General features: G+C 39.3%; 1 protein-coding gene across 1 annotated transcript; it reads left to right on the forward strand.

Moving 5' to 3' along the window:
* Positions 1-4,389: 4,389 nt before the first annotated feature.
* nlrc5 (NLR family, CARD domain containing 5) lies at positions 4,390-56,189 on the forward strand. The gene is made up of 56 exons (XM_083916957.1): positions 4,390-4,434; positions 5,636-5,967; positions 7,323-7,412; positions 8,650-8,835; positions 9,066-9,220; positions 11,846-11,977; positions 13,268-13,583; positions 16,358-16,826; positions 19,463-19,625; positions 20,258-20,388; positions 22,111-22,342; positions 22,445-22,686; positions 24,357-24,440; positions 24,665-24,748; positions 24,923-25,006; positions 25,237-25,326; positions 25,571-25,621; positions 26,491-26,520; positions 26,797-26,880; positions 27,436-27,519; positions 27,760-27,849; positions 28,194-28,274; positions 31,420-31,503; positions 31,867-31,950; positions 32,388-32,477; positions 32,726-32,773; positions 32,858-32,887; positions 32,991-33,074; positions 33,164-33,247; positions 34,822-34,911; positions 35,612-35,671; positions 36,267-36,350; positions 36,469-36,552; positions 37,289-37,375; positions 37,539-37,604; positions 37,736-37,853; positions 38,692-38,825; positions 39,493-39,576; positions 39,926-40,012; positions 40,171-40,227; positions 42,772-42,813; positions 43,727-43,810; positions 43,935-44,018; positions 44,105-44,188; positions 44,339-44,413; positions 45,058-45,141; positions 45,272-45,355; positions 46,039-46,137; positions 46,245-46,328; positions 49,929-50,012; positions 52,132-52,215; positions 52,300-52,383; positions 52,507-52,584; positions 54,513-54,596; positions 54,898-54,981; positions 55,151-56,189. Exons 2-56 carry the CDS (start codon positions 5,652-5,654, stop codon positions 55,230-55,232), a joined length of 5,949 nt encoding a protein of 1,982 aa, XP_083773083.1. The 5' UTR covers positions 4,390-4,434; positions 5,636-5,651; the 3' UTR covers positions 55,233-56,189.
* Positions 56,190-60,948: the final 4,759 nt, after the last annotated feature.

Below are 60,948 nucleotides of genomic sequence, written 5' to 3' on the forward strand. Positions count from 1 at the left end.
TTTGTCTGTACTGTATTTGTATTATGATGCTCTTTTCTGTACACACGACATCTATTGCGTGTCTGTCTGGTTAGGGAGAGAGATCGCTGCTCAGTTGCTCTTCTTGAGGTTTCTTCCATATTTCCCTGCTAAAAGAGTCTAAATGGGGACTGAGGATAGGGAGTGTCATATACTGTTTAAATTATCAAGGCCTTTGATTTGTGATTTTAGGTTTTATAAATAAACTGACTTGATTTGACTGATTACTGTTACAATTACCACTAGTAGTTTTGTCCAAATTGGATGCACAACAGGTCACTGATTAAACACAGAAATACTCATACATTTGTTTCAAAAGTAACCAATGGTAAAAGTTGTACATACCTTCCTCTTTCCCCTCTGTGAAAAGAATGTTATACTCCACAAACCTATTGAAAACAGTATGTCTTAGTACAAGAAACGACCAACAATTAATTGTAAACTTAATCTATACATATTTCATTGTAAAGTTACTTGAAAATAGATTTCTTTTTTTTGCCAAAGCAATGCACAGATTGCATTACATATTGATACATTTACTCTTACATGACACTATATTTTGAAGAGTCGCTTTAAAAATAAGGAATACATCTAAATGGTACAATGCATAATATGAGGCCACCTCACCACAAGCAGGAACGTCACTTGTCTTCCACCACACTCTCTGAGGCTGTGCTTGGACCCCTTATATTCGGTCTGGTGTGCTTACAAAGCAAAGGTTCAAGCAGACCAACGTGCCAAATATGGTAAGGATGACAGCTGAGTCTTGAAGCATTTTTTTTTCTGGCACTAAATTGGGAAAATTTCTACCTTAAGTAAGCAGTTTTAAAATTCTTCCTTTGAAACACATGCAAACATACAAATATATATATATATATATATAGCAGTAGAGAGAATAATGGTTTTGTATAAAAAAAAGAACAAAAAATGTTTACATCCAAGAGGAAGCTGCGGTGGTATCAATCACATCTTAAAGTATGGACACATTTAAGATGTTTTATGAATGATTATTGTTAATTTACAGAATATTCTTTAATTTTATGTTATGTTGTGAGATTTGTGCATTTTAATTTGGAATTTAAAAATTGATAGCTGACAGTAAGACAGGCCTATGATAGTTGACATTATGGTCTCAATTTTATTGTAATTTCCCTAATTTCTTGTCTCCAAATAAACCTGCTTGTGCTGAGGTGAGTAGAGATGGGAGGATGAGAGGATGGTTCAGTTTTTCATACAGTATAGGGGCACAGTGTTTAGGTTATATTACGCTTAATTTTTCAAGCTAATGGCATCCTTTACTGAAAATGAGTAAAAATCAAAAATGACTCTGCAATGCTCATACATAGCCCAAACACACAAGTTAAGTATATATATATGTATATATATAATCATTTAAATCACCAAGTAAGTTGAATTTCATTATCTTTTTATGTATTATTGTATAACTACGATACTTTACATGATTTCACAAGATTTTCACTGTCTCCTGAAACTTGGTGATGTCTTGAAGAGATTCAATTAGCATTAGTTTAATTTAATGTTGAGAGTGAGCCAGTTGTCAGCTAAATTGGGGTGCAATGAGGAACACATGCTATTGCTCTGTGAGCCACATTTGTTAGGGGCCCTCTGTCATACTCCATCATGTAATTTGAGTCATTTTAAATTGCTGTGTGAAGGTGAAAGAAGTGGGCATGTCATCAAAGAGTAGGAGGAGGCAATGCTTGCCCTGGATTGGTTGACTGTATATTGATTAAGCAAAAGGAATGTTTTGACCAAAGCGGAATACTGCTTTAAACATTACGAGACATACTGCAAGTGCTCCATGGTCACACAACTGTCCAACCAGCTGAATGTAAGACAAGACAGAAACTAAATATTGAAATAAGTCACATCAAATGTTGGGTACACTGAACTTAAAACACCTCTCTCTACTAAGCTCTCGTTATATAGGAAGTTCACTAAATGTGTTGTGTGAGAAAATCACATACACATTCCCACTACGCTTCTTAGTCCTGTTCCTCATCAAATGCTGTTTTTTCTGTTTGATGTTCAGGGGATGGTTTGTCCACCCAGAGGGTCCCAGGGAGCATGCATCTTATTGATAGCTCACAGCAAAGCTCTAGGGTTTACCTCACCTGGTCAGTTGCTAATCAGGCTATTTGGAAAATGCTACTATTTTTTGTCCTATTCATCTATGCTTTCCAAATATGTTTTTTCCTTTACTGAATTCTGAATTCCTTGACTAAAATAATTATTGCATTAAGAAGTTCACTTTTAAAAACTTAACTGGCACAATTAGTTAATTAAGCGATCCATCATAATAATTAATTAATTCAATTTCGGGTTGCTTCTAGTGGTGTCCAGGGAGGGTAAAAACAAAACAGACGGACATTATCTGTTCATCTTGTACAACAGTCTGACTGTGTTGAGAGCAAGCCCATGAATCATTCATTATTGTCATAAATATGTGTTGATTTTTATTTTACATGTTTTCTTGTAAGCTCACCTAACCTTTGGTTTGCTGTATTTTGCCGGCTAAATGTAATTAGATAGGTGCTGGAGTACTGAGAAGGAAGCGAGAGGCTGGGAGGTCAGAGGTCGGGTGGTGTGGAAGGGGTGGGACGTTTGAGGCACGAGGCAGTTGTTGAAGCTTCTGTAAAAAGCCAGTCTGCTGAGTTGCATAGAGCATAGTAACATTTTGACCACTCATGGTTTAGACTATTTGTGCCTTAAAAAAATTAAAGAAGAGGGACTGCAGCCTATAGGGAATGAGCAAATAGATGGTTGATGGCATTTTGTTTGTTTCATGTCCCTGACATCACTAATCATCTTTGAGCAATTAATTCAGTTGTGGTGGGCCATTCTTGTTGCAGAGCAAATAAAATCATAGCCACAGGTATGGGATTACTGATATGGGTGGAAAGTCAAACTGGATAGAATCACAATTTGAGCTATGGCTCAAAAGTCCACTGGGTTTCTCCAGCAAAACAGTACACGGTACATGGCAGGCCAGCCCATGCTTGAACATGTGGCTGATAGCATATATGCCTGTTCTATAGCAAGCATTGGTCGTAAACAGTCAGCACCTATAACTGTGATGAGTTAGTGTCATACTTAACTTTAAAATTTAGTTAGATTCAGGATGTAACTCGGAAACATCACTCAGTCCCTCAGTGGCCTCAAAGGAATCATAGCAATATGTGAACCCTTTTTACATATTTCACATATTTGCTTTCTGTAAAAAGATCCACAGTGTGGAATCAGAATCAGAGTTAATGGCTGACTAAGTGTGAACACTTACATACATACATACATACATACAAGAATTTAACTCCGGCTTTTTGTTGTTCTCAATGTACATACACAGAAATAGTGTCATGACCTGGCTCAGACGGTCACAACAAAGAGGGAAACAACACCATGTTTAAAGTTTAAACAAGACTTTATTAAATCAGATTCAAGCAAATTATACCAAATTAACTGTATACTGAATGGGATGTGGAAATCAGTGAATTCAGTGGTGTACGTATAGGGTTGTGTTTGTGTGTCGGTGTGTGTGTGCTGGTGTTGTCAAGTGTAAACAGAGCAAAAGAATAGACTTTTGGCAACATAGCATAGCCTAACCTAACCTAACCAAAGAAAACCGAGGTGTGCCTGTGGAGACAGCCAGAGCAGAGGAAGTGAATTCGAGGAAACTACAGCTCAAGTAACTTCGTTGTTAGTGACCTGCAAATGAGAGGCACACTCCAAGATGACACTATATGGGCATCACAATAGACATACAGTTAAAGACAAGCAAAACGGAACTGAACAAAGGTAAATGTCAAAATTTGACTACTATGCACAGATGTAAATATAAGTATATATAATAATCACAGCACAATGAAATTGTAAACACCAAGACAATAGTGCAATGCTCTACATTTTATTTATCTGCACAACACACAGATGGGTCAAAGAGATAAAGAGCTTGCAAACACACAAATGCCTGAGCAGAAATAGCACTCCAGGCTTCCTAAAGGATAGGGTTCTCATCAATAATAGTTAGAGTTACTCATCACATCGAGATGCTTTCAGTGACTGGAACATGAATGCATCAATCATACAATAATAATGGCACTTCGGCGCACGGCCCATGAAGATCAAGATACAGAAAAGGAATGCATAGTAAAGGTAGCGAAATGTTACTCCCCATCATTCTTGAAATAATGAACGAGTTCATTAGACAGGTAGGCTCTCTATCTCTCCATGGCATATTCTGTCCAACCCCTTGATGATTTTGTTGCCGAAATGATTTGAATTTTAGCTGCTGCAAAAACGAAAGCGAAACTGTATGCCCAGCGCATGGTTTCGTTTTAGAATAAAAGATAACCGGGTCTGGCTGCAGAAAGATGCAGTCTACGACAACAGTTGTTGGTGAGTGCTTATTTTATTTATCAGTATGAGCTCACTTTTTAGCAGCACGATTTAGTGCAGTCTACAACCTTACAACCTGTCTGTTGGGCTGCAGGTGAAAGACTCGTTACCTTAAATGACCTCCGGAGGTTATTTCAGGACATCCTAGAGGATATCAGGGGGGAACGCGCACTTACAGTATGTCACTATGGGTTTTAACTGGGGAACTTACTTTACATGGAAGACATTAAAAGCTAATGGCTGTCCAAAACAAAATTACAGTAAGTAGGTAGCCTATAGCTCGTGCGCCCCAGCTACCCACACTAAACAAGCCTACTGCGCAAACACGCGTCTAATGACTGGCATAAATACAGCCTGTTATTGATCGACATAAGGCCGTTTCTTATTAATATAACACAGACTTTACCTACATAATCAATTAATGTAGAAACAAATATTTAATCAACATAATCATTCAACAATATAGCACTTCATATTCAGCAAAAATATAGGCTATTAATGCGGTTGCATCAAGAAATGAGCAACTGTGAATTAGTAAAAGAGGACACGTCTGCATCCTACTGGTCTGTGATATTGATGATGATCATGTAAGGGTATCAAAAGTATCATTACCATAATACTCTCCAATACCACATATCTCAAAACGATAGATCCACACTTAATACCATCTAAAGAACTGAATCTATGAAAAAAAACTAGGTACAGTCAGATTTTCAACCCAAGGCTGCACAGATAAAACAACAGAGAATAAATTAGCCATATGTTGGTTTGTGGTCACTGACTTTGAGTTGTTAAAAAAGAAAAAAAATATCTTATTTTGTGTGCCAAGGACTTTCACTTTCTCTTTGGTCTTTCTAAAAATGTGTCAAGTATCGTTTTTTTAATACTATCATCATATTATCGTAGGGTACAATTCTGATATTTTGACAACTTTATGATAATGATGATGATGATTTTGGTGGTAGTGGTCATCCGGTCATAGCCCTCTGAGGTGTGTGTGTGTGAAGTGTGAAGTGTTTTTTTGTTTTTAGTTTCTGACAAACTGCAACATTAACAAATGTAGGTGGCTCCCTGTTTGTATAAATATGTGTTATTAAGTTTTGTTGCATTTTTCCATCACGTAAAGCTGTCTTGGAGGTATGATATTTTGTATGAATTGATATATGCTTGGCTGTGCTAATGTTTGCTTGTCTGTTAACAGCTGATGGAGTCTGACCATGGATGAGGAGGTTGACCCTGACAATGAAAATGTGAACTCTGTCCTGGTTCAGGAATCCTCAGAACTGCTCCGCATTCTTAGCAGTCAGTCACCCGCAGTCATAATGAAGTTGTGCCAAATGATGCCCAGTCATTCTAGGTGGAACACCACCAGTTCAGCGGCAGTAACGGAGTGCATCGAAGCCATGTTTGAGTACTTCAAGGTGGCTAACGCCCAAGATTGCTGCAACTTCCTTCAGAGCATGTGTATGTTGTGTGAGAACATCCCCATGCGCTTGGAGTCGCGGCTTATGTCAGTGGCCGGATATGCAAGCAGTGAGTATAAAATGATGCTATGAATGTTGACAAGTGATGCAAGTCCTTATATATACGCAGTGTTTAAAGTTTGCTATGTGACAGCATCCTCACTCACCTGCAGTTCCAAACTCACTTCTGTGGTCAAGTTGCAGTCATTAAAGTTCATGTTTAGTTTCATACACATAAAGCATGTATGTCATACACATACCTCAAGGTTTAGAATAAAATATAGCTCAGTGTGCTAGGGACTTACCTTTTTAAAGGTTTGCATCAAAGGACAGACTATACAAGACATGACTGAGTAAACAAAAATGACACAGGGAATGAACAGTAGAAACAGTAGGTGTGAAATGGAAAGCACCATCTATTGCAGCACTGATTATTCTGTGACCAGAAGTGCAACCCAACAATGTCCTAATAATTTCACAATATCTCACAATAAACAAAATAAGAGCCCCAATCAGAATACAATGTATGTGCAAACAATTTGAACAGAACAAACTGCCCTACTTTGTTTACTTTTGTTGATGGAATGTTTATAGATAAATAGATAGATAGATGGGGGGGGCACATGAATGACGTTAAAAGATAAGTGATACTTACTTATACTATTGAAAAGAAAGTTTCTTCATGCTTGCCTGGCTATCAGTATGATTTTCTTTAGATATTGGATGTTAGATAAACACTGTTGGCCCGCGAGCATTATGTTAAAGCGACGTCCATGGTCAAGAACTGCTTGTTATATGCCTTGTACATTGACAAATATATTTATCTTGTGTAGATAAATATATTTATTTAGTGCCTCTTTTACTGGGCATCTGATATGCTTGCAGTCTAGACACGAGGTGAGAGACATAGCTTTTAAGAGAAGATGATTATGTTTGGTTCTATGTGAATGTATGTGTGAAAAGACTATGGTAAATTTTGTTTTGCGTCTGGCTGCACTGGCTTGCATGTACATCTTCAGTCTGCAGGTGTTTTCCATAGACTTTTTTTTATATACTTGCATGCATATCTTGACATACATTCAATGATTTAAAAAGGCAACATTTTACAGTCATTTTGCAGCCAGTGATCCAATGGTAAGTTTTTAGTTGAAAGGTGTTTCTTTACTAAGTACTGTTGTTTCATGTTCTTTATTTTGTTGTTTATTAAGCAGATGTAGCTTATTGAGCTTTTCCCTTATCAAAGAGGAAATGGGAAAGTAAAAGGCAGCAGAGATCATTCGAGGAAATCTTGGGACTTTTGTTTCACTTTGGGAATACTAGGCATTTCCCTGTTTTTCTTGGGTTTTTTTAATCACTAAATCATTTAGAAAGTAAAAGTGCAAGTATTCCCCTGCATTTTATGTTTTGTGTTTTTCTGCTCTGTAGATATTTGTGAAAATTCCAGCCCCAGAGTAACGTATGCCAAGTCTACATCGCCGCCTTCAGAGCAGCAGCTCATCAAACGCCCACGGATTGGTAGAACATACACACAATGCTTCAACCTTTTAACATTGCAGCTACAAACGAACCTGGCAAATGGCCATTCACTGGTTTAAGTCCATGGATTTATAAAGAGATCCCTGTTAATACAGGAGCTGAAATAAAAAGCTACAGTTTCTGCAACACACATGACGTATGCAATCATTTATTACATCACATCAACAATATCCACATTCAGTACATTATGAAGCAACAAATGTTGATAACAGTCATTTTGTGACACATGCAGAGCAGCAATACGCAATGAGAGATAAATAACATACAACAATCATGATGCAGAAGTTTATTAAATGTTAATAGAGTTAGTTAGTTAGATTTAGAGTTGTAAGACAACTTTAGTAGAGCATACCAAATTGTTAAAGTAATGCATATTTCATACATACCCATACTTAAGTTATGGAAAGATAAGTTAAGAATGTTGCATAAACAAGTCAATGTTGAATTTTGGTTTTACGTTGGACACGAACAGAGGTCTCCTGGGTGAAAATCCTGAGTTGATACAGTACATAATTGAAAATACATTTTGTTGTATGTAATGGAATGTACATTTTTACAGACAGGGCTGTTTTCAGAGCAAAAGAAAAGCACGTTAATGTGTTTGACTTTTCATGTAAAGCAAATTGGGTGGGCTGACAGGGCCAGAGAAAGAGGCATTTCATACCCTGTAACATACAGTCCTTGATGCCTGGACATAAATCACTTCCTCTTCTTTGACTGAGTTATTGCTAAGTGTGGCCTGCGGCCATAAACATTAAACACGTAGTAAAATCCTAAAGTGAAAGGAATGAGATGTTTCCATTCCACAGTAATGTATTAATTGTCAGAGTTAGGGAATCCTAGCTATGTTTCTTTTACTGAGTATCATACTACCGGCCTTAACCAGTTCTCATGTTCAGAAGTGCTGAACCAAAACCAGCTTACTTTTACGACCAAGAGCCAACTCCCAATGCATGACCTCTAAATGCCAAACCAATCCAAATGATCCTGCTTCTTCTCATTAACTTTCTTAATGTTGTATCTTAAATGGTGTGTTCTAAAATAACTTTGTGCGTGTTACATATGAACAGGAATGGGTCTGTAGAAACCCTGTGGGGTGCAGCGTGTCAAGAATAGGGCTGCTGTTTATTTGTGCATTATAACTTTACACCTCCTCAAGAAGAATAACTTTTTCCCTACATAGAAACTGCCTAGAAATAATGTATTCGACCCACAGATCACTGGGAGCAGTACATTTCTGCAGGGATGCGTTTACTGCAGAGGAGGTGGGAGCGACTCAGTGAGCGCCTGATGAGGGAGGTCCAGCTGGACAATGTGTGGGTCAGCCTAAGATCGGCAAACAGAGGCAGGGACAGACCTGATCAAACCCCTGGATCAGCAGACAAAGGAGGCAGAACACCAGGTCAGCATGACTTCCTCTTCCTGTTATTGTACATCAAGAATCTGCTGAATTCATTTGAAAATCTAATCTTCATATAATTCAATATGGTATATACAGGTTAAAAACTGTCATTAAGAGGGACGAAAAAGGAGTGTGTCTTCTATGGTGATGCTTGGTTTTACAGACAGAACACTATCCTACTCACTATAAGTCTGCTCTACATTAACTAATTTTTTTTTCACCAAACTCAGAGCCTTATGGGGATTATAGGTTTATGGATCCCAGAGTGGCATTGGAGACCTTCCTCCAGGAATGTGCAGGGAAGGTGACAGTGCTCGTTGGCCAGGCTGGATCAGGAAAAACTGTGCTGATGTCTTGTTTAGGACAGCAGTGGGCATATGGACTAGTAAGTCTATATTTTTGTCATCCTTCAATTGTTTTTTGAATACATGGTTACAACATTATTGGGGATGTTCTGTGTCAGTCTGCTGGCTTGGTTTCATCAAATTATTACCATTATTATGAAGAAGAAGAAGAAGAAGAAAAGAAAGAATCAGTTCACAAATAATAGAGGGGTGTTCTACAAATGGCACCAAACCTTCTCAAATGCAGACTCTAAACTTTGGGAAATACAACAAAAGTAAATACATTTTAAACTCCTCTAATACATTTGGATCTGCAGAATTGTATTTGTGATCTTAAGTCAGGTGACACTGTAGGCAAAATGTCACCTGGTAAATATTTCTGACACACAGCGATGGTAACAACTGAAGCAGGAACCAGAACAAACAGATACTTAATTCAATTAAATTCAATTTTATTTATAGTGCCAAATCATAACAAAAGTATTCTCAGGACACTTTACAAACTAGGTAAAGACCACACTCTACAGAGAACACTTAGCAGCTACCAGTTCTACATCAGGGGGAACTCCACCAATTTTTCACATGGGTGTCGATTTTAGGTCTTGGAGAGTATGTGCAAAAAGGGCTGTATAATCCTTCTGTGGCTCCAGAGGGAGCTGCCCAAGTCTGATAAATTGCTTTGAATGATGCCATGGGCATCTAAAGGCTGTTTAAATCCTGTGCAAACATTTCTGTCACAGTAAGAACAATTTTAAAGCTTCTCTGTGGAGTTAAGTTTTGATCAAACTTGTAACAATAATATAATAACTTGACCAATAATGTAATAAAATGTCCTGAGTGATATATTTTTTAATATTTTAATTTTTCCAAAATTGATAATTTTGGCAGATAATGTAATAATATAAAAAAAAGTCTGCTTTTTTTTCTCTGAAATGTAAAGAGTGCAAGTATACAAAATGTATAGCCTTCTGAAAACATTATCATTGTCACAGTTGAAGCTGGCAGGTGGACCCAAATCCAGACAGCACAGGCAAGACAAAGGACATAAAGAACACAAGGACTGCAAACCGAAACCCAGGCTGAGCACAAAGATCAAAAAAGGCTTCAACACAGGAAAAGTCGAGGATGAACTGACAAAGAACAAAATGCAAAATTAGTCTTTATAGACAGGAAAACACAAAGACGGAAATTGACACGTGACAAGAGATTTGTTTTCACAATAATACAGGAAGCAAACTAAACCAAAATCAAGACCATGACAAACATTTGACATTGATTTCATCTTTGGAAATGTAAACTCTTAGCCTGGCATTGCATGACCAGTTCGCAAATGCATATTAGACTGGAACCTGTCAAATAATTTACGATTTCCAAAAGATGTTATTATTATGCAGAGCATAATGCTTCTGGACACAGTTGGATAGGCCTACAGCAAATCAGAGCAACAAAGTTGAGGCGGAGCTTGGTCCGTTTTGAAGCAGGAAAACAATTGTCGCTGGGTCACAAACTTTCTCAGATTACAGCTTAACGGTACACAAAAATGTTTCTTTTATTTAAAAATATAATATAATTTAAGGTGAGAAATAAGCAATACAGTAACAGAATATTGATTCATTTTTGACAGTTTGAGACAACAGAGTTTTGTGAGTCTGGCTAGTTACACCGGATGGAGAACACCAGTTACATAAGTAACTGATGCTCTTCTTTTTGGCATTGTCTAAAACCCACCCCACATGAGATAAACGGTTTTGATTGGTCCGTCACATGTCAAGCAGCTGAAAATCTGTTTGAATGGGAGAGGGGCCAGACATACCTGCAAGAGCAAATGGCTTGGCAGGTTCATCTGGTTTCCAGGATAGTAAACTCTAGGATTCATGTAGAATTGGCAAGTGATACGCTGTCATCAAGCAGATACAGTATGTATTAAACTTAAATCCCTACCAATGGGAAATGAACCCGACCATACCCATGCTAATTAATTGTTGTGCAAGGATGGTCCATTAGACCGGAAAGGATCTTACAGACGACATCAGAAGATGACAAAAGCTGCAGAAGATTGCCAACATTACACATGCATGAGTGATGAAGGCAAAACTGTCCATTCAGTGTTCTTTTTCATCTGAGTCAACAATGTTTTCTTATCAGTCAGACAGTATCAGTCAGGAAATTTTATTACATTATTGGACAAGGTATTAACATTTTTTTACATCGTTGATCAGGTTAATTGCAAATTTTATTTCATTTTCAGGCTTGATATTTATTGACTTGGACCAGGCTCAGGGCAAAAAATTGATCTTTCAAAAGTATTTAGAATTGCACTCTTTCCAATATTATCACTCTTTGGTACCCGCAATGCAACTCACCCCACAACAGCTCAATCAGAGATTCAGGTCTGTTTTACTTAATGTTTGATAATGTAGCCTTGAGCAGCTAGCCTCAAGCAGAGATGCTCTTCAGCCACTGAAGTGCTCCACTGGTGCCACAAAAGACTTTATCCAACTTTTTTTCATGTATACAGTAGTACTCCACAAGATCTGTAAACAAACTTTGATGTGGAAAATTGTTGAAGTTCCCCTTTAACTATTCCCTCTCTGCTGGGTTCATTCTCTTATTTTTTCTCTATTTTATTGTTTCTTTTCTATCCCCTTTACTCTCATATCATCAAGGGCCCTATTCCTTCATCCTACCTGTTTGTCCTGCTAGAGTTTCGTCAGCTCAACCTATTGTCCCGCCCTCTCTCCCTGTCTGAACTGCTATTCCGACACTACCTCCCTGTGAATGGGGGCGACGATGAAAAGGTATGCATGTGGCAATACTAGAACAGTGCCTTCATAAATTGGGACTTTTCTGATGTAGCAAGTTACACCACTACTGAAATCATGTCCAAACTGTTGATTAGCAGGTGATAAGGGGCTGTACATAAAGTTGGTCCTTATAATTAAATCAATACATTTCTAAAAATGTCCACCTGGATTTAAATGAAATCAAACATTGTTTAAAAGGAAAAATTGTATAGTTTCATAAGCACAGGAGAAACTAAGAGATCAGAGCAGGAGAAAGGTTTTTCAGACTGAATAACCAGAGTTCTGTATAGTGCTTCAGACAAGGGCATAGGTTTAATTTCAGGAGTGGGGGGACACATTAAAGTCGGTGAGTCATCAACCCCAAAAGGCTATTTAAAAAAAAAAAAAAGATACATTAATATCAATCTAGCAAATAATTCACAATGTTGAGTTTAGGATACCATTTTCAATTAGACTTTTTTTTTAACAAAATTACATTGAATAAAAATGATGTGTGAAAAGATCCCTTTATTGAAATCTACAAAAGGGCCGCCACTAAGGACTATTATTCTATTCAACATTATTTTATTGTCTTTGATTGATAAATCTTAAAAATACATTTTCCTCATTTAGGCTATGTTCATTTTATTTTGACTAACTGTAGTCAAAATTGTAGGTTCAAACTGGCAACATGATAAAACGAAATAGGCTCAAATAACTAGAAGAGGGCAAAACCAAACCTAACCGATTCTACCAATTCAAAGTTTCTTTTAATATGTTCATTACTTATCAGTAACTTTTCAAAATCGACTCTTCACATTGGCATAAATTAGACCCACAGTAATAATTTACAAAGAAAAGACATCTCTTTTAGAGCTGCTGTCTGTTACTCCTTTTATTAAATTCTTCCAAAACAATCTGTCAGCACTCGTGTGATTCACTACCGAGCCTTTTAACTGTACCGACAACATTATATTCACTTCACTGGCCTTTCCTCTGCTCTTCTCTCTGTGTGTAGTGCGACAACCACACTGAGCACCGTGGCTTCTGTACAACCGCTGTTAGCTGTTAGCTGCTACCTGATAGCGGGCAGCAGTGGCAGACATTGAGTAAAACAAAGGAGCAGAGCATATTAGTGATCATATGAATTTGCGATTTTTAACTGTCTTGTGATGCATCCTTACATCCCTAATAAATTATGATACAACTGGTTATTTTGCAGGGATATATATTCAAAAGGGTGATCATTATGGTGAACTAATACCTTTCTGTTATGATTCTTTGTTGTATACTCTGTCTGAGCAGAGAACCATTGTGGATTACCTCATTTCCAATCCTGAGCAAAGCTGTTGGGTGCTAGATGGCTATGACGAGTTTCACAGCAAACTCACCAGACAAGAGGTGCGGGGAGAGCTGTTGGACCCAGAAAAGCCTGTACCTGTTGCAGACCTCATTTCAGGGGTGTTAAATCATCAGCTTCTTCCAGGATGTACTGTGATTGTCACCTGTCGTGTACGCGAGGTCATTGACTTCGAAGGCATGTCAGATAAAGTGGGGCAGCTGCTTGGCTGGGACTGCCATGAGATCAAGGAGTATGTACACAACTTCTTTGGAGAAAAAGGTGAAAACATGCATGCTTTCATATTTTAAATTGGCATATTTTTTATTCTGCACAGAGATACATCTACATTGATCTATCTCTATGCTTAATTTATGGAGATAGATCAATGTAGATTTAATATACACTGGAATTTCTTTGAGTGCTGGGGGGGGGGGCGATCCCAGCTTACATTTGGAGAGAGGGGAAGTGCACTATTGGCAAGTTAACAGCCAATCACGGGGCTGAGATCCGATCACAAGTGGACAGCTCTAAGTGCAGGTGTGAATCTGCAAGACACATTAAGGGTAAATTGAGATCTGATCACTCAAACCATATTTGTAGGTGGTCTTGGTCACATGTGGCCACATTTTTCAGGCATTTGTACGCAAATGTGCCCTGGGCCTCCTCAGCTGACGTCCTCTGCTTAAGCAGAAGTTTGTCATACATATGACATTCTATAAAAGCCCATAGAGGTATGTTATGAGTGCATCAAACATCTTGGGCATTTTTGTTTCCCAGTAACACTTCAAGGAATAGACCCAGTCTGTATTGTTTTGAATTCTTCAGTTTAGATTTCTAAATTTTTTGTGTATTTTTAAAGTATTGTAGTTATTATCAGCGACACATTACTGTTGGTGATTTGTAAGTCTTTTGGTTCCGGCACTCTGCATAGATCTGGCACCTGCACAACCACCTGGCTTCTCTCATCCCCAACTCTCTGAGTCCAGGTGTCGAGGTCACCGGGGACCACAGATTCATAGGGGCTTATTAGGTTCATAAAATGTACCCAAACTCACAAATATGTAGGATATTACTGATGCTGCCTCCCCCTGTTAAAACCACAACACATTTGGAAATGTAATTTTGTCAATAACCAAGGCACTTCAGCAAAAACCTTCCTGTGAAAAAAAAGCATTGAGCAAAATTAGAGAACAGTAACCATTGTGTCAGAAGAGAATATATCAATTATTATTATTTTCATTTTCTTTGGGCAATAGGATTTAAAAATGAATAGGAAGTATAGAGGCCTTTTCTTTGAAAGACTTCAGCACATCTGCGCCCACAGTTCAATTCAGTTCAATTAAATTGTATTTATAGTGCCAAATTATAACAAAAGTTATCTCAGGACTCTTTATAGTAGGTAAAGACCACACTCTATGACTTATTTATGATTTACATAGACCCAACAATTCCCCCATTGAGTACGGAGGCAACGAAAACCTTCCCTATAACAGGCAGGAACGTCGGACAGACCCAGCTCTGTGGAGGACGGACATCTGTCTGCACCGGTTGGGGAGGAAAAAAAGAGAGATAAGAGACAGACAGATGGACAGAGAGACAAAGACAGAGAGACAGACACTTCCAGAGATGCAAGCAACCACAAAATTAACAGTAACTATAATAATATCTATAGTAATGTGAATATGACTTATATATTATGGCAGTTAATATAGTAGAATAGTTGAAAAAAGCACAACTAAGGTTATAGAATATGAAAATTATAGTAAATATGGTGGCAAACATGATCAATGATGAGTAGCGGTAATAACAGCTGTGATACAGCGAGACATACCACTGATGGTGTTTTATGGCTACAAATGTTATTTTTTATAAGACTAATGATAGTTTATATGACTAATAGTGATAATAGCAGCAGGAAGTTTCACACAGGACCACGGCAGCAGGCACCATCACAATCAGCAGAGACCTGTGAGACGACAAAGCACAAACAACTCTAGGGAAGAAGTTAAATTAGTAACATGCATTTATGAGACATGGATGATACAGGTAGAGAAGAAAGAGGAAAGTTTTAAGTTTACTCTTAAATATGGGGACAGTGTCTGCCTCCCGAATAACACTTGGGAGTTGGTTCCAGAGGAGGGGAGCTTGGTAGCTGAAGGCTCTGCCTCCCATTCTACTTTTGGAGACTCTAGGAACGACGAGTAACCCTGCATTCTCAGAGCGCAGTGATCTAGTCAGGTAATACAGTACTATGAGCTCTTTAAGATACGACGGAGCCTGACCAATAAGAGCTTTGTAGGTAAGGAGAAGGATTTTAAATTCTATGCATTGTCTTGCATTAAAATTGCAGCTGATTGGGACACAATTGCAGTGAATGTGTTGCATGTTGCCGAAGGAGGTTCACCCAACTCCTGCAGCAGAAAACATCCCCCAAACCCTGACATTACATTGCCAAAGTTCAGACTGCAAGAAGATTGGACCAAGATCAAACCAGAGCCGTGTGAGAAACTAGTGATGTCATTCAAAGCTGTGGCCTCTACACTTCCTATTCATTTTTTAATCCTATACCCGAAAGACAATGTTGAAATCTTCTCTTATGACACAATGATTACTGTTCTCTAATTTTGATCACTGTTTTTTTTCCACAGGTTTTTGTTGAGGTGCCTTGGTTGTTTAAAAAAAACATGCTAGTACAGCCGTGGTATAGCCACAGCAAATATTCTATGAAATTCTTAACAGTAAAAAAGTATCAAGTATGTATAATTAGTTCTCTAATTTTCATCTCCAGTGTATTATCTACATATTTTATGTAAGCCTGGACAATTTGGATGTAAACTGCAACTTGACTGGTTTTTGGTAATTCTGCAACACAGTAATTTTAGTTAAATGTGTTATGTTGCTTTCTAAAATTTAGAATAAACTGCTAAAATAATCTGTTAAAGCTATTTTGGTTTTAAATTATTCTAGTTGACCTCTGCTCAGCACACAATAAGCTGTGTGGGTCTACCTTTAATTTCTATGGAATTAAACCATGGTATGTCTCATCTGCAAAGGTCACTCAGCAAGCAGAGCCCTTGGGATGCAAGCAGCAGATCTCCTTCTTTCTAGTCGCCCCTTACTCGCCATGGCATCCTCCCCTGCCCTCTGCAACATGTGCTGCATCTGTCTCAAGCACTTACTACTTGAAGGGAGAGACCCAGGAAGAGTAAAGATACCTGAAGAAAAAGGAACCGAGACAAGGAGAAAATTGAGAGAAAAAGGAGTACAGATTCCAGGAGGAGAAGAAGGGGGCAGCAGAGAAGGGAGTTGTGTACAAAAGAGTGACCAAGGAGGAGATAGAAGAGGGAGTGAAGAAATAATAATGGATGGAACAAATGGTAGAGCCCATTTACCTCCCACACAAGCCCAGATACCCTCCACCCTCACCCAGGTCTACCTCACTGTTCTTGGCGCCTTACTGAGCTGCGACCCTGATACAAGAGGAAGCAATGACGAGTCAAAGACCATGAGACTTCCACAGAGGTGAAGGCTGAGTAAAGCACAACATATTAACACATTTCACTCCACTGACACAAAATATATAACATAAGAGCAACTAGAATAGAGAAACTAAAATAGAGACTATACAAGAATGTTTGGAGACAAAATGATTTGGCCTTTTAAAACTCAGATGACTAATTGAACAATTATTCAACATGTTTGCCCATGTGTAGGGAATTAAAGTTTAACAGTTTGAATGGCAAGATGTTCCACATTAACAGAAGATTTAAAGAAGACTGCCAAATGTAGAGAACTGTTTACCTTGCACAGCAGTCAAGTTCTTGCGATAACACAAGATCACAACATCATGCAAGATTCATTTACACTCGTCAGGGGTTGTGTCTAGATGGTTACCTGAGATTTGCCACAACTCTTGGGTTAACCATGTCCCTCATCAGGCTGTCTTTGATAGATAGATTCATCTAATCACCTGCTAGGTATGTTTTGAAAGTGCCTGCCCTTTCCCAAACAGTTTCCAATGGTGCCTTCTCAGATGGTTTTGTGAAACAAATTATCTAAAGAGTCAGGTTAGAGCATTGTGTGTAGTGCTCTGAAAAAAATAAAAAATAAAATAAAATATTGGTTTAGAAATGTGTAAAGCAGGAAATGTGCTGTTATTTTACCAGTATTAGTTCAGGCGGTTGGTACGGGAGTTAGAGGTTGTGGTCATAATGTCTTCAGTACCAGTCTTGGTGTGTTAACAATCGAGAAAACTGTAAATGCATTTTAGTATTTCACACAAAGGGAACCCCTAGAAAGATGTGTACATCTGTATGACTGAGGGTGCAGCTTGGTCTGAACATGGTAGCACAAATATGATATGCACAACATAAAAATGTTTCCAGAGAATGGGTCTCATTCATTAATTCATTCATATAATATTTTAATATTTCTTAAGAAATGTCCTAAGAAAACTGTATGTTGGATTCATGACATTTTCTTAAACGGCAGAAATGTTTATGTCTCTGTTTTTATAATGACGAATCCCATTTCCTTCAAGTTGAAAGCAGGTGCTAGTTGATCCTAATTAACATCTAAACGCCCCGTCAATCCTCATGGAAGGGCATGGAAATGAGAGAATCAAGTCAAGAATGTCCAAACAAAAATTAGAATTATTTAGAGGGTGGAGCAATAGACTCCAAATGTAAAAAAAAAAACCCTACCTTAAACAGTTTAGAAGTGAACACCAAAAGAGCTGTCACATTTACTAGTGACAGTAATGGATAAAAACTGTTCTCCATAGTTTTTTAGCTCTCCTGGTAAAGCATGTGCCCCATGTGCTGTCTTACTGCTGCATCAAGGGGTCGAGTCAGCTCTTTGTTGCATGTTATTCTCTCTCATCATTCTTACCTGAGAACGAATCCCAAATGTAAAAATATTGATGAATGTTGGAATCTTCGAAGCAGCTTAAGGGCCCGTCCACACGGAGCACGTTTTCCTGTAATCGCACAACTTTAGTAACGTTTTGGCCGACCAGCTACACGCAACCGGTGTTATTGGAGCCTGAAAACGGTATATTTTGTAACCAGGTCCCAGAGTTGGAAGATATAAAAACGCCCCCCATGGAGTTGTCGTTTGGACGGCAAAACCGCATACTTTTGTTAAACAATGCTGTAATCGCCCTACCTCCAGCCTTAACCCCCACGGTGTCACATAAAAACAACAACAGTGCTGCTGCGTGAGAGGAGAGAGACGGACCCAAAGACTGTTTACTGACCTGGACTCTGAGCCACATGCATGGGAATGAATTAGGCCGACCACATATTTCTCCCTTTTCAGTGATGCCCTGAATAAGGAGCTAAATTGGTCGCTAGTTGAGGTGTGAAAAGGTGTGAAAAGTCTCTAAATCTAGCGAGAAAGTGGCACCTTCAAGTGCTTTGGAACAGGAAAGGGGCTCACAGCTGCACCCTCTGCTCGTTGAGGACACTAACTGCAGTGATTCATCCAAAACAGCACTATAGTCTCCAATAACACTAGATTTCTCTCTAGGATGGAGAAGGATTTGGAAGGTCGCCAGCAAGAAACTCTCCGATGTTTTTATTATACACAGCTCCTTTGTTGGTGTATTTCTGTGGCAGTTACAGTGCCACATCTAAGTCTGGCATGTGTATTACAGTGTTTTTAGTCGGTTTCACTGGTTTCATGTGGATGCAGAATTTTTTTTGGACGAGACCGGAAAACGTTTTAAGAACTACAGAGAAAAAATTGGTTTTCGATCGCGTGGACGTACCCTAGGTGCTTTATTTATTGAAATGATCATTAATCCATCCAAAATTCCTCATTAAGACACCAATACCTTGTGGAACACCATAGAAAAAAATAATGCTGTGATTTGGTATTAAAACCGCTGACATTTGGAGATTTCTGTAGGAATTGTAAGCACTTGTGTAATCCGCTCAGAAACCTCCTTACTGTCAATAAACGTAGCCATTCTCTGAATGCTTTAGGTCTTAAGTTTGTTTTAGTTTTAAAGTTTCATCAGCCTGTGATTATCCTAGAGGTCACAACATCTCATGTTAATGATCATTTTCCCCATTTTTTCTTTAATATATAATGTACCAATGCAGCAAATGTTGGCTATGTGTTGTCATATCATTATTTGTTTTCTGTCTGTGCAGTGTTGGTTGCACGCCGACCATTTTGGGTCAGTATCAGTCTGAATTGTGTGAGCTGAGTCAGCTGGCCTGGAAAGGCTTAGAGGAAAGCAAGATCCTCTTCATGGAAGAAGACATTCCTCAGGAAGTTCTGGAGTTTTCAATCAGGACAGGGCTCTTCTCACAGGTCAGACTTGGCTGTACAGTATGTGGGAATGTTCCGTACATTTCTGTGTTGTGCAAGGATTATTCTGACTAACTGTTGTTAGTTGTGAATGGAGGTTGGGTATCCAAGGTGGGGGGTGTTATGCGTGTGTGTGTCTGTGCGTTTTTTCGGACGGGCAACTGTTGACATACTTTCTTTGAACCATAATTAGGTCTGCTCAGTGTGCTAAACTAGGAATTTAAAACACGTGTTTGCCAAGCATTAAATATTTCATTACACTTGTTGTCACATTGCCACTTTAATAATCCCAAAAAGTGGCAGAATAGGTCAAAATATGGCAACCCTGACATTCACGGTTTCCAGAGGATGAGTAGTAACATTTGGTGATGGTATCATAAAATGTGGTTTAATATATTCACCTCACACAGAAACACTATATAATATTGCAACACACTCTCTTGACTCTCATGTATGTTACCAACTTAACTGACATCACCCTCTGACCAAAGCTTCATCAACATTGAACTGAACATTAATTTATATCAGAATTTGTCTTTTCTTTACATTGAGCATTAAAGCCTCACAAAGGCATACCTGAAGATGTGTTGTTAGTGACATTATAAATTATATGTTGGTCCTTATCTTCCTGTCAGGTGGAGCTCAGACGTGAGGATGGGATGCTTGTAAACTCCTACTGCTTCATTCATCTGACATTACAGGAGTTTTTGGCTGCACTCAGAATCATGACCAGTGCTGATGTTAGTGATGCACAACTCAAGAACAGGTAGGGAACTGAATTCAGTGAAGCCAAATGCAACAGGAAACAATATTTTCTAAGGCCATTGCAGTGTTTCTCTATGGAGCTGCTGATCAGGTGGTTCTAAAGGCAAAGCTGTGGGCTCTTTTTAATGTGGCCAGCACACAGAAATGTGGCCAGCACACATTAATGTGGCCAGCAAACGTTACACATGAACTTCAACTTTTGTTTTTCATGAAACAACATCATAAGTTTACACTGCATTTCCTTTAAGTATTTAGAATCACCAAATTCTCAGCTGAGTGACAGATTGGAAATGGATGGGTATCTAGAGTGTTGCAGGCACTGTATGACCCCATTTTTTTAATCTTCTGAATACCAACACCTAGCTTTGCACTTCATTTGAATGAAACTCCATCTGTTTACACACGTCCGTCCACCCTCAGGTCAGGTAATGCCAATTAGTGTGTGCACTGCCAGAAAAATAAAACTCTGTAACTTTAGCTTGAAAAACATCTATATATGAAAACAGTAACAACAGCAATTATATTTAAGCAATAACCAATCTTGGAGGTAATATCTAAATTAAGTACACAAATCTCACCTTACTCATTATTGTGCCAACGGTACTTTTGGACTGTGCATGACGAGACAAGGTGAAGAGTATTATTGAATTTCAGCATATGTTACACTCTACAAGGAACATACCAAGAATAACCTAGCCACGGAACAAGATGAGCTGTGTAAATTGAGCACAGTATGAGATGCCTGACCTTTCTCCTTAAAAGGAGGACAGAAATTCACTGATGCAGGCACAAAGCGGATGGTCCAATCAAATTAGTGGAAATTCGTTGGTCCAGCAGAGGTGGGCGGCACTGACAGAGCAGACATCACACAACAGATGTTACACAGCAAGAGGTGACCACTCTCACCCAATAAAAGCCTCGTTTTTAATGGCCACATTATAAATTATATCAACAGTCTGTTTTTCTTTCTGCCTGGTGTGTATTTTCTGTTTCTAAAGTCAGGCCAGGGAGTTTTGTTGTATTGTATGTTGTTCCATGATCAATTAGACTGTCAAAAGCCATTATCTGTCTGTTATGTTTCTATCCAATTGTGTACAGACAAACCGGCCCAAATTCCAAATTAATTCAATACCCATGGTGTACAGTATGTTCATTAGTTTGTTAAGTTCATTAAAATGTGTGTGACAGTGATCCACAGTAGGGTTTTCCCCACTATATTTCACATCTGGCAGCCCGCCAGGCCTAAACTGACTCCCCGCCGGGCTTATGCATCTGGGATAATTAAAAAAAAAGTTTTATTTTGAACATGTTTTTGAAACTAAGATGTGTTTAAGAAGTGGCAAACTCCTGTAGGTAATAACTTGTGGTGTTGTGAATATAGCAGTGCAGTGTGTATGAAGTTTATTGTCAGTGATCTTCAATTCCTTAAGACCCATGCCGAGTCACTGTGTCTTTGCTAGCTACGTGCCTATTAAAGTGAAAGGAGTTAGACCTAAAGCTAACGACAACTTTAACTGAGGCTAACTGCACCGACCTTTAAAGCGCACCGGCAATTCTCAATTTAGTGACAAGCCGCTCCTCCGAGTTTTGCTACGCAACACTTTTTATTCTTCTCATCTGGCTGGAGAGGCCAGGACCTGTCCATTACATACAATGTGTACCTTAATCTTTATCCAAATAATAATAATTGACTTTTGCTCTTTTTTCCCCATTGCTCTCTCAGATTCAGTTTGAGAACGCGTTGGACGACAAAGTCAGACAAGAGGACAGTCTTTACTGACTCCTTGAACCTGTATGTATGTGGTCTGGCTTCCCCACACTGCACTCCAGCCTTGGTTCAATTAGCCAGGACCTCTGGTGGAACAGGAGGCCAAAGTTGGGTCCAAAAACGACAAACCCTAGTTCTGAAACTGCTAAAAAAACATTGTCACAACAACACCCTGACTGGACCAAAGGTAGAATAAGAGGGGATTTCTGACAGATGGATGTATGATTTAACTTTTACCCATTCGCTCTGTTTCTTTCCTTACTGATCCTTCCTTCTTAAATCTTCCCAGATATTGGAGCTTTGCCACTGTGTCCAGGAGAGCCAGGACCATCAACTAGCTAAGCAAGTTGTGCGTACGAGACCCACCCTGGAGCTGCGCAACATCAGGCTATTACCTAATGATATTGATGCTCTAGCTTTTGTAGTTAACTCAGTAGGTGATAACAGCATTGGATTGGACTTTGGAGCTTGCTCAATGGAGTTGGAGTGTTTAGATGTCCTACCCAGGTGTCAGTACATTCACTACCTCAGGTAAGTCTACAAGAATTCTCCCACAAGCAAAACATACATAATAACGTACATTCACCAATGTTTCTAATCTTATCACTTCATAGAATAGGTTTATCAGTGGTCATCATCAGCCTCATTGACAGGGGTCAGAGAAACCTGCTACACCTACCAATATGTTCAGAAGGCCGTTATCATCTATTCATATTGCAACAGTCGCTGTTAGTTTGGTCAGGACCTCCCAGTGTCAATTTTTCATGCTCTGGGAGTCCAGTTTAGGAAAAAGAAAATCATGGTTTGCGTTAAAATACTCTACTACATCTGTGGCGTAAGGTTTAGGCAACAAAACTACGTGGTTAGGTTTATGCAAAGATCGGGGTTTGGGTTAAAATACAAATGTTTGTTGCGTTAAAAGGAAATGTTATGTAAAAAAGTTAACTCATGTGCTTTTAAAAAAAGTCACTAGTGACTTCACACGGGACACGAACAGCAGTCTGAACGGGTGAAAGTCCTTATACAGTAGTTCGATCTTTTAAACACTTCCATGACAACTCCTGTTGTTGCTCTTCATACTACATCATCTTTAAACGCTGCGGTCAAGCAGTTGAGAGTGACACAGTTGGGTAAGCCAGCTTACAGATAGTGTAGGATAATGGCCCACTGAGCCAGTTGTCCCACACTGCCTTATGTCAATGGTAGTGATTAACAACTTAATTAAAACCTGATATATTTGTTATTTGAAATAGCTTCAGAAGCTAAATCTGCTCTACATTAACCCTTGGTTACGGAGTTAAGTAAAATGTTTACAGTGAAAAGGCTAGCACCTAGCATTTTGGTATGAGAGGCTAACAACTATTTTTATGGCCAGAGGTGTGATGCAATTGAGCAGTTGAAAACTGCCATTGTAACACATAGGAATGCTACAGTAAGATGGATGGTGTTGAGCTGTCAAGAGACTAAAATCTGTTTAGCTTAACTGTTGATTGTGGCTCCCTAAAGAACTGCTGCTTTGCCTTCAACATTCCTCAGCTGATCGGCCATCTGTCCCACATACTGTGAATGTGACTGAAGCTCTTTGTTTCCCGCGGTGTTCCTGTGGTTGGGTATGGGAAGAACTGTAGCCTGGACTCAAGTGCAAAAAGATGACACCTGACAACGTTAAGGGATATTTTATCAGACCAGCTCAAGGACTAACTCCCACACATTGTGTACATTTATGCATATAATTCAGCTCAAACATAAAACAATAAACATACAGCAAAACTAGCAAGTACATGGACTGAGCTGCAAAACTACAAAATGTATCTCTATAAAAACAAACTGAAACTCTTGTTCAGAAGCAGACAATGATAAAAGCATGGAAATCTGCACTTTTAGACTCAAACTGCAGCGTGCAAAGTTGTGTTCTGTGCATTGGCAAGTCAAACAAGCCAGACAATCCTAGCCTATTCTATTGTTGACGTAGAAGTGCTTAAGGCCTCTGTGCCATCGGTCCCAGTGTCAGTATCACAGAGCTTGCATGCAATTAGTATTCAGCATTCAATCAGATATTATCCCATGGACTATACAGAAGTTCATAAATTCAACATGTTAATTTTCATCGCATGCTTTATTGGACTTTGCATCTCAGCTTTCAATCCAACATGAAGGATTGTTTCTTTCAATGTTTCACTTCAATATTTGTGTGCATTCAGTTTTCACAGCCGCAAGTATGGCGACAAGTTTGCTGAGAAGCTGTCCTCCATTTTGCCAAAATTCACAACCCTGAGAAAATTAGAGTAAGATTTAAATCTCCTTCTTTCTCTTTTTTTTCCACAGTCATTTGAATCTCTCTTTAAGTCACATCTAGCTCATCAATAGTGGTGTAGTTTGAATGTTCTCCAGATTATACTCACAGATCAATGGGATTGCTTTTGAAACACCATAAGAAATGTATTCGAAGCAATGAGCCCTTAACACCTCTACAACAGTGACTGGCTGATTATGTTTTTGTCCACTCAAGGTTTTGTGGTGCCAGTCTGACTGCCTCAGGAGCGGCTAGCTTGGCCTCTGCTCTACAGAAGTGTCCAGACATCACTGAAATCAAGTATGTTTGCTCCAACCTAATTCCACTGCTACATCAAATAACAGAAGTTCTCAGTTCTTTAGAAATTTGTGGACTTCTCATTTCTGATCAGATGGGCATTATGACTTCTGTTACCTACAAAGTAATATAATGGTGAAATATTTTGGAGTCCAAGCTTGTGTTTTTGAATTGCAGTCTGAGTGACAACAATCTGAAAGATGGAGGAATCAAACACATAGCTGATATTTTTACCAAACAACCAAGACTGGTCTCGGTAATGTAAGTACACATTGCCAGTGAGAAGTTATTTTTCAATACCCCAACATCTCAAGAGTCTCAAGACTTGTAGTCGATGCCATGCATAAGAGTTTTGTGTGTGTGTGTGTGTGTGTGTGTGTGTGTGTGTGTGTGTGTGTGTGTGTGTGTGTGTGTGTGTGTGTGTGTGTGTGTGTGTGTGTGTGTGTGTGTGTGTGTGTGTGTATATGTGTGTGTGTATGCACATTTTAAAGGTTGGGTCGAAACAACTGCTCTCTGGAGGCAGTGGGTTATCTCATCTGGAAAATGTCTTCGTGTGTGAACATCCAGCACATTCATGCAGAGTATGACCACACATGCATACACACATACACAGGTGCAAACTACAGTAGTTCTTATTTTTGCATGATCTAACACAGAGGCCAAACAGTACCACACCTGTTTTTGGATCATTTTCCACTCACTATCGTGCTTTTCAACATTTGACTGCAATGTATGTCAAGTAGGAATTAAATAAAATGACATCAAAGAGTAAGCAGTAACACTGTTCAGTACAGTAAAGTAAAGATTTCTGTTTTGTTTTTGCAGTGGGATGAATGAATTGACAATTACTTTCTACCAAAACTCTGATTTGAACAGGTGAGTTTTAAGGTTAAATAAACATAATGACATGATCATAGTGATTAATCATCAGTGCTGGGCTAGTTACTGAGAAATAGTGATTAGTTACAGTTACTAGTTACCTTATTAAAATTAACTAAATAAAGTAATGCATTACTGTTACTGAGTAACTTTTTAAGTTTCTTTTTAATGCTGCTTTTGAGCATGTGCCTATAGCTTTTATTTCATACAGGATCATGAGTTCAGTTGTTTGCAGGGATTGACAATCTTTAAATTTAGGATTTAATCTATACTACTACTCGATACCACTGATCAGTCAATACTTTTATTGGTTATTTATTTATTTATTTATCACTAAATAATGCTTTTAAAAGTGAATATCCGCTATTATACTGTATATCTCACTGAAAACAAATCTAACATGTCAATATGATAAATCATATTCCTGACATCAAAATCAAGTTTAGACAGAAAGAAGAACACAGACATTAGTCAGTATCAGCCCTCCCTCTACTGCTGCGAGTCAGTTACACATCATGATCAGAAGACATCATTGACATGCAACTTTATTAGGCATGTGCAGCACAGAGCAGACTGAAATATGATTTTCTACATGTTTATGCTTGTTGGACAGGCATGATCACCTCGCTTATGCCCGGTGGAGATAATAAAGAAGTAATGAGCCCATCAATAACAGTACTTTAGTTACTTAATTAAAAAAAGAATGCTTTACAGTACTAGCTACTGCCAAAAGTTACTGTAACGTGTTACTTTGTACCTTGTTCGTCCCAACACTGTTAACGACAGTGTGTGTACGAATAACATCCTCATCAAATGAATACCGCACCTACTGACATTCTGTCGTGTTTTTATATTCTCATCTGCAGCAATAAAACTAAGTCTGAACCAACAATCAGGTAAGACATTAGACAATAACACTCTTGTCAAATTTTGACAACTTTCCAGATCTTTACTAACACAGCCAGTTTCCTTGAAGAACTTTGCTCCTGCTTTATACAAGGTCCTTATTTATGAGTCTGAGCCAGAAACAACCTCTGAATCTATCACATGGAACTACTGATTTAGTCAGTTTAATTCATGTGCAGGTTAATTTGAAATTGATTCAAATAAAGGTGTGCATGTTAAGCACTCTCTTGACGTGTTTAAAACCTGTGCTACAATTTGTTCTCCAGCTTGCTGAACCAGAAATGGAGTAAGCGTGAGATGCAAAAACTTGCAAAGTCATTGGCACGTTGCCGTGCCTTGTCTGTTGTGGAGTAAGTAACCCTAAATACACCTCTTTTTTATTTAGATTTACAATACGCTTTGCCAGTAATATAACATAAGGAAACACAATAATGCAGTACTGAGTACAATAACATCATAATTGTATTGTATTGTTTTATCCTCTGCCCTGGCTTAACTAAACACATACTCTTCAGAACATAAATATTACATTGCAAGCATTAAATGCAAGTAGTGGTGGTTATTTTGTATATGAGCCATCACTTTTTTTCGTCAGAGCAGGATTCACCACAACAGGTCTTTTTCATGTCATCATCAGACAATTAGCAGCACTATCATTTAGCACTGATATTCTTCTTTCAGATTTGGTCATTTGTAATGGCACCTATAGTGTATCTCATTAGTTTTTGTGCTTGTTATTGAGCTTAGTAGACTGTTTCAAGAATATGTGTGTGTGTGTGTGTGTGTGTGTGTGTGTGTGTGTGTGTGTGTGTGTGTGTGTGTGTGTGTGTGTGTGTGTGTGTGTGTGTGTGTGTGTGTGTGTGTGTGTGTGTGTGTGTGTGTGTGTGTGTGTGTGTGCATCCTAGTTTGTCTGGAGGTGATTTGGATATTGAGACTCTAAGGACGCTCACTGAGTTTTTGCCAAAATTCAGTGTCACCAAAAAGATCATGTAAGACCGAATTCACATCTTCATCATCTTCTCATCACAAAGCACATTAGTGGCATGAAGCTGCATGTATTCTGCATATGACTGATTTTTACTGTATTACTATACTTCTCCATCTATTTTCCTAGCTATTGAAAATGTAGCATGAAGACATTTAATCATTTAATTTTAGTGGTTAAGGATAGGCAAGTATAAAGGAACTGAAGGGCAGCAGTTTGTTGATGTTCAGATGTCTCTTCGCAGTGTGAACGACAGCTGCTCTTCAGTGGAGAGTTTGGTGATTCTGACTGCTCTTCTGTCTGATTGTCCTGCTGTGGTGGAGCTTCATATCAGGTACAGACACCCTTAAATGAAATACAGTATAAATGCATGTATGCGTACATCTTTGAACATAATGTACTAATAAATGCATAATTATCGTTACTCACATCATCCAGGACTGTCATGCCATTCACTTTTTACCATGTTAAACAATCAGCATCCTTTAAATTGTATTATTGTATAACAACATAATGTAGTATCAGTTTTTGTTATTTTACTGCATTATGCTTTGGTATTTATTATTGGGAGCATTCACAAATACTTAAAAGTTAATTTAAATCTTAAATAGTGGTGACACCACTCCCATGTAACTGTATTTTTTTTTATTTTGCTAAATCAAGTTTTTAATTTTTCAGACTACAGAGTCCTGTCCAGGTGTCCATTGTGTTTTCTGGCGGAAGAGAAAAACCTGCAAACGAAAAATCGAAAATGCTCTGGTGTGTATAAAGTTATTGTCACAGTGTCACAATGTCACTGTGTAATGCATCAATATTTTCAGGTTTGGATAAAAAAGCACAGAGACCAGCCCCACTAAACATTGGATGTCAGATACTGTAGACGTGTAGATCATGTCTATATTGTGTCCACGACCAATTCTGGACATCTATTCGATGTCCAAACTACATTTTCCTGTTTTTCTTTAACTGCTTTATTTTGAATAATCAAGTAAGTTATTCATGCACATATGTATTTTTGCATTTATCCTTTTTATTTTTATTTGGAACTGCAAGTTGTGGAAAATAATTTCATGGTAGCCTATCCACCTTATTTGACAGAACCTTCCGACAGTCAGATACTACTAAGCCAGAAAATTCAGGTCAGGAGCAACAAGCTAATGCTAGCACCTCTAATAGCAACAAACAAACTGTTGTCATAGCTGCTGTTATTGAGGTGTGGCTCATGTGGTGGAGCAGGTTGGCCAATGCTCCGAGGGGCAGCGGTCCGATCTCTGCCTTGCCTTGAGTCATGATCAATGTGTCCTTGGACAAGACACTTCACCCACCTTTGCTCGTCTAAATGCTGTATGTTTGAGGTGGTGGTAGGAGGGGCAGTAGACGCTGAATGGCCTCCAGCTCTGCCTCTACAAAAGAGGGCGTGTTAGTCGGATTAAGGAGTTCCTCAAAGTGCTCCTTCCATCGCCCGATTACCTCATCAGCTGAGGTCACCAGCGTCCTGTCCTTACTGTAAACAGCTTGGACGGTTCCCTGTTTCCCCCTCCTGAGGTGGTCTTCCAGAAGCACCTTGGTTCCGCCTGAAAGTCCTTCTCCATGGCACGGCAGAGGCTGCAGCCTTTCGGGCAAATCGGTACCTTACAACTGCCTTCGGAGTCTTCTGGGATAACATATCCCTGCTAATACTACTACTACTACTTCAGTCGGTGTCCACCACGGTGTTCAAGGGTTACCACCCCTTGAGGCACTTCAGACTTTAATGCCAGAGCTCACCGCCGCAGCTTCAGCAATGGAAGCTTTGAACACTGCCCACTTCGGTTCAATGCCCCCAGCCACCACAGGGATGCCACAAAAGCTCTGCCAGAGGTGTGAATTGAAGATCTCTCGGACAGGGGCCTCCTCCAGATTTTCCCAGTTCACCTGCACTACCCGTTTGGGCTTACCTGGTCCGTTCAGAATCTTCCCCCATCCTCTGACCCAACTCATCACCAGATGGTGATCAGTTGACAGCTCTGCCTCTCTCTTCACCTGAGTGTCCAAAACATACAGCCTCAAATCAGATGATACGATCACAAAATTGATCATCGACCTTTGGCCTAGGGTGCTCTGGTACCATGCACACTTATTAGCATCCTTATGTTTGAACATTGTGTTAGTTATAGACAATCTGTGGCTAGCACAGAAGTCTAATAACAGACAACTGTTCGGATTTAGATCAGGGGGGCCGTTCCCCCCAATCACGCCTCTCCAGGCGTCTCCATCGTTGCCCAAGTGGGCGTTGAAGTCTCCCAGCAGAACTCCCAGGACTCCATTCAGGGTCTCCAAGAAGGCTGAATACTCCGAACTGCTGTATGGTGCATATGCAAAAACAACAGTCAAAGTTTTCCCCCCTACTACCCGCAGATGTAAGGAGGCGACCCTCTCGTCCACCGGGAAAAAATCCAACGCACTCAGCTGGGGGTTTGTGAGTATCCCCACACCCGCCCGGCGCCTCAAACCCTGGGCAACCCCAGAAAAGAATAGGGTATAACCCCTATCCAGGAGTACGGTTCCAGAACTGAGCCTGTGCGTGGAGGTAAGCCCCACCAGATCTAACTGGTAGCACTCCACCTCCCTCACAAGCTCCAGCTCCTTCCCCCAAAGAGAGGTGACATTCCAAATCCCCAGAGCCAGCAACACACCCGACCCCAGTGGTTCCTCCTGTGAGTGGTGGGCCGACAGGATGGAGAGTGGGGAGGTGCCACGTCACTTCTTCAAGCTGTGCCCGGCTGGGCTTCATGGCAAACCCGGCCACCAGGCACTCGCTAGCTAGTCCTCCATCTGGGCCTGGCTCCAGACTGGGGAACCGGGCTTCCTCCGGGAAGGGTCTCTCTTCCTCTTCCTCGATTTTTCATGTTGTCTTTGTGAACCATTCTTAGTCGGGCTCCTTGCCTGAAACCACTCTGCCATGGGAGACCTACCAGGAGCACCAGGCTCCAAACAACACAGCCCTCAGGTTCACAAGACCACACAAACCTCTCCACCACGATAAGGTGATGGTTCGTGGAGAGGCCTTAGAATAGGGATATGGCTGATTTTAGTGGTGAACACTAAAAATGACAAATGTGACTATTTCTCTTAAGATTTAAACCCTAACATTACAAAATGCATGATTATATTTTGTTATGGCTATGAGATTAAAATTGTGGTTTTAATGAGATATTTGTGTCCTCAAGTGTCTTAAGAGGAGAGATTAAATTTCAAATCTGATGCTACACAAAAACTAATAATGCATCAAAGTCAATATTTTGGTTCATCTTTGACATGTCAAAGACTGATTTAAAAATAAATCCCCCAGCCACCCAACATTTGTTAAATTGAAAATAACTAATTTTTTGAGTGTTTTTTCATTTAAAAAAAAGTAATATGTAATGCGTTGATGTAATCAAACTGGCCTTTAAATGGTTAAAACCCTGATCACTCAATATTTGATGGTTGTGATAAGGACTGGAGTTGTTTAAGAGATATGTGCAGAAAAAATATTCCTGTGTAAAGTTTTTATAGCAATTTTTTAGGAAGTGAACATTTTTGTCCTCAATGACTCAAGAGAGTAGTAAATGTGTTTTATAGTGTTCTTTTGATCTATTAGAAAAATTAAACTTTGAATTCCAAAATTTGTCAAGAGAGGGACTTTGTCAAAAAAAAATGTGCCATAGCCACTAACGATAGCCAGATGTAGAGGAAGAATTTGCACAAATGGATAGAAATGTCCATACTGATGCCTGAGGGTTAAACATCTCAGTGAAGCAGCAACAAGCTAACCACATGTTTGACTGGAGGGGAATTTTATTTTATAACTTAATATTACTGAATATTGTATTATTGGTGGTGATGATGATGTCGTTGATCCTGAAACTGTTGCTTCTGTCAGCCTCAGCTGCTGTGGTCTGCTACCTGCTCATCTGGGGAGTGTGTGGAAGAGTTTGGGAACCTCCTCTGATCTCACATTACTGGAGTAAGATAAATATGCAAAACACAATTTTGATTCCTACTTGCATGCTAAAGCAGCACCACTGTTGACAGTCATTACTGTATACATTTTTAAGTAGTAGTGATAAAGCGATCATCCAAACTGACACTATGTTGAAATCACCTAGTTTATAGTTATTCTTAATGATATAGAATAATTTGCCATTTTACTTTATTAGCAATCATCATGTGTCTGCATGATACATTCCGATGGAGCCTTGCATCCTAATGTAATGACATTATATGCTCTTTTGCACTATGTTTATATTTTCTGAACCCATGGCATCTACCCATGCTATACTCTGTTTTGTCTCTGACATTATTTTAATCCCACATTCTTGTCTACCAGTCTGTCCAGTAACTGTTTAGGCAACAATGGTCTGAAGAATCTGTTGGAGGTTTTGCCTGGTCTTAGCACCATCCAGGAAGTGAAGTAAGACTCGCACACAAAGCGATAACAAAAGATGCATAAAGCAATTAAAAAACATCAGAGACTTTACTGGTGATCATTTAAAAAAATACAAAGTTTTAAAGGAAGAATGAGACTCGGCTCTAATCTTGCTTATTTGGCAAAAGCAGGTCAATTATTTTCTCACCAAACAAGTTCTAAAGTAACCATGCCAGCACTGGCAGCTGCTGTGTTTTTCCCTGAGGCATTATTTGGCATAAATGGCTTATTTAGACCTAAATAATGCCCATCCCCCTGGCTCATTGTGTGTGTGTGTGTGTGTGTGTGTGTGTGTGTGTGTGTGTGTGTGTGTGTGTGTGTGTGTGTGTGTGTGTGTGTGTGTGTGTGTGTGTGTGTGTGTGTGTGTGTGTGTGTGTGTGTGTGTGTGTTTGTGTGTTTGTGTGTTTGTGTGTCTGTTTCAGTGCCAGTAACAATAGGATTGGCAAGGAAGGAGCGGTGATGCTGGCGGGTGCTTTGTGCTCCCATAACAACTTAACAGAAATTCACATCAGGTACTCTTTGTTTGACATTTCAGGCATTTAATGATGAGCAGCAACAGTGAGCACCTGTTTCACCAAACGTTGGTGAGCTGCCAGTTGGAACTGCAGCAGCAGACGAATGCTGTTTCTAAAATATAAGAATATATGCCTGAGAAATTTGCATAGAAAAAAACTGATTGGGGAGACAATGGTCTTGTTACCTATTAACTGTGTGAAAATGTGCAGATTGTTAATCAGAAAGTGTCCTGTTGGTCTTACAGCGATGGGAAAAGAGAGCAGGTGATCCTGAAGTTCTGCCCTGACAAAAGGTAGAAAAGCTGTGAAATCTTACTCACATCTGGATACCATGTTCACGTGTCAACAACAGGCTCATTTGATGCTCTCTTTTTTAGGGATGACAAACAGCCTCTAAAGATATTCAGGTACAGTAAGCTGATAAAGAGTAAAAACACACATTTCACTTTCTTAAACTATAAAATATATCTGTTTTAAAATACAAAGAAAGCCTTCTTTTTAATGCTGTAGGATAAACAACAGCCGACTCCTGCCGTCCAGTATAACCACACTCTGCAGACGACTGGTCCAGTGTCGCTCCCGTTTGGAGTTGGAGTAAGTTGGATTATTGTATTTCCACACATTATTATTTCATGATTATGTCCGGACAAGTAGACAAGAATGTATATTTCATATTGTTTCAGTTTGTCTGGCTGCTCATTGACAGACAAGGCTATCCAGAATCTGCTGACTGTTCTGCCGAAGATGACATCACTGCAGAGACTTAAGTAAAACATACACACATGCACAAATTAATTAGCATATTAGGTTTTGTGTGAGTAAAGATTGCTTTAGCTGTGTGTTTGTTTTTACTTATCATATGAAATGTAAATAATTTCTGTCAAGATGTTAACAAGTTTTTATGTGTACAAAAACCTGAAAAAAAAAAATGAGAATAAAAGACATAAGACAAAAAAACACATAGTGCTGTAGGAAAAAGATAAGAAGAGGGGAGGTATGGTATAAGCGCTTAATACATTTACTAATCACCTTATCAATTAGGCTAATTCATTTTTCCTCCTTAAAAAGGGAACCACGCCAATATCTGGGGGTTTAATACTTGTTAAAGTTATTTTAGAAGAATACTTTTTATTAACTTCTCTTATCAATTATTTTATCAATCTCAATCTGAACACGCCTGTTCTAATAAAACAGGGACCTCAAGACTCAACAGAATGAAAGATAACAGACAACAACTGAAATATAAATTATGTATACATAATATACACAGAATATAATAGGTTATAGCATGAAACGACACACATGAAAATAACAAAGAAAATGGATGATCATGGCAAAAGCTTTGATATGGAAATACTTTTCTGAATCATACCTTTATTGAAAGTAAAGTTTAATTTCAAATGGCAAGTGGTCACCAGATCCGCTCATTAAAGTACCAACATGTCATCTCACCAAACACTCAGCTTTGAAGGGGGAATCCAAGATGATGGAGAAGTATTTCATAGCTCCAGAGCAGTTACCAGACGTGCAGAACACTGGGTCTGTGGTCCAGGGCTGGCAGAACCAATCGTCAGTTGCCAATCAGTCGACCGGCTGTCCAACAGGGCGGCACAAAACAGTCTCTCTCGGGAACACTGATACCGTTACCTTTGCAACAGGTTTAAAAGCGTCAAGGGTTACTTAGTTGTTAACCCTAAATCTTCAGCTATTAAGCCAAGAAGTCTTTCTGGATACCTCAGCAGGGACCGCTTGAGATAGGTGGATGAGTGTCAGTTGGTCACTTTTTCAAGCTCCTGGTGATTACTAGATTTAATATAAACTAAAGGGTAACTTGGCGCTGTTGACTAAAGCTTAATTAATACAATGTTACTTTGTGTTTTTTAAAACAAAGTCAGGCAGAAAGTTACTTGTTAAAAGATAAAGACAAAATTAAACCAGATAGATGTTACAAAATAAAAGACTGTACAATGGACAAGACAGGACGAGACAGGACGAGACAGGACGAGACAGGACGAATGAGAGAGAACAAAAACTAAAGAAGACAGAGGAGAAAGTCTGGGTCTGCTATCTTGAAGTCCAGTTCCAAGGTGTGGCCTGAAATGATGAGATGCATTCATTTTGGTCTGATTTGCTTTATTCATATGAAAACTGATCTCTTCTTTTGAGAACAAAGAAAGAGGGAGTTTATCTAAACACAATGAAACCAGCAGTTATGTGTCTTATTCATACCAATTACCTTCTCATTTAATTTTAATCAACCCTTCTTCTTCTTCTTCTTCTTCTTCTTCTTCTTCTTCTTCTTCTTCTTCTTCCTCTTCTTCTTCCCCTTCTTCTTCTTCAGTGTCAGCTACAGCATCGACTCCACAGCTGGAGCTCTAACGTTGGTCAGATGTTTGGCTATCAGTCAGCGAGTCTTATCAGTGGAGCTCAGGTAAGATTTAGTTTTTAGCTTTTTTTGTATCCAGGTATTTTACTATTAATATTAGTAATTATATTAAAGTGGTAATACATACGATTTAAGATAGAGTGTTTCTAGCGGCCGGTTTGGTGGTAAGATGTAACTCAGACAGGCCTCTGGGACCTCGACTCCCAGAGTTCCTTTGGGAACCCAACAGTGTCAACCGTATGACGTCATTAGATTGGTAGCTCTCGGGGCAGCCGGTGGCACAGTGGTTAGAGCAGTCGCCCCATGTAAAGAGGCTGAAGGTCCTGAAGGCAGCGGCCGCAGGTTTGACTCTGACCTGCGGCCCTTTGCTGCATGTCTCCCCCCCCTCTCTCTCTCACCCCATTTCCTGTCTGTCCTATATAATAAAAGGCAAAAAAAGATCATCTTTAAAAGGTTGGCAGCTCTCACCTCCGCAATGTGGCGTGATGCCTTCATATGCTCCAAATGTCTGCTGATCCGCCATTTTGAGTTAGAAGTGATGAAATGTTACTGGACCAGTCAGACACATGAGAGCAAGCCTGACTCAAAATTCAAACTTGAATGTCTTCCCGATTCCTGAGTACAATGGAACGCAGCATATATCTTTAAATGTACCACGGCAATGTTTCTTTCTGTTATTGATTAATGTATTGATATCTGCCACTGATAATTTTTTTGTTAAATACTGCTTCAAACGCTTCTTCAGCCCTCAGATGGAGTCCTTTATCCATTTTGACAGTGTGAAAGCAGAAAAAGCCAGCTGCAGGTCTGTAATCAGAATTTGATAATTGTTTTGGGGCGAACTGTCTCCTCGTATGAATACAAAAAACTCAGTGGGTGTTTACTTTTCTGACAGCTCAGTTCGTCACTTTCGTCTAGTTTCTCTTTCAGTTTGACTTCAAGTGTTCGAAACAAAAATGATCATAAAACTCTGCCAGCACTGGTAAAAAGCTATCTACAGCAACTGAAGATGGAACTCGGCAGCAAATGTGTTAAACTGTAAATAGCAGAGACAATTATTTTTATAGTTTTAATTTTATTCCCTATTTTATTTTAGTGTTCGACAAAAAAATGCATCCTGCCAAATTTACATTTTTCTGTCTAAACTGCTAAAGAAAAACAACTTCTTGAACTTTTTAGAGCAGCACAGACAATATCAACCACGGAGAGTCTCAAAAAGGTCAACGCAAGAAAAACAGGAAGTCACTGATTAGTGTTATGAAATGTCACTGTGAAGTTTATTACGTGTCCTGAGAGTTGTTTACGCCTACTCTCTTTTCTCCAGCACAAAATAAGACACACCCCATAACTGTCTGTGCCTTCCTATGTTAATGCCCTAAAGCAGCATCTCTCTGTCACAGGTTAAGTCATTGTAGCCTAAACAGTGACAACTTGGAGAGACTGCTTGAGATCCTACTGCAGGGTCCCCAACTGTCTGACCTGGAGTATGTGCCACTAAAAGAGCTCACACACCAACCTAGACTTACTCATACATTTTCAAACACCCATGTACTGTACATACCTACCGTGCCAGTACTTAGTTATTCTTTCTTTTGGCTGCAGTTTATCAAGTAACCAACTTGAAGATGAAGGAGTGAAGCATTTTGTGGATTCTCTACCAAACCTTACAATCACCAGCTGTGTAAAGTAAGTAAATACATTTTGTGAAATATTGATGTTAACCATTTTAAGTTCTATACTCTTTTGTACCCGCTGTATAAAACAAAACAAACCCTTTTAAAATAATGGGCTTATTAAAAATAGAAAGACGGGAAATTCAGTTGTTCATGTTACCATTAACCCATGTGAATCTCTTTGATTGTTGTGTTTTGTTAAGGAAAGCACATTAGCAAGCAAACTAATCAGCCACCTAAAAGCACAATATATTTCACGTCATGGTTTTCTTCTAGGATTTTTTTTACACTAGAAAGGTGCTATATAAGTCCATTTACCAATATAACACTATTAATACATAACATTTTACACACAATTATTGTATTTTTCAGTCTTTTTTTTACCACATTGTGCTCATTGGGATGTGGGTGCCATGGGTATATACAGACTGTTGATGAATGCATGGGGTGTCACCTGGTAGAGTGTGCTCAGCTTGTATGAGTTCTTTTCACAGTGTCATAGGCAAGTGTGGCTTAGATGTGGGTCGCCCACCAATCGGAAAATTGTAGGTTCAATCTCCGGGCTGACATGTCCAGAAGTGCCTAATAAGTGCATAATAAAGCATTTACTTATAGCTTTAGATCCGTAGTAAACTGTTCTTAATCTTAAAGGCATAATGAGTTGTTTCTTATAAGATAAAGAGATGTGTTTATTATGCTACTATTACACTAATATAATTTCCTGGTCTTTAATGTGACTTCATCCACAGTTTGAGCAATAATGGCCTGACTCAGCAGGGTCTGTTGGATGTGGTAAGCACACTGAGCACCAGCAACACCTCTGGTGTAGAAGTCAGGTAAGTGTGTGCATTGTGCAAATGAGTAAGCAGATGAACAAGAAAGAAAGCAATACCATTATTTGTTGAAAGCTTGAAAACCACTGTAAGAATTAACAATATAAGTATTCATCCCTGTCTCTCTCTTTGTCCATGGTCTCAACTTTCTAATGTCTGCTGTTAGTTTGGGGGCAGAAGAGAGGTGTTTCATCTGGTTTACACAATATCAAGGTTGTGTAAAAACCCTAAGGTAGGACAAAAAAACTAAATTCTAATCGAACAAGTAACTGGCATTTCATTGAGAGGAGGCTTTCATTTTAATTGACAACCTAACCTTTACCATATGTGCTTCTTTAATGCACAATGTGTGATGTGGCGCAGGCTGTGCAGTGGCGCTAGGCCCCATAGAGAGAGCAAGCCCTTCAACAATGTGTTGGGCAGAGGTCAGGCCCTTGCGAGTGCCAGCGGATATCTGGGCAAAGACTTCCTCTTACATGCAGTGGGTCTGATTAGGAACTTGAGACGCAAGAATGGAGTTAGAGTCGAGAGCGTTTCTATAAACAGATATCTCCATAGAAGTGTTCTGAATCTTTTGCTCTCCACACTGATTGTTTACCTGCATACAGCCTTAGCATGCTCAAATGTGATTGGTCAGCACCTAACTACGAAGTGAAACTAGAAAGCATATTAACAAAAGTACAGTATATGCTCATTCTACATCAACTATGAACAATATTCATTGAAATTAATAATATATTATTTTCTTTGTGTTATATACGGATATGCAATGATGATTGCTTGGTAATATGTATGCTGTTGTTGTCCAATACCAAGTCTCTATTTGATGACGAGGGCCCACTGGCCCATCAAAGTATGTGAAGCACTCAAGGTCTGGCGGAGGCTTTTAACCATTTTTAACGTCGATTTTCGGGCCATCAGCTGCTTTTTGTGCAGCGTTTACAAATTTATGTGCATAACTTTTCGTACCATTTCCTACGAACCTATTCATGAGTTGGTAAATTGCACTGGGGCTCATCGTAACATGTTTCTAGTACCCCATTTAACAGAACTCATAACTTTAACTTAAAAAATCTTCTAATCATTTTTCTGTGACATTTCTACACAGTTTGAACCTCAATAGCAGGTCAAGATCAAAGGTTACTTTTCCCTCAGCCCCCCTAAAGGACCTCCCACCACTGTTTTATTGTTAGCATTCTTCAGACAGTTATAGTTCTCCCTCATTGTTGTCTGATAAGGTAGTTTAAAGGTTTCAGTACACATTGCATTCATCAGTCAGGCAGTATCTATAGACCTTTAAAAAGTCCTCATTTACTGAGTTATTCTTTGTTTGTTCTATCCCCTCCCATCTTTTCTACCTCTCTGCCAGTGTCAGAGAGAGTCGTTTGGAATGGGACCATCTGGTCAAATTAGCAGAGATCATATCTTTCTGTCCCAGTCTGACCAAACTGGAGTAAGTACACCTCCATCTTCATAACTTAGCTCTGATCTTATCAAAAGCTTTTCTACAATGTCAGCTTTTAAGGAATTTAGCAAAACAGACGTCATATTTTACTCAATAAAAATGGATTTGTTTTAGAGAAAATTCTTTGTCTTATGAAACCCTCTCAAAAACTTCTGAAGAATTACTAATACGGACAGAGGCTCGATCGGACAGGGCATGTTTTAGCAGCCTGAAATAATTTGCTCGCTGCTTTGCTTGCCTAGGGTCTTGCATTTTTCTGCTCTATGCAGCTCGCATTTTTGCAGTGGCACCCTCATTGTCTATAGTTGAATAACCTTCAACTGAGAGAAGAAAATCATCCAATTTCATTAAACCTTACAGCAAAAAACAGTTAACCTGAGGACAGGTGAATGAGTGGTTGTCTAGCAAAAATAAAAAAAGATAAAATTGCCATCGCTTTGTCTGATTGGGGGTTTTCCGACAAAAAAAGCTAGTGTGCCTCATGTTTTGCCTGTGAAGGTGTGTTTTTTTTATACAAGAGACAGAGATTATTGTTTTATGCATAACTGGTGTTTTTGTTGACACATTTAACTTGATAATTAATAGAGATTGATCAGTAGGCTAAGTCTCTCAGGTTGTGCAGTGTTTCTTTTATTACTCTCTGTTTGATCCACAGGTTCAAGAACAATTTGCTGCAGTCGGACTGGATTGCAGATTTTGTGAAACTGTTAAGCAGCAGTCGGAGAGGATTCAGCGTCAGGTAAGAAGGAATACAGTAGGTGCAGTGTGCACTGAACATTTTGCTGTAGCTTGTTTCTTCCACTTCAAAATCAGTAACTCATTGGATCAATCAGGAAGTCGCTATGGTGGGGGCTTGGTTGTGTTAGTATTCCCTCTGTACTTTTGTAACAGTGATGGTTCGAGAACCTTTAGTTTTGCTCTTTATTTTCTAGCTTTACTTATCTCAGCATACACTCATACAAACTAGTTTTTTAGTCTTGGCTAAACACATCTCTGTGTTTCTGTCCAAATTGCTGAATGAAATGGTGTTGAACTGCTCAAGTTTATAGTTGAAATACTGAGCTGTATCTAACAATCTTTCTTATCAGTATTGAGGAATGTTGGATCAGATCTGAGGAAGCTGTTAGTTTGGTTTGTCGCTGTTTGGACCTCAGCAGCAACATACACTCTATCAGGTGAGATGCAAATCTATGCAAGTAACCAAACATGTTGGAAGACTCTACACTCTTTGTAGTGACACATTCAAACAAACTCAAACTCACTGTAAAATGCCCCACATCACCATATGCCTGGGGTATGTGTACCAACAGCAATATACACTTTTACTTTGCAGGGTTCAGCACACCACGCTACACCTGTCTTTGAAGTGCACTGAACTGACCTCAGTCAGGTAATGTATTTAATTTTAGGGGGCAAACAGTATATCCAAAAGCAATAAACATATTAAGTTATGTGAAATATATGTAGTTTATATTAGGGATGCACCGAAGATTGTGAAAATCTGGGCCGATACAGACTTTTAAAGTAGCAATTTGGCCGATAGCGATGCCAGTTTTTAGATGGTATTTTTTTCCTTTTTGTTGTGCAATCTTCATTATAGAACTGTTTTGAAGTTATCATCACTTTCTAAAAGTCCTTAATTTAACAAAAATCCAATCATACTGATTTATAAAACAACCTACTGTATAGTATATCCTCTTTTGACTATAGAAATGAAGCTTCGCATAGAGAATCTCTGGAAAATCCTTGGTGAGAAAGTAATGTCTAAGAAACCCACTCCAGTTACTGAACCGTGGAAGAGACTGAGTCAGAATGGACGCAGATCAAACCAGAGCAGTGTGAGAAACTAGTGATGTCCTGTGGGTGCAGATCTGCTGAAGTCATTCAAAGCTGTGGCCTCTACACTTCATGTTAATTTTTGAATCCTATAATCTGAAGAAAATGAAAATAATAATTGAAATATTCTCTTCTGGTTACTGTTCACTAATTTTGCTTTTTTTGCTTTTATTGACAAAATAAAGGTTTTTGTTGAAGTGCCTTGGTTATTATAAAAACATGCTACTGCAGCAGTGGTATGGCCACAGCTGATATTCTATCAAAGTATTAATAATTTGCTCTCTAATTTTGATCGCCAATATACAGTTTATATATATACTGTATACAGTGGACACTGGACAAACAACCATTACCCTGCCTGGGTCAACATTGAACAAACCATACCGACCAGCAACAATCTGCCCATTCAACACATTGCGTAAATAGACAAATCGATTTAAACACACCTCTGCTTCAAATTTCATACAGTAAACTTAACCCTCACTGCCTGGTGGAAGGCTAATGACATCCTCAACACTCAACTATCTCCCTCTGCCCTCACTCAAAATAAATAACCAACCCATTAAGTTCCCCACATGGAAACAGAGAGGAGTAACCAGCCTGGGGAACCTTTGTTCTGGCAGCTCTCTCATGACCTTCAACCTACTCAATTAAACATACAATCTACCCAACTACTGTCAGTACCAGTACTTAGGGCGCACTCAGACTGTCCATCCGTATCGTGCCTAAGCACGTTTCATGGCTAAAGTCTAGTTCCTTTGACCAGTGTGAGTGCAACCGCACTGAGTCTAGGCGCGGTATGCTTGCTGTCCACGTTCCGTTTGGGAGAGGTGGGCTTTTGTAAAGCATGTTTACACATGTACGAGCACGAGCGTGCGCACGTGTTCTGACGTAATTTTATGTGTGCCTGTTCGGACATAAAGCGGACCATGCGCGGCCATTTGTAAACAAAGCGACGCATCGCGATGACGTCAATCAATGCGTGTGACGTGTTGCGGTGTGATGACGCATAGGCAGCAAGAAGCATTCGCCGAGGCCCAGGTAGTGTGAGTACAAACGGGCCTGGTCATGGGGGGGGGGGGGGGGGGCAAGTACCCTAAAGCACGGGGCACGGTATGGATGGACAGTGTGAGTGCGCCCTTAGAGTTTAAAGAGGCCATAAAAAAAACAATTGACTTTAGCAATTTCCACCACCTCGATACACAGGATACACATCACTACTCACATAATGCACTATATGGGTTTCACGGATAGCAACATCTACACATACTGCCCCTCCACAATAGGCAACCACATCCACGCATTCTTGCTCTGCCCACGTGTCAGCTGGTTTTGGTCAGAGGTCGTGGGAAAGCAGTCAGAGCTCCTCAACCTCAGCTTCCCTTTCTCTCCCTCCATCGCTCTTTTAGGTGATCTCTCCTCTCTCACTGTACCACAACATCTCTAAACATTCATTCTCATAGCACTCACTGTAGCCAGGAAAAGAATTTTACTCAACTTGAAAGACAGATCAAAACTCTCGACCCAGCATTGGATCAACCTATTAACCAACCATGTAAATCTGAAACAGCATCATCAATAAGAGGTAATATGATGGCTTTCAATAAAACCTGGTCTCCCTTTTCTGCAATACATCTGGAGTTGATTCCTCCCGTCCCCCTCAGCAAGACATTCCAAATACAGTATAAATATGCAAACATGAAAAGGATTAAATAATAAATTATGGCTTATTTTATTATTTTATTGAGTTTTTTTTTTTCTTTTCCCCTTCCTTCCTTTTGCTGCACATCTGTTATTATATTGTTTGAATTATTAGTATTTTTGCAAATAGGTAAATTCTGTCTATTTTGTTCTCTTGTAAATTCTTGTTTTGTTACAAATGAAAAAAAAAACAAACCATCAGCCACTGTAATAGATGAACGGCACCTCATCAGTGAGGCGAATACCGATGTCCGGATAAATCGGTGCATCCCAAATAAATCAATAAAAGAATGAATGTACTATATATGTGTGTATGTGTATATATGCTAAACGTTAACTTTCGGCTGTGTTTTGACATAGAAATATGATCAATGAATTCTTGTGTTTGTGTTTTCAGTGATGCAGATCTGAGTCCAACAATGGCCACAGAGAACATAGGGTACTTTCTTCTTTTAAAACACGTAACAAAACATTGGATAGCAAAGTTAATACCTTAAAGCATGGGTGTCAAAGTGATCCAGTAAAGGGCCGTGTGGCTGCAGGTTTTCATTCCAACCAATCAAAAACACACCTGGTCCAACAAGTCAACTGTGTGAAGACAGTTCAGGTGATTGAGTAAGTCGAGTCAGGTGTGTTCTTGCTTGGTTGGAATGAAAACCTGCAGCCACACGGCCCTTTACTGGATCAGTTTGACACCCATGCCTTAAAGTGACGTTCACCTTCATCACAGTCTCACTTTCCCAATGGCATAATATCCTTACTTTGACATGAAAATATTATATTATGATGTTTTTGGATTGTGTGTCCTATTCTTGTGAACACGACATTTCAGGAGAATTTCTTAAAATTTTGCGCAAACTTTCACTTGGACTCAAGATAGAACTGACTAGATTTGGGAGGTCAAAGGTCAAGGTCACTGTGACCTAACAGAATGCATTATTGTTTCATAACTCAGGAACAGAAGGGGAGACATTTAGTCGGTAACTGCATTGGCGACTTTAAAGTCTTTAAAGTGTGCTGATTGTCAACTTAATACCGATTTATCAATTTCATTCAAAGTCTTCACTAAGTATTTTATTTACATCTGGACAGTTTGGATGTGACTGCAACTTGACTATTTGGGGGAGGAATACAACCACAAGACACTAATTCCAGTTTTGCAGACTATGGTCTTTTGAAACAAAATGCTTAAGAATCATCAATCATGTTGACAGAAAACAAGATTTTTTGGTAACAGATACACAATGTTTTGGGAATAGAAAAGAGGCCAACTTAAACTGTCTAAGTAGCTGTTAACAGGTCCTGCAGAGTGTTATCTTCTGTTATCTTGTTCTTGTTATCCTCTCCTCCAGCCTTGTGGACTGTGCAGTAGAGGGGTACCAGTTTGCATCTATGGAGAGCATCATCCTGAGATGTCCTTTACTGACAGCGCTGCAGTTAGTACTCTCCATTTTCTGTATGAATATAAAGTGCACAATGCAGTAATCAAGGGAGACATGTAAATAGAAAAAAGAAAGAAACAAAGATTGAATAAACAATGTTTATTCTCATTGTTCCCAGTTTTTCCCTCAACAGTCTGGGTGTAGAGGGAGCTGAGTTTCTCTGTTCTGTCCTGCCCTCGCTGCCAAATCTCACTTCTCTCAGGTCAGAGCTTTTTTCACATTTGACTCTTTTACTAATGCCTGTCTCAATGTTTTTGCATGACCAGCAGCTACCTTTGTCTCCTGCAGTATTGGTTCCAAAGAGGCTTGTGTGGCTGTGGCTGAGAAGCTCTCAGAAGCCTTGCTGCAGACTACAGCCATTCAGTGCTTAAAGTGAGCAACACAGACACATTGTACTACTTTTCTGAAGCATTTTCGTTTCACTATGGATGACATGGTTTAAGTTTGAGCATTTTAGAGCATTTCTTTTGTTCTGTTTGTCAAATGAAATGAAATCTTCATCCTCAATGTTCCCTCTCTCAGTCTATCAGGTCTTGTGATTAGTGACACGGCAGCCCAGATTATGACCAGAATGTTGCCCCGTCTAAGATTGCTCAAGTAAGTATTAACAGTGTAAAATAATCCCAGGGTCTTTTTCAACACTTGCACACATCAAATAAGCTATCGAGACAGTTTCTTTTGTGTATGAACTATTAACGGAGAAATCCCAGGGAGTCGCTAACAGTCTCTAACAGCTGCACGTGGCTAGCACTAATTAGCACGGGGCATTAAGGTAAGGCATTAAAACATATTATTAAACCACTAATACTGCTCAAGATAATAGCAAACCTCTGCAGTAGCATGAGAAGAGTCCCTACACATAAAACGAAGCAGCAACAACTTAGTTAGTGAACCCAGAGTTTATTAAAAGAGTGTTTTAAAGACTTCTCTACTGGCCCCTGTACCAGCTCCTCTCATAGTAAAGTCCATTCAAGTGGATTACCAAAGTCAATCAAAAAGAAGAAGTCCATTAATGCTTCATTTTATGTAGGGAATTTCAATATATATATATATATATATATATATATATATATATATATATATATATATATATACATATATTCACAGATCTGTCGCCACCCTGTTAAGAAAAAAAGTGCTTATGATGTGAAACATACTTATGGGATTGTGTCAAATGTTTTAACCATCACATAATGTATTCAAACATTAGTCAGTGTTACCATTTGACTTGTCTCCACTAGTCTGTCTCACTCTGAGTGGTCAGCGGCTGGAGGGCTGCAGCTCGTACAAGCACTGGGAGAGTGTGTCAATCTGGAAGGTGTTTGGTAAGATGCACACAAGTGCATGTGAATGAACATGTGTACAAAAATGTCTGAATACAGATTAAGTAGGTCCATGTGTCTTTGTGTTTGTATTTCTTTATGCATGCATTTGTGTTTCTGTTTGCTCCCCAAGTCTGGATTCCCTGCAGCTGACTGCAGAGAGCAAGATGTCCCTGGCACAGTCACTAAGGAAAATCAGCTCCATGCGCAGTGTCAAGTAAGAAACACAATCTGGCCCACTGTAGCTGTCTCATTACATCTGACCTTTTCAAGTAATTCCGAAGGCTAATCAACTTTAATCTGGCCTGTTTATAGCTGCTCATTATGTAGCTGTAAGTATTTATTTAATATATGAAGCTAAGACTGCCAAGCTATTCTAGGCTGGCGTCTCCACTGTGATACAGATGCCCTTCACTCACCCATATCCAGTGCCACTCTAATAATCTCCTCTATTTATGATTGAGCCAATCGGGATAAGGCTGCTGCTCACTCTTACTGCCTACATTGCAGCCATGGTTGCTGCTGCATGTTATACCAGCTTGTCATCGGCTCCACATGAACCTCACGTAAATGATGGGAATGGGAATCCACAGTGCCCCCATCCCCCACCCTCCTCCACTTCCCTGGGGCAAATTTACCATTCCCTTTCTCATAGTGCTAAGTTGTAAAGTGTCTCTCACTGATGAGCTGCAAGGTCAGACCTTATTAGAATGCACATTGTCATTGCTTGCTGTTTATGCAGCATCTAAATACATGTCATGCTTACATGGATATAAATCCTCTTCACATGAGAGATATCCGCTCCCAGTTTGGAACCATTAAAACAATTTCACAGAGGATTTGATGGCTTGGTACAACAGTGAATGTGACCCTTTGTGTGTGTATGCGTGTGTCTGCCAGGCTAAATAAGATTGCCACAGTAATGGGACCATCAGAAGCTGATGGTGTGCAAGATATTCTAGCTGCCATGGATGGACTCACACAAATGGAGGAGATAGAGTGAGCATGCTGCACATAAATAAATGACATTACCCTCATTTTAGCCTGTCAGGAAAGAAATGTTATGGTCAGTGATGTCGGATGTGTTCTTTCTCTGGTTGTGTCAGGTTGGAGGGATGGAGGATGGCTGATAGAGGAATAGAGCAGCTGACAAGAGTCCTTCCTACCTGGACGGAGCTAAGGAAGATCAGGTAGGCAGGGAAAAAAAAGAGAAAGAAAGGGGGTACGATCATACAATGTATGATTATGATCATGATGATGATAATAATAATTAACAATAATAATAATAATAATAATCTTTATTTGCAAAGATCAATTAACCGAAGCACCAACAACGTAGTTAGAGAACCCAGAGTTTATTAAAAGAGTGTTTGAAAGACTTACCAACTGGCCCCTGTACCAGCTCCTCTCATAGTAAATCCATTCAAGTGGATTACCAAAGTCAATCCCAAAGGAAGGAGCCCATTGGGGCTTTGTTTTCTGTGTTAGGACTCTTCTCATGCTGCTGCAGAGGTTTGCTGTTATTTTGAGCAGTATTAGTGGTTAAAAAAGCTGTTTTAACGCACTCACTGTACTGCCCTGAGCATTGATCAGTGTTGACCAGCTGCATTCGGCTGTAAGCAATTATACTGTGTTTCTCCATTAATAGTTGTTGCATGAAAAAAATTGTCTTGATGGCTTATTTGATGAGTGTATTTGCCGAAAAAGACACTGGGATGATTTTACCCCAGAATTTCACTTTAAAGGAGATCACTGGCCACGTTCAGACCTGTTTCTTAAACCCATCCACTACAGCTCTCATTAGAGGTGTGGATGCATTCAAGCCACATTGAGGACACATTGAGATTGGATCACTCAGAGATCTGAGTAATCTGAACACAAATGGACAGCTCTCAGAGTGTGTACACACCCTTTAGGGACCACTTGTGATCTGATTCCAATTCCCCAGTCTGAATGTTAATCATCACATACATTATTTCCGTTTAGGATATAGATGACCTATATATTTGAATGAAAAATATTTTTTGTTTATGTTCCATCCTCTGCAACCGCTTGTCCCTGACGGGGCGCGGGGGGCAGTCTTATTTTACGTTAATCATTATTACAGCAATGTGAGATGACTCATGAAAGAGCGATTTCCTACTTCCAGCTTTTCTCTCTCACAAACGGCTGTGTTTGTGTCTAATCTGTTCAGAACTTCGGGTGTATTTAATGAACATATAAATAACGACGATACATGCCGTGATTTGCGGAGGAGAGCATAAAGAAAGACATTTTTAAAGTCTGTGTTCAGCTCTCTGGCTGCTGCAGATGAAGCCCCATTTCTGTGACATGAGAAATACTTTCAATGTAATCGTGTTTAAAAATACTCAGAGCTACAGGCTCAGATGTTGTGGACACAGCCCCTGAATGAGGATGTACTTCCTCTTAGGCAGGAGGGGCAGTTGAGTAGGCGGCCCCTAATGTGGACAATAGTCACATCCCCATTCTCACTACTATCTGAATGCGGACACATGCAGCCTGAACCACCTCTGAATGTGATTTTTGACAGCTGATCTCAATGCATCCTCAATGTGTCCTCAGTGTTTTCACCTGTAGCTAGAGCTGTCCACTGTCTGATCACTCAGACCACATGTTAGTGCTAAATGTAAACAGGGTCTCAGAACACGTTCAGAGGTGGTCTGAATGGGACCACATTCTTTTAGCAGTGTAAACACATGCATCTTGAGTCACATTGAAGGACCACCTACTCAGCTGTAAGCGGAATTATGTCTTTATTCACTGGCTTTGTCCACACCTGAGCTACAGTTCACATCACACTTTTTAAATGAACATGACTGACTGAACTGATAAAGCAGAGAGCTGAACACAGACACTTTTAATAACCTCATTGTTGGGGCGTGGAGTGGTTAGAGCAGTCGCCCCATGTAAAGAGGCTGAAGGTCCTCGAGGCAGCGGCTGCGGGTCGGAGTTTGCTGCATGTCTCCTCCTCTCTCTCACCCCATTGCTGTCTGTCCTATCTAATAAAAGGCTTAAAAACTGAAAAAAATAAACAAAAAACTCTTTGTCTCTGCTCTCCTGCACGGATCACTCTATGCTTATTTTTCATCAAATGAACCTCGAATTTTAAACATTACACACAAAATAGCTGTTTGTGAGAGAGGAAAGTTACAACCATTGACACACAGACGAACTGTAGGCAGCTAATGTTCTGTGATTTATGAGAGAGGAACAACTGAAATTCCCACACAACTATAAGACAAACACATTTTCATTCAAATATGTAGACTATCTATATGTTGACCTAAATGATATATGTGTGGACTTACATAGAGAGCAGGGAAGTGATATCAGATCACAAGTGGTCACTGAAGACGCATGTGGAGAAACATTCTGCTGGAGGTTTGAACAGACGTGCACTGTGGTCTGATCACTCAGGACGGATGTTAAGACCAGGGGAAAACAGGACCACTGACTCAGCCTCACTTCCTCGGGCAGATCCAGAGCCTCTGGGCCCAGACTGCAAACTCACTGTCCCCTTTAGTTCTCAGCCAGGGAGCCATGAAACAGACAAAAGACTTCTGTTGGGAATCTCAGTGTACGTACATGGTACTATAAAAAACAAGAAATATATATATCTTTATAGCCTTGAAATCTATTCTAAAGAAGCCAGTATGTGATATAACATCTATTTACAGAACTGTCTGGTCTGCTCAAAATATTTGGGATACCATTTTTGTCAGTCTTGTATAATATGATTTTATTTATTCAAAATAAATATATACACTATTGTGTATTGTTTACTTTTATCTAATTATCTTTGGATGTGAGAGCCATAGTTAGTTAACATCTCAAGTATCTGCATTGTCGAGGTTTTATCACCAGGTTGGGTGCTCCCCCCACTTTATATTTTACACACATACAGTAGCGGCTTTGGTATTCTTTGTTAAGTACAGTTGTAGGTAAAGAGTATAGGCTTCACTGCCCCATCCTGCCCGTGTAAAGTGATCTACCAAAACCTACCAGCCATTTTATTTGACTGTCAGCACCTTCTTTATGGGATCAGCTGCTTGCTTTGGCAAGTAGCTGATCCTTTTCAAATGAGGGACTCGCAGCCACAGGATTTTGCCTTCATTGGGTGTTGCTGTATCTATTCATCCCTGGCTTGTGGTATTGCTGTTGTAGATGAATGCTATGTGTGTTATGGCTGTTAACTGCTTTATGGCTCTGGATGAACATTTGGCACTTCAAAACCATCCAGTAGTAGAATCAAAGATTCAGTCTTATCGGCCAAGTGTGCTTTTGAATACAGCAGCTTCTAGTACAAAAAGAAAAAAAAGGCAATGACATAATAATAATACAATCTCAGGACTGGGACAGGACTGACTATAATAGTACTACAAAGGGAGAGGGAGATATTAACAAAGAGGAGTTCAAACAGACTGAATGTCCTGGTTGTGTAGGGTCTGTGATGATTGGGCCTGCCTTTTTCCAGGCTCTAGATGTGTAGAAGTCCTGCAGGACGGGCAGGGGGGCACCAGTATTTTTTTCACTGTCCTAACTGTTGCTGCAATCTGTTCTTATACTGTTTGTGTGTGTGTGTGTGTGTGTGTGTGTGTGTGTGTGTGTGTGTGTGTGTGTGTGTGTGTGTGTGTGTGTGTGTGTGTGTGTGTGTGTGTGTATGTGTGTGTGTGTGTGCGTTTGCGCGTGTGTGTGTGTGTGTGTGTGTGCGCGTTTGCGTGTGTGTGTGTGCGTTTCTGTGTGTGTGTGTGTGTGTGTCCGTCTTCCAGTCTATCAAAGAACCTCATCAGCGACCAATCAGGAGACAATCTACTGGAGGCTTTGAACAGCTGTAGTCACCTGGAAGAGCTCCAGTAAGGATGATGACATTTTTTTATGTGACTCATTCCTGTGAATGTTGTTTAGGAAAATGAAACACCATGTAGAAGGCACAGTTCTGTCATGTATTCATTCATATTTACACTGCTTGTAAACATGGCTATAGCTGCTATATAACACTCAAAGGAAACTGTTCGCATTATCAAAGGCTGCTGATCAATCAACTCTTTCCACTGCAGAAACTCTTGAGTATTTTAAGCCTGAGATGAGGGAAACTTTGGATATCTTTTTTTTCCAGAGAGAGAGATAACTTATGGGCTGTCCATACGGACGCGGGTATTTTTAAACCATGTGTTTCTCTGCACAGTTTGGCCTTTATCCACACGTAGCCACAATTGTGGGCTTCTGAAACCGGAGTTTTTTGTAACCGGAGTCCAGGGTGAACTTTTACAAAAAGTCCGCTTCCAGCAGTCATGTGTGGACAGGAAAACCAAGGAAAACCGCAATTTCTTGTTGACATTGTTTGACGTCACACTGTGCGACGGTAAACAGTAAGTTGTTTCCATGGAGAGTTGTGGAGGACTCTAGACTTTTACTTTGCTGGTGATGATGGCCCCGGTTATTTCCTCGTTTAAATGAGAGAAGTCAGAGGATGTCTCACGCTATTGCTCAATAAAAAGGGCTTATATATCATCGCACTTGGACTCACGCGACTCCCAATCCGCATTTTTCGGAATTTTTCTGATTTTTAATTCATGAGTGACAGTGAGAAGTAACTCAACTTCGCTGTCAGTCCACACGTCAGTTTTTCCAGTATTATTTTTTCCAGCCTTGTGATTGGCTAAAATGGCCTTCCTGTTAGGAATGCTATCTCCATCTTTTAATTATTATTACCGTTGGCCATAAAAGTTTGGTTTCAAAAATACCTGTGTTCGTGTGGACTAGGCCTTAAATTATGGGTCAGTTACCATGGAAACTAACACTCTTTACCCAACCTGCTCAGGTTTTCTTCAATAAACCCTGACTTTCTATGTGTCTACTCCCTTTTACAGAGTCAGACACATTCACTCATTAATTTCCTCATTCATTCAGTCTATATCGAGTATCTAAGCTCTTTAATAGCAGAGATTACTGAATGTGAAAACCTAAATCTTTATTGTATAAGTGTGTTACTCACGCTGTCAATCATTTCTTTGAGCAGCAGTTTTTGCCCCCACATTCAAATATTCAATACAACTCACAATAAAACCTTTATATGTCCTTTTTTTTTATAACACTTTCTCTGTGCAGACAGTTGTCATTTTGTTAAAGCAGTCCCACTAAAATATACAGTATATTGCACATAATGCATACTCTCATTTATTAATAAAAATCAGTATGAAGCTGTAGACAGAGCAGGACTGTGGTGCAGCTGCAGAATGTAGTTTGAAAGTGAGTTTTTTAAACAGTCTGCAACAGTCTGAACTGTTTTAACAGCATTTCAGTGGCTGTGTTTAAAGTTACTACATTTGTTGAAGCAGCTGAAATAAAACCAACGAATGCTGTTGAGCCAAATACATCCAATATCTAAATACATGTCAGCCTTTTGTATTTTAATCTTGACACCTTTTCAAGTACAAATCACCAAACATTACAGGATAAGATTACCTTTAAAGTTAAATGTGCACAGTCTTGATATACATGTGTTAATATCTCCATGTCAACTAGATTCAAATGTACATGTTGCCATGGTGAATCGTAGTATTAGAGCTCTATTGACGATGGCTTTTTACGTTCAGGTTCAAACTACTCAGAGTTGCTTGAACTGACTCTGAATACCTGTTCTGGAAATGAAAAACTCAGAGTTTCCATCTCAGGATTAGTGAACTCAGAGTTCAGGGTTAGAGTCAGACTTCGTTAAACCTGCTTGTCCTGTTTTAAGCCTCAACATTTTGGTTCAATAGACACCTATTTATTCCCACATGTAAACATTTCTAGTCTTCACAATAGTGCGCTTTGCTCAGAAAGGTTTAGTTTTACATATACACTTTTCAGCTCTATTACGTATTTTTTGTCATGCATTTTGCAAAAGAGAAGAATATGAATGAAAATGATTTACTTTTGCATATTTACATCAGTACAGAATTAAAACATCAACATCATGCATTCTTCCAGTCTGTCTAGGAACAGTCTTGGCGACCTCACTGCTGCCAGGATGGCCCTCGTTCTGCCATCACTGACACACATCACTGTCTTAGAGTAAGCAAATTTCTTATTGACATTTATTATATCTGTCAGACATGTCCTGGGGGTTATGTTTTCATGGATGTGTGTCTTTTCTAGTATTTCAGAGAACAGTATTGGATATGAAGGGTCAGTGAGTCTGTCCAAGGCAATAATGCACATGAAGAACCTCACAAAGATTCAGTAAGACTCTGAAGCTTCTCCTGCTGTTTTAGAATCAATCCTGATGGATGACTAGATTTACGTATAGTATAAGTATAAGCTTTATATTAAACAATATGTTTCCCTTTCTTGTTTGGTGGCCAGTCTGACTTCTGTTGGGACTCCAGAGCTGTGTGCTGTAGCTGCCGGTCTGGCCCACTGTCCCCTCATACAGGATGTGGGGTAAGATTAAGAACTTAATTTGTATCACACCTTTCATACAAGAATGCAGCACAAAGAACTTTGCAATAAGGAAATGACAAAATATAAAATGAGCATAAAAACAGGGAATCAATGTCAAATAAAAGCAGGGATAGAATGTCATGATTAATGGAAAACAGGATGGAAAATAAAACACACTTGACCCCAAAAGACAATGGGGGAAGGGAAATGTTTTTCTTTAATACACAGAATGTTATTTGATGCCAGTAAACTGCAAACAGCAGCAACGTGAATATGTTGTTGTTTTGTGTATCTTTAAAGAGATCCCTATAATATTTGCTAAATCATTATTTACTGACAATGTGTTATGATAATTTTTTTTAATCGTATATGCATCCTGTGTATTCTATTTTCATCTTATCTTGCTTTTACGGTAATCAATAAAAGTAAATAAGCATGATTTCCTAAATTGTTTCCCTTGAGTTTGACCACTGGCTAACTGTGATGCAATAGTGCAAAATAAAGAAGGCTGTTTTTTTAGCAACAACATTTTCACAGCCTACTTCTTAGGTAAGAAGACCAGGTCGGTGGTTTATCCGTGCACTCTGTCAAAGCTTTGTTTTTCGATCCAAAGGAAGCTATTTTTCATGCCTTTTACTGCCTTTAATCACAACAATATGTGCTGGCACTTCACTCTGTCACTGCTGTTGCTGAGCTCAAAAAAGAGGAGCAGTACGTGAACCCCTTGGATTTCTCTTTCATTATTTTGCTAAAAGGTTTTCTGACATTCTTAAAACTATGATAAGATAAAAACCTAGTTAAACCTTACTTTACAGCTCAACGTGTTGATCACACCTCCACATTGTCCCCAGAAAACGTTTATTGATATTTCAGGAATATATTTAGTTCATGTCCCAGAAGTTCAATTGATTTGAGGCCATTGTGAAACATTACTTTTCTTGAGACATTTTGTAGTTCATGTTTCACTGTTAAGGAGCCACATCCCAAATTCTTTTTAGCATCAGATGACGGACAGCTACCCTAAATACATTGGAGTGTATTGTATTTTCAGTAATTGTAGTTCATGCCCAGGGGCAGCAAAACAAATACAAATCATGGGGATCCTATGCTTTGTTCTTCACTTTAAGGATGATGTTATGGGTGGCTATTGGTTTTCTTTTGCTTTATTAACAATTATAAGGTAGTTCTGCAACAACATATGGTGTTTTGTGTCAGGTTTTCACATTACATTGTCCCAGTTACATAATAGAACATTCAGGTGGTCAATTTTAGATGTCCAATATCATCAATTTATTTGTTCATTTAAATTCGCTGAGACATAAACGGAGACCTCAGTGTGTTTTAAACTGAAGTCCTTCAGTTTAAAAAAGAAGTGCTAGAGTACTTTGAAAGCACAAGTGAATGAGGGATGCTTCACATCCGGTTGTGAAGAGATAAGTGTCAGTTATCTTATTTTTCATGTGTTTTGTACAGACCAAGGCACAACTAACCACTAACTACTATTTTAACTCATTGATGGGACAGCCTGACTTGTAGTAGCTTAATTAGAGATCATTTGTGTCTTGGGTTGACATTCTGCCTCCAAATTGGATAATAATATGCCAATTCGTAAATCAATTCTTAGAGTGTTAACATAGAGTGCATTTGTGTATTGTAGTGACTTTGATAAATACCTATTGGATGAGTTGTGCATAAAACCATGACCAAAACCACCATGATTCCAAAGGGTTCACTCTTTATGGGCCATGCTGATCACATGTTAGATCCTGATTTTAAATTTCAGATTTGTCGGCCCTGCGAATGGTGGTTCTAAAGTGGGACCCAATCATCTTGTCAGGCAGAGTTATAATAAAGTTCCTGATCTAAATGTTGAGAGTGATCGATTGTTGTTTGAAATACGATTCATCTGCATCTTTCTCTGTTTCTAGTCTGGGATGGAATAATTGTGGTGACAGAGTGGCCGTGGAGCTGGCCAGAGTTATGCCTCTCTGTCAGAAGCTGACCAGAATAGAGTGAGTCTGTGACAACACGCATGCACACACACGCACACACACACACACACACACACACACACAGTTGTTGTTTTGTTTAATTTCAGTCAGCTTTCAGGTGATTTTTGTTTTTTTTGCTGCATCACAGTAGCTTCCCCATTTCCTTAATCATTTTTGGTTTGTTTGGGAATCAAAGTTCTTTTTTTCATTGTGTTCCTGTGGGTTTAGATTTAGTTCCTCCTTTAGTTGACTTGCTTGTCCTCCACACACTCACACTGAGAGGGATTAAAAGGATATGTATGTGTGTGTTTATTTCTCCCAGTCTGGAGTCAAACAGTGTCAGTGTTTCTGGAGCGGAGGCCCTGGTTAGAGCCTTACAGTCGTGTCCTGCTCTGCAGCTCATCAGGTAAACTTGCTGCCATTGTGTCTCTCAGGGAAGGTTTGGGGTCATACAGGCACCTTCACAACCTGCTGATAGCACATTAAGCAAGCATTTTATTATTTCCTCAAGGATAAATTTAATGTATGTCTTGTTAATGTATACATAAAATGTTCCACCGTGTTGTGCTTTTTAGGCTGTGGAGGAACAATGTCCCCCCCACTGATGCCCAGAGACTCACACTGAGGGACAGGAGGATGAATTTCTCATCCACGTAACATGTGTGAGCTTCTGAATTGATGGACGGTGACTGTGACAGTGGCAGAGAGAAGTAACATTGCACTTCATCAGAATCTGCAGAGACCAATCCCTGTCACAAAATGTGTCTCCCTGCATTATGACCAACAGAAAAGCATGATTACAACTAGTGATTAGGATCTGCATGTAACATTTAGTGTTGACATTCCTTAATCAGGTGTGTATCTGAAGACTACAGCAACGGTCGTCTCTCATAGTACAAATGGTTAAAAGACCACTGTGTGGTCTACTACGGAGAAGGCCCCATATATGAAAGAGTTCTCATCTGTTTTGGCATTTCCCTAATACGTGTTGATTTTTATAATGTTGAGAGCCTTCCTGGGGAACAGTGAACTGTGATTGAAGCTGAAGTTGGTAACTTTTATAAAAATATGTTTTTTTCATATTTGCTGAAACTGTCATTATATCCTGACAACACGACAAGAGACATCCTCTTCCAAAAATGTCAACTGTGAGGTATCACTGCACCAAGGGAAAACAACCTAGCACTGCCTAATGTACCAACCAACGGGCTGGACACTTTGTTATTTTATGGCTTAACATTATACTAAAATATGTTTCTGAAAACACACACAGAAATAGGCAGTACAGTTACAGAATATTGATTCATATTTGATCAGCGTTACTTATTTTCTGTGGATCTTGCAGGTGCCGTTGTGAGCACCAGATGGAGGCAGAGGAGCATGATCTTTCCACAGATTGTCTGTCCCATGCAGTGCTATCAGTAAATATGACAAACCAGTTTTTATAAAAGTTGCCAATTTCAGCTTTGGTATTGATTTACAGTTGAATGTGTTTGAGGTATAATGTTTGAGGAAAGCAAACATCTATTTTTGAGACAATTGAAATATACTATGCACTTACTGTCCTCTAGTTTCAGAATGTAACTGATGTAATAATAGTGTGGCGGTGACACAAATGGCCCTTTTATCAATATTTGTTTGTATATATATAGAGAGAGATATGTATGTATCTCTCTCTATATATATAGCACTTGCTTTATACATTTTATAGTATAAAAAGTGTTCCCCAGCAGCGTACAGCTTGCTTCTAACCAAACACACAAAATTGGTTGTAGTTCATTTGTATGCTCGTGGCAGTGGATTTATTTGTTTCAGAGACTTTTCCTGATTTTAAGATGATGAACTGCGTGTTTCAAACCTTAGTTAGATATGATTCTGTGTCTGGAGACTGATGGATCTCAGTGTTGGACTGAAATAACTCAGATCTCAAAGTTCTGTAAAACTGCAGTGAGGTTAATGATATCCCTACCTGATAGAGCTTGGGGATCAAGCTTATTATTTTGGATCAGCCCCACCTTTCCAGTCTGCTTACAGCTGGCTTTGCACATCCTGTCACTGCTCATTCTTCAACACCATGAACCTAGAGGCCATGATGTAACGGACCCCTTGGTTCCAGTAAGTTATGTGAGAAAATAATAACTGAATGTATGCAGACACTGAGTCACTTTGCACCATGATGTGTTTACAATAATTAGAGGCCACATAAGTGAAAACACAATAAATCATAAACGTACAATAAAGGAGGAGTGTAATGGGAGGAATCCCTCTCAGTTATCTGCTCTTATGCTCATTCTGGATTGTGGTCTCTCTCCAATTTGCATATTTATTTCTGTTGTCATGGGAAATTATTTGTTAGCTGAGTTTAAATGTTTTACACAAAGCAAGTGTGAAACACCACTGAGAATAAGAGATTGGAGTCTTACCACTGTAATCTCTGTAGTTTCTTGTACTGATGATGCTGTAATAATGTGCTCATTCTGAGCAAAGCAGCTAATATTCTTTCCCATGAATATATGTGTTATTATTGTCCGTCTTCTCCAGTTCATTCATTTTCATTGTTTTTATTGTTATTATTTACTATGCGCACAGACAGGGGTGCCCTTTGTTTGTTCTTTTTGGAGTTTGTGATCAGGTTTGACTTTAACATGATACATCGCCTTTGTCCTTGACAATTCATTCTGATGTGCACTGAAATGTCAATAAAGATATAAAAAAAGACAACATTGAGTTTTGAACTTTATTTACACTTTCCACAATTATTTTCTTTCTTTCTTGTCGGTACACTTTTATTTGCTTTATTTCTGTTATCTCAAAGACAGTATGTTAACAGAGTACAAACAGAACACAATATCCACATACACATCATATACATAACCAAGAGTTTATTATTAATTGTTAAATATTTTGCTTAAGACTCATTTCTCAGTGGGGGATAACTTTTGGAGTACATAAGTTAATTGTTTCCTACACCTTCCACAGAGTATGCTTTAAAGCCGGCTCTTATTTCATTCTGACACATGCCTAGTAGAGCAGCTGAGCTGACAGCTGTTCCTGTCACTGATGCACTCTGTGTGCCATACAGTCACACGCAGGACTTTTCCTTTATGTTGCTCTGGCACACTCTTGTGGTTAAGACTGGTGATGCAAATGTAGTGTGATTTCTGCTCCTCTTAGGATTCACAGACACACAAGAACAAGACAACACACACACACACACACCAGTGTGGAGATATAATCTCTCTACCTGGTCCTGGGTCTCTCCCTAGGGAGGCGCCCACGGTTCATCCTTACTAGATGATCCTGAACCACCTCAACTGGCTCCTTTCAACGCAAAGGAGCAGCGGCTCTACTCCGAGATCCTCACGGATGCTGAACTTCTCCCCCTATCTCTAAGGGAGACTCCAGCCACCCTCCTGAGGAAACACATTCCGGCCGCTCACTCGTGAACAAGATCAAGAAAAAGTCAAATGACATGACCAGAACCTGCCACCTTAAAAAAACAAGTAATACGTAATCTGAATAATACCTACAAATAAATGGTAAATTTAAAAAGTATCTTTTGAATTAAATATAAGCCACATCTTTAAACAGTCAGTATTTCGTTTTTGAACTGAATGATTCAAAGGCTGCAGGGTTTGTCCACAGGCTCTCCTAATAGAACTATATTACAAAATAATATTTTTAAGGAAGTCTCCCACAACATAGGCTACAAGCAGAAGAACGGGCCCAGGGCCTCACGTTGAATCGCTGGATACTGATTTAGGGACCGTCATTAAATTACTTCACAAATATAGGAATACAAAATAATTGCAGTTTTTTTTCAACAATTACCATGTCATGTGACCCACTGGGCCCAAACCTGTTTTATATTGTATTACTAAACTGATCAAATAAGACACACCACTTTAAGTGCTCCATATATTTTTTTTATGAATATTAAAGGTTGATTATGGAGAATGAGCAGAACACCTCCATCTAGTGTCTCAAGATCATAGTCGCAACAACAAAAAAGAATCTCAGCAGTCGGGATGCTAGGTTCATTGCAAAGTGTGTCAAGCGAGGAGACAGGAGACCAGAGTCTGTTTGATCCTGTTTGAACCCATTCTCTCTGGTAAATCACACCATAAAAACAAGTATTGCAGAGGAGTTTGACTGACAGTTAGCGCTAGCCGTTAGATTTAGCCGTTCCAGCTAAGTAAAGATGAAAGTGATGTTAGCGATCAAGGAGAAACGTAGCCATTTGGGCGTGTGTTTTAATGGCGTTTCTCTCCTTTCTCTCAGTCCATGGAGTGAATGCTTGGCCTATATTGACTCTGGTTTTTGCCCGTCTCCGCTCATTCAGCTGCTGGGACAAATAACGCCCCCTTCACAGCTACAACAGCTGCACCGAACAACAGACAGCCCTAGCAACCCGCAGTGCCCAACACTACCTTTAATATGCAGAAATTATCGTTTTTTTCAATAGCTTCAATGTCATGTAACCCAGTCACTCCAAACCAGTATCACATTGTATTACTAAGCCCTACAATTTTAACACGGCACTGAATTTGTATTGTAGTGCTTCGTCTATTTGTATGAGTATTAATATGATCATCTCTGCATACTAATATTCATGAAAAATATATGAAGCACTAAAAGTGTTGTGTCTTATTTGTAGGGCTTATTAATAGAATGTGATTACGTGACATGGAAACTATTGAAAAAAACTGCAATTATTTTGTATTCATACATTTATGTTAAGTTATTTAATGACGGTCCCTAATTCATGAAAACCATGATCACCACAAGAAGCTGACCACCACAATGATGAAAAGACAAGCCAGCCTCGGCATATTTCTCTTTAACCCGTATATGGATGCACCATTTGACTTCACTGTTGTAAGTAGACATTATCAAACAGAAATAATATCTCTTTGGAATCATGAGGTTACCGTACAACATAGAAAAATACAAACATGCACTTTGTATTTGTGGCAATGTTCTTCCTTTAGGATGACATGGCAGCTCTGTGGAGATGGTGGTGTGCATTGCTAGTGGAAAACCTGCACCTGGAGGGGTCTGTGTCTGTTTTTGTCATATTTTGACTATTTGTTGCTGAATGGTCTTCTTCCATCAGTCTTTAGACTAAAACGAAAAAGTGAGGTGAATTAAGTGTCCAATGTTATAAAAGGCTATGTACTGTATGTTTATCACCATAACTGATTGATTTCTAACAGTTTGACATGAAAAAAAAATATATACTTTCCTAAAAAGGACACGTCTGTTTTTAATGTCGAGGAGGAGGTTACAAGCCAAGGGGAGGACAAAAATGGAAAGGTTTGGGACATTATTTGTTTAAGAAACAAATGTGTTTTTTACAATTTTCAATAGTGGCAGTAATGTTAATTATCATGACATTACTAAAAGTTCATTATATTATAAATGTGGCCAACAGGAGCCAACACAGGATGATCACGTCATCAGGGAGCACAGTGACTTAAAGAGGCCATCAACCTGGCTGAGTTGGTTAGTATGTGATTTAGTTATTAGTATCAAGCATGCTATCTAGTCTCCCTATTTTATATCAAGCATTTACTAAACATAACTCAATTTTAAAATGTTTACTTTTAGGACAATGAATCTAAGGGAGCATGAAAAGACTAGAGGTCAGTAAAAAGCCATCTAAGTATGTGGAATTAACTGCGCTTAGTATTATTTTAATATTTGCTTCATGAAATTACAGGAAATGGTAGAAGAGGCACAGGAGAAGCGGAAACAGGAGTGTTCAGTACTGATTGACTTCATAACAGGGAACACTAAACTAAGACAACACCTTGAGGTATCTATATGGCACTAAATTCATTAGCAGTCATGGCATTCATTGGATGTCTATCTTAAAGCGTTTATCAGAAGATGATCAATGCCATGTAGTTTTAAAGTGATGTTTATTTGCAGGCCATCACCACCGGCTATCTGCATTCGCTGTGGGAAGGAAAAAAGCAAATGGCCACCATCTACTTTGATGATGACACGCAACTTGATGAAGTTCTCTTTTCTTTTTGGAATCCTTAAAGACACACCAGGAGCGAGACAACCTATAGATTCTGTTGCCTTTGTCTTTAACATGCTTTTGCCTGAGGTAAAATGTCATTGTTCATCATTCAGATCCAGATTGGTAGAAACTGGTATATTGCCTTACCATACATGACTATTGGTGTTAGAGATTTGAACGGTGTAGATGTGAACCCAGTGCAGGCCCCTGTGGCCTCCAGGAAGGAAGACACCTACATTCACTTCAGTGTGGACGTGGAGATCCAGAGACATGTGGAGAAGTTACCAGAAGGAGCAGCTATCTTCTTTGAATTCAAGCACTACAAACCTAAAAAGAGGTTCA

This window comes from Echiichthys vipera (assembly GCF_963691815.1).
Source record: "Echiichthys vipera genome assembly, chromosome: 7".
Taxonomy (NCBI): Eukaryota; Metazoa; Chordata; class Actinopteri; order Perciformes; family Trachinidae; genus Echiichthys; species Echiichthys vipera.

Bases quoted from the DNA above. Each gene is read 5' to 3' on its own strand.
- nlrc5 (XM_083916957.1), top strand. From the start codon at position 5,652: ATGGATGAGGAGGTTGACCCTGACAATGAAAATGTGAACTCTGTCCTG. The intron at 35,672-36,266 runs GTCTGTAATCAG...TCTCTGTCACAG, and splicing joins GCAGAAAAAGCCAGCTGCAG to GTTAAGTCATTGTAGCCTAA. The intron at 54,597-54,897 runs GTGAGTCTGTGA...TATTTCTCCCAG, and splicing joins CAGAAGCTGACCAGAATAGA to TCTGGAGTCAAACAGTGTCA.